The following is a 72,089-nucleotide window of genomic DNA, read 5'->3' as shown; positions in this document are numbered from 1 at the left end:
CAGATATTTTGATTTTATAAAAAAATGTTTTCTCTCTCCTCAAAACGAGCTGATTTGCTTATAACATCAGTCTGATCGTCCTGACCGATCGCCACATCGTCCAGGACGATATGACCAATTTAAAATCGTCCAGGATGATTTTCCAGGACGATAATTAATTTGTCAAAAACCTTTGCTCTCGGGATTTTGCCATGCACTGATCGTCCCAGGACGATCCAAAATCGGCATGGACGATCCTTGGAGGAAAAATCAAATCTGAGAAGGCAAATCAAAGGAATGAGCTCTCACGCATACACACATGCATTTTATTTTTTGCAACATAAAATAGCCCAGCACACAAGCCAACAACAAGATATGAGGGGCCTAAGCGACAAGGCTTACATAAATTGCAGAGTCCTTAGTGAGTCTTCTCGATGGTGTCACTTGAACTTAAAGTGAAGATTCATCTTGAGCCACTAATTCAGAGTCTGGTTTACTCTTTTGAACTCCTAGGATAGAGCTATCTTAATCATGTATTTCATTTAGGGTGATTGCTTGTGGAGTAGTTGTTAGATGGCTGCTTATTCCAAGTAAGCATAAGTCAAGGTGTATTTACACACCTCATATCTTAATAAATAATAAATGCATATATATGTTAAATATAAATATATATTTTTTAAAATTTAATAATATTTTGGAATGGTTAATTAATATTTTCAAATATCTAAGGCAACTTGCTTATATATGATTGTATTAAAAGTTTAGAGTCTAATCTCAACTTTAATTGAAAGTTTTCTCTTCGGAGATGTAATTGGCTATAGAGGCTTGCCTCTATAGGAACTCAATATCTTAGTATAAAATAAACCCTCTCTTAGTTTGCTAAAATAGGGGAAAAAAACCCTGGACATCAATCAAGCTTACCCTGAGTCAATTTAGTATTTAAAAGGATGGGAGAATGTGACTTTTATCCTTCGGGGTAACTCTTACATCCCTACGACGAGTTTGAATATGAAAATAAATTTTTTTTTTTCCTCAAGTCGATAATGTACTGCTAGTTTATCTTTCAGGATAATTAATACTATAACATAAAAAAGTTGAAAATCATTAGATTCTTCAATTAATATTCTAAAACTTTCAACTTTATTTCAATTGCTTAATTTAGGCTCACTTAAATGGCATCATAACACTCTATATCATTGGCTTCATCTTATCAGCACACTCAATTTGATTATCAGTTTGCTAAAACAAAACTTTGAATAATACTGATACTTTTTAGGTTATTAAACTCAATTAGATAAGAAAAAAGTTAGTGAATTCTCTATAAATTTGACCTATTTAGCCCTAATTTATTTTAAATTAAATTCTAATTTATTTGTGTTTAGACAAAATTATGAAAAAACTTGCAATAATGACATGCTTTCAAAAATAAATCTAATCCAATTGAATTGTCCATATTTGTTAATTATGAATGATTTATATCATGAGCGCAATAACAAATTGATGACAATAACAACCAGTTTATTTTAAAATAATTTAGGCTTAATTTAGGATGACTTTCTTACTATTTTTAAAGCAATTTTTTAGTATAAAATTTTAAATTCTCTCTAATGTCCATTTGGAATAAGTTTTTCTATATTTTATTATTATTCTTTTACTTTAAAGAAGAAAAATACATTTTATAATTAAATTTATATGATGTAATGCAAAATGAGCATACACGTTAAAATATTGGAGTAATTTTATTGGCAGATAAAATTAGATATACTCGCCTTAGAAGATTTGGTCGTATAAAGCAACAGTTGTTCGATGATTTTGTTAGGAGAGTAGATGTATTAGATCCAACAAATGTTTAAAAAGATAAAAGTAGATCAAAAAAGGTTTTGTTAAAAAGTATAAAAATAATTTTTTTATTAAATTTAAATAAAAGTTTAACTCTTAATAGAATAAAATGAAGAAGAAAAAAATTGATATAACCGACCTCACAATAGTAGGATAAAATATTGTTGTTGTTGTTTATATAACATAATGATTATACAAAAAAATTATCATATAAATAGTTGTGGCCAACCCAAATGAATTTTTAGAGTTTATTTGGGCTAGCTTTATGGATGCTTTGCTTTTCAGATATCAACCACAATTTCATTTGGCTACTAATATTTATGCTTTCTCGATTTTTTTAAAAAAAATTTCTATGATAGAAAGCTATTTTTTGCAATCATAATGGCTAAGTTATTTTCTCCACAATAACTTCACACATAATATCATCTTCCTAAATAGATCCTAGTATTGGAGAAATTATTTTGTGTGGAGTCCGGACGGGAAGTATCATCCGAACTGTAAGTGTACATACTGTGTACACTGATTTGATACACACTGTATATAAATATGCACATAATATGTACATTCACATGTCCAAACTCCACACAAAATAATTTCTCCTAATCTCGACTTTATTCACTAATAAGCATGTCTAAAATAAATAAATAAATAAAAATAAATAAATAAATAAACATGTCTGCTGACAATTAATGGGCCAATTGAGTTGATAAAAAAAATTACAAGATTGAACATTAAAATTTACAAATAATAATAATAATAATAATAATATTGTTATATACGTCACATATTTTATCAGACAGTGGATTGAAAAAACCGCCTCTGTAAAAAAAAGTTATAATAACTTCCAATGGAAGTCGAGAAGCTTCTAATTTGCTCAACGCTCACTGAAATTTCCTGTAATATCCCAAAGAAAATTCTAAGAATAAATTAGTAGTACATGTTAGATGAAGCGAAGCATATTATATCAAGATAAGTCATTTTTAAATAGTAGTAGTAATTTATAGTGGTTTGTATCATTTAGGTCCCGTTTTGGGACAACTTTCTTACTGTTTTTAAAAACATTTTTTTAATATACTAGAAAGCTATTTTAAGAACCAGCAAAAAAACTGCCCTAAATCAAACCCTAGATAAAATTGAAATTTTTAAAAGAACTAATTTTTTTTTAGGTGATTTAGTATGGCTTATAAAAGATTAGTAAGAATATTAGTTTTTTTTTTTTTTTTTTTTTAAGGCTAGTACCAGGACGTTGAACTAATATAAGTCATATTATACATTTCATTTGTAAAGATTGAAAATTGAATAAAAGTCATAATTTTTGTCAAATATATAATCACAAAGGTGATTTGGTTGTACAATGAGTATGCATTGATTGAAAAAAAGAAAATGACACAACTCTCTTTGGCCTATTGGTTGAGAGCTTAGGCTTCAAACTAAGAGGTTTAGGGTTCGAGTCTATGTGTATGCGTTGTGTGTGTGAATTTGCCTTAAATGGCCTAAATGTCCCAAAAAAAAAATAAAAAAAAAAAATGCAGAGAACTTTTGTGTTCAAAAGCTTTCATTCAATCACACAAACCACTACCCTTGTGAGTCTAGTCCATACTTAGACCCGCTATCTTCATTCCGAAATAGTACGATTCCTCCTCTTTATGTGTCCCACTCGAGGGTTAGGGGTGTGAGTGGCACAATCTCGATGTTTATTGAGTCGTGTGCCACCCATCAGCACAAGTCTCTTTCAATACTCACAGATTTCTGACGACTCAAGTAGGGACGGCTTTTTTTTTTATTTTTGAGAGGGAATTCATATATTATGCTTGTGTATCACATATCCTTAGGTTCATTATCTCTCTTACATAATCCTATCTAGGGGTGTCAATTCGGGTCAACGAGCCGAGTTCGGATCGAACCCGGAACTGACCCGGCACTATTCAGGTCAACGCGAACCTGACCCTTTTTTTAAAAACAGGTTAGGTTTTCAGAATCGAACACGACCCGACACGAATGACTCGGGGTTGACCCGAAATTGCTAGTTTTCTGGTGAAAAATAAGGTCAATCTTCAAATTTTGAGTCAAAAAATGGGCCAATCTCGGGTTTTCGGGTCAAATACGAGTTTTCGTGTCAAATTTGAGTTGCTGGGTCAACCCGAACTCAACACGGTTTTTAAAACGAGTTGATTTGTTGAACACAAACTCGACACATTTCGGATCCGGGTTAACCCTAACCCGAATTTTTCCAGGTCAGGTTCGGATCGGGTCAAAAATTGACACCCCTAATCCCATCATTGTTCTTTATGCATCATCTGGATGTTTTGCCTAACAGGTTCCACTGTCCTTGGCAAAGCCGTTTGCATCCCACATCCAACACCAACATATTTAAAAACTTAAAAATAAAAAAAAAAATTATAAATACCAACAAACAAAAGCAAGCGATCATCATTATTGCTCATTCAGACTTGGGATCATTCTGTTCTCACTGGTCCTTATAAGCAATGTAGTCAAAGGAATCATTCAAAGTCTCCACGTCCAAGAGTCCCTCACATTAAATGGCTTATCTGAAGACGTCAAAACCTCGCCAAAGTATCCTCTCATGTTGAGTCGTCGGCCATAATCAAATATTCCCGGCCCACTTAGCAAACCATCGGCCCAAAAGGCCTTAAACTAACCTTCGTGCTACCCAACCGCCCTCCTATATGCCGGGCCAATGAATTCACATGACTTCCTTCAGGCCTTGCCACTAGCTTTGCAAGCAGCCAGCTTGTAATGGCTTTAAGACTTTGTTTACGACGGTTTTTTTACTGATTCTTAAAATAACTTTTTAGTAGAAAAATTTTATTTTTTATATTAAAAACTGCTTTAAGAAACATAAGAAAAAAAAAACGTCCCAAACGAAGCCTAAATCAACATTTGTGCAACCAGATCGCCCAAACTCACGTGTATAATAAAACCCAAAGATATGAACAATCACTCTTAGGCTTCATTTGGGACGGCTTTTTTACTGCTTTCTAAAACGGAGTTTTAGTACAAAATTTTTTATTTTTATACTAAAACTCCGTTTTAGAAAGCAATAAAAAAGCCGCCCCAAACGAAGCATTAATCAAAAGAGTTCCTCAAACATCATGCTTAAGATATAATTAAATATGTGGGCTTGCATAAATGAAAAATTAAAATCATAAAATAAAAATAATCTCAGCTTTCATTGAGTCTCGTGTCACCTGCCGACACGAATCTCATTTAGTGCCCAAAAATATGTTCTCAATCACTAATATCATCATATCAATATTATTCTCATTACATAGGATTTTTTTTTTTTTTCATTAGCAATCTTATTCTAATTACAGAGGATATATTTTATGATTTATTCTTCATTCCTTCATTTATTATAAATACAAACATAATATTTTAAGTCACTGAAGTAGTTTCCTGAACCATTTATACCTACATGGTCTAAATACAAACATAATATTTGGGTTGTGGGGTTCAACTAATTTAGCTGATAAAGATCTTAGATTTTAGTATCATGATATTCAAATCAAATCATTCTAATAGAAAAATGAAAATGATCAAAATAATCTCATTCACTCTTTATGAAAGTCTAAAATAGTCTCCAATTACATTATAAAAGAGAAACCGTGAGATTATTTTGATTCATTTTTAAAGATTTGAGAGATCAAAATGATCATTTAATATAATTGGAGACCTTTATATAGAGTCAATGGACTATTTTGAACATTTTCTCTAATATTCGCAAAAGGATAACAAAGGTTTAGGTTACGATTATTCTATACTTAAGTAATTGGTAGGATTCAACATAATCTCCTATATTACTAATTTCAAACACAGAATCATGAATATGCAAATTTATGAAAACTATAGAAGCTTAATGCTTGCAACAATGGCAGCTAAATGAAAAAAGTTGCAAAAGAAAGCATCTGAGATAGACTTAGGCTTTGTTTGGGACGGCTTTCTTTCTGCTTCTTAAAGCAGCTTCCTAGTAGAAAAATTTTAATTTTGATACTAAGAAGTTGCTTTAAGAAGCAATAAAAAAGCCATCCCAAACGAAGCCTTAGATGCCATTAAATTTATGATGAGATAGGTGCTTATATTTTATATAATGAACTTCACTAATCTTAGCACATATTCAAGGGCATTCAAATCCTAAATTTTAACCTAAATTGGTTTAGCTGATTTTTTCAGCTAAATCATACAACTTTAGTTATTTATCTTTACATTTTGTTGGATTCAAAGGATAGAAATTCTCTTTTCTGGATAATGAGCATAAATTCATTTGAAGGTGTTTGTTTTCAGGTTTTCTACTTATAAATTGTTTGCATTAAACTGCCCATGATCAATCAAATAGCAAAATTTAAATTCTAAGATATATAACAAGAGAAGCTGCACAAAGCCTCTACTTAAGATAGATCTTAACTCAATAAACACAATAAAAGAACTGCAAGCCAGCTAAAGTTTGTCAAGTTTATCAGGTAAGTTTCTGTTACCAGTAGAACTAAATTCGTCATTCTGTTTTTCGAGAGAAGCGCTTGGTTCTACTTGTTCATTTAGTTTAGATGATCGCTCAGCTGACCTTTCCCATTCATGAATGTTATTTTGGTTGATTCCTATTTCATTTTGTACCTGCAGAAGACAAGTTTCAATCAGAAAATGCAATAAAAGAGTTAGCTAAATTATATTAAATAATGAAATTATGAAGTTAACTGCTTGGTCGGCATAGGTGAGTAGAAAAGCAGAAAAAAGAATGTCCTCGTATAACCATCTACTTTTAGTAATTAGCGCATGTCTTAGGTTTCGTTTGGGACGGGTTTCTTACTGCTTCTTAAACTAGCTTTCTAGTACAAAATTTTTAATTTTTATATAAGAAGCAATAAAAAAGTCATCCCAAACGAAGCCTAAATTAAATAAAAGCATGCTAGAGTGAGCGCCGATCAAGATTTCTCTTTAATTTAGATTTTGATTAATCACATAATAGTATCGCCAGAGAAGTGGCAATGTACTTCAAGGTGGAAACCTGGTAACCTGAGTTCAGAATAATATTCGCTTACACTTTGTAGAGTCTCTAGCTTCTTTTGCAATGCTTCATGTTCAGCTCTGACACGAAATGGAACACCATCTTTCTGGAATACATTGTTTTGAGCCAGATTTTCATCTAACTCGGTAGTAGTTGTTGCAAAAGGGTGATTGGCTGGTATCCATCTGATTGTATCAGGGTCAACATCTGGGGGCACCAGATCACCTTCTTTGAGAAAAATTGTTGGTCTCTTCCATTGATAAGCTCTTGATCTTCTCTGCAGATGAGTTAACTGCTGCTCTTGTGTAAGGGTTACTGGAGCGAGCCGATAAACTTTTCCACACATTTCAATCTTTGAATTGTTTTTTTCAATCTTCACTTGTGGGTTATTAAAAGGATCTTCATACTTCAGATCAAGTTTTGAGCTGTTCAAGAAAATGAGAAACGGAAGGATGAATCTGAGGTCATAAATTAATGCCAATGAGGTAGGGTCATCCATTGTCTTATTTGACTAAATATTACTAAGAAAGTTCTAGATTATGAAAAAAAAATCAAATCTATAGGCTAAATACTAAATAGACCGATATGTAAAGAGAAGATGAGACAAACATTAGAGAAAGTAAAAAAGAAAAGGAAGGCATTAAAAAAATTATATAAGAATATCCTAATGCAATTTGCATCATAAGGGCTTAAGAGTCATTGAATTTGCATTGGATTAATGAAGTTCATGATATCGTATGAAAGCACTACTCAACACAAATTCAAAAACTCATAAGCTCATTTTAATGCAAATTGTATCAGGATATTCTTACGCAATCTTTTTCTTAAGAAACATATAAGTTCTCCATGATAGATGACATATGCCGGAAGCTCTGAATTATGGTAATGTGTTTCAATCAGATCATCTCACCTGTCAAATCTATTTCCACTAGAAGGTGGCTAGGGAGAGATCAGAAATTCTCTAAGATAGCATGTAGGCCATAGTTGATTTCAAAAGAGCGTAAAAATTTTGGGCAATGTTATGATCATCTAGTTTTAATAAAAAAGATTACTTGAAAGCAATATATGGTAGAAAATGATAAATAGTTTGAATCAAGTGAAAAAGCTTGGCGTGCAAGGTTTGCAGTATAATTTGAGTTGCATATGAAATGATTGAATCACAAATCACAGATTTGTGACATAAAATTTGCGGGTGCAAGTGTCAGTGTATTCACATTTTTAGCCAAAATTAAGGGTTGCATAAAATTGAGAAAAATTCCTTATATATCTGGATAGATAAGGGAAACCCCAACACATCTGGCCTCAAGTTTGAGGACAGTTTGACAGTCGCACACAATTTTTGCTTGAAAGTTGTGATGAAATTTTGACCGGGAAAATTCAACTTTCAAGGAACATGGCAACAACACATTCTAAAATATAAATCACGCAGGCAATCAACTAACTTAAACTTATTTGCTTTTGATGATTCATATTGAAGAAAGTGATATAGGATTACCCTTAATGAACTAATCACCCCACCAGTCTATACAGGTAATGAACTAACTTGATAACTATTAAATAAAAATCATAATGGAGCGTTATTATAAGCAATTACTATGAATATTTCTTGAAAGTATGGAACAATTTATTGGCTGCAAAATATACTAAAAGTAAAAAATTTATTGGCTGCAAAATATACTTGCTTCCATATGCCAATATCTTACATATAAAGTTTATCTACATATAATATATTCATATTAGAAAAGCCTAATCACAATCCATAAAATAAATAACTTGAAACTATAAATTAAGAAATAATTTTTTAAAAATTCGAATTCTCATATGACAAACAAATTATTTTCAATAAATTATAGATGATCTAGTTGATAACATACAAATAAATTATAAAACACGTGTATATGATCTAGTTTATAATATATAATTAAGTTCTAAAACACATATATATTCTTACCAAATTCAACATATAAACTAATTATAAATTATATACTTTTATTCATTATTATAATATTTAAATTTTAATACATTTTGGGCTTTTTTTTTAAATGATATTATTTTCAAATGACTTAGCTTTAGAACTGGCAAGAGTCTGGCCAAGCAAAATCAGGCATAATTGACCAATAAAAAGCTCTAGTCTTTAGTAGGCCAACATGGTGCTCATACAAGCCATCAAGCGTACAACTTCTCACCCTCTTGAAGGTGAGTTCCAAGAACAAAGACTCACACCAATCATTTCATGCAAAGCAAACACTTGAACTCATCTATAAGTCAGCTTCGCGGCTTCCAATCACTCGCATATAAGCAAACTAGACATAGGTACAAAATGATGAACCATGTATAATTGTTCTTTTTTTAACTAGAGGTTGAGATGTCAACAAAACATTTAATGCATATGCAAAAGTGGTTATTTAAAAAAAAAATTCTAAGCTACAAAAAGCACCATGGGTATAAAAGAGCAATGTAATAGAGTTCTAACAAAGTGATGATTTTACCTGAAAGTAAAAAAGACACATAGAAATTATATGATTAAGCTCTAATAAGGATAATCAACTCCATACTCCGATTCAGGTTCAAGTTAAGCTAAAATAGCCATTATAAATTTTATGGAAAGAATTTCAATGCTTTATTAATTACGTGCATTTTTTTTAGATCCAATATAAAGTAATGTGAAAAAAAAATAAAAATCATTAGTAGTTATGATGCATCTATTGCTCCTAAAATTTGGGGCTTCTCAAACAGTCATAGTCTGAAGTTTATCAGTACTTTGACCAGCATGAAAATAAGAGATCATATGATACAAATATGTTAAGGATTAAATAGGTATGAGTATTGTGAATGTTCAGAAGTATTCATGCTACTAAAAAAGGGAAGGTATAAAGCAATAGTTAAGTCACCTCAATTGTAATTTGAAGGTAATAAGACAGTCCCAAGTTTATGTGACACCTGCAGGTTCAACATCTAGATTGACCTGTTGTGACCCGATTGGGAAAATATGCAATAAGAGAATTTAGGGAGGAAGAAGAGGATTTTTTAGCCCCTACGGATCATTTTCAGCAGTCGGCCCAGTTCAGAAAATTGTCCTGATCGAGATAGGTCACATTATGTCTATCTCAATTTTCAAAAAATACGAAATTTTATCGAATTTTTCGATTAAATTTATATTTTCGTTATCGAAAAAATGCGCATAACTTTGCTCTGAAAAAGCTTTCAACGCATAACTTTTTATATGTTATATAAGATTATGATTATGAACATTTTAAATATTTTTTGAAAATTTTCTATCAGGTATCTTGGAATCTATGCGGTTTTAATTAATTAAAAAATAATTTGGACACCGAAAAATAAGGCAATAGTACAATGAATGTTTTAAAACAGTGTTTTACACAATCTTTTGTAATTTGGTTATGTTTTGATATAGTGAAAATTTGTTCAGTAGGAAGTTCAGTTGCCTACCGTATAGAACACTATGCAATTCTAACATTGCTAAATTTGGCTTTCACTATTCCAATGTGATGAAATATATACTCATATGATTGAAAACATCTGTTGGGAGCTATAAGGTGGCAGAATCCTTTGAGATTCTATCTATGTTAGGGATTATTCTGGTGCCTATAAGACATGTTCTTGTGGCTATAAGATAGACTCTGGTACCTACAAACATGTTTTGATGCTATAAGCACAAAAGGGAGTCGTAAAAGGCCAGAATCCTTTGAGATTCTGTCTAGGTCCGGAGAATGTGATATGAACTACTCTATGATATGAATTGTAATTTATTTATTTTCTCAATAATGTTATTTAAACAATTGAATAACTTCCATGCTCCTATTTATATTTCTCAATACAATGATTTATTAGCCTGCATTTAACTGCTTTTAAATATTCAAGAAAATTTAATAAAAGAATTTAAAATTTTAAATTGGATTGTGTTCCTGCTGAGCTGTTATAGCTCACTGTATTTTTTCTTATGGTTTCCAAAATATGGGAAAGGGAAGGAAACCATCGATTAGCAATTCATGATCATATCTGAGGTTATAAGTATTTTTCTGTTTTGATTTTTGTACAGTCATGGCTAGTTTATCATTCAGTTCTAAAGCTTCTGCATGTAACCATGTACTGTAGTGTAGATAAATTTTGATGAAATGAAAGAAATCTTGTGGATGAGTTTATTTTCAGTATTAGGATGTGGTAGTAGCTCCGTAGTATGTAGTTATTTAAAATGAACATTAGAAGAGAATCTAAATATTCTAAAACTAGATCTTGGGATTTGTCTGTCACAACTCAACATGATATGACCAGTCCTAGCCTGGATGGGTTGACAAGCTTTTGTGGTATCAGAGCAATAATTTTGGAATCGATCGTAAAACAGAGCTATATATAGGAATTGATTTGTAAGTCAAGTGGGGTAATTTTGAGTCTATCTGGGTGTTTATTATTATTTATTTCATGTGCATGTATGTTCAGTCGCATATTTTGTGTGATCTTGGATCCACCAAACTCACATATGACATATGAACAAAGTGTTAGTCTGACAACTCCTGTACATAATACTGCTTTGACAGTTAGTTCAGATACAGTTTCGTAGTTTGCTACTTTGATAGACCAAATGATGGGTGAAATAGAGCAGGGTTCTTGCTGTGAGATATGAAGAGGTAGACAAACATCTGCAGATGTTTCTGAGATTGAAGCCTCTGAGATTTGAGGGCATTGTTGAGCCTAAAGCAGCAGAGTGCTGATTGAGGAGGCTGGAGAAAACATTTAATGGTATACAGTGTCCTCATGAGAGAATGATACCATTAGCAGTCTTTATGTTTGATGGCAAGATTGAGTGCTGGTGGATGGGCCGATAAGAGGAGAAATTTATGGGGAGATTGCATTATCTGATTAGCTGGGAAGAGTTCTCGGATGTGTTTGGAGCCTAGTTTGTATCACCTTCTACAAGATAGCATATGCAGGAGATTTTTCTGAAGCTGGTTCAAGGGAGCAGGATAGCTATGTAGTACGAAACAGAGTTAATTGTTTTTGCCAGATATGCTCTACAGCTAGTTAGCACTCCCACGGAGATGTGCTAAGGCATGGAAATAGCCTCTCTAGGAAAGCAAGGGTAAGGCCGTGCACATCAATCCCTTACCTAATATTGGTGGGAGGTCGGAAACTCCATTCATTGTGTGCACACTTTTTATACATTCTAGTAGGAAAAGTTTGGTTTGGTTGATAAACCAGAACACAAGGTATGATTCTCTCTCTAAATATTTCAAACAAAAGACACCAAGGGGTTTGAAAAAGTCTGATTCTGGGTCAGTTCCTGAACTTGGTTACAATCCCAGAAATAGCATGAAGTTTTAAACTTAAGTTTGAGATTGCATGAAATTGACAGAAAGAGATGTAATTAAAGACACTTGGCCCACATATTGAGGACAACCACAAATCATAATTGAGCCTGAAAGTTCACAAGAAAGGACTCCAAAACAATCATACGAGAAAAAGTTGCTGCTTCAAAAAAATGCCCAAATACTCGAGCTATAAGGCATATGAAAACCTTCAATAATCTAGAAAATATATAAAATAAGGTTCGAGAGCCTTCATAAAAAATGAAGAGTGTCATTCAGTAGAGGTATTGATAGCTTGGAAATATGAAGTAGCCTATTATGTTTGCTGCAACAAATGCCATGCTTATAGATGCCAATAATTTTAAACTTGAATTCAACCCCTTCCTCAAAAAGGTATGAATAACATAACTTGATTTCCTTTTCTTAGAGAAACAGAAACAACGTAGGTCACTAATTTAATTAAAAAACGTACATGCCTCTTCTATTAGATCTCAACTGCCCCCGCTTAACAAGTTCAGCTACAGAACCATGTCGGGTCTGAATCTTCCTTTTAGACAAAATTTGCTTCGCAACTATCAGCACAATTGTTAATGCAATATAAAAACCCACAGCATATTTCGATCCAGCATTTCTTTTCACCTGAAAAGAATACTTGTTCAAGAATGCAGAAAAGCATTTGAATTGAAATGGTGATTCAATGAAGATAGGAAAACAACATTGATATAGCATGATAAAATTACATAGATTTTTAGAATTGAGTAAACAATACAAGATACGTAGTTCCTTTCCTGGGCAAAATAATTAAGCATTTGAATTGAAATGGTGATTCAATCAAGACAGGAAAACAACATCGATCTAGCATAATAAAATTACGCAGGTTTTTAGAATTGAGTAAAGCATAACAGATATGCAGTTCAGCTCCTAGGCAAAATATTTAGGCATTAAACTTCAATTTGAAATTAAAAAACTCCATTAAGGAGTTGTTTGTTTTGTAAAAAAAGAAATGCAAAATAAAATGGAATACAATGTAAAATAAATGAGGTGTATTTGAAATATTTGGTCATTTGGTTTAGTGTGGAGTAAATGCAAGAGATTTTTTTTTATATGGTTTGAAGTAAAATGAATTTAGTATAAAGCTTAGTGATGGTGGATGATGGTGGCGAGCCGTAGCCAATGGAAATCAGTGGCAGGTACATGCCAATGATAGTGAGCAACAGTCAGTGAAGAGTGGCGATGGTGATGGTAATAAGCAAAAGCGGCAATTGAGTGGTAACTAGCGGTGGGCAACAGGTAATGGGCAGCAAGCAAACGGTGGCGATGGTTGGTAGTAGGAGCACGTAGCAAACGGTGGCGATGGTTGGCAGTAGGAGCACGTAGCAAGCGGTGGCGATAGGCGGCGGCAGCATTATCTAAGCTTCACTGTTGCGATGTATTTGGAATTCAACCAAAAATGGACAAATTTCAAATGGATTGAAAATGAACTAAATGGTGAATTCTAAATAATTCAAAATTTTACATTGCATTCCTCTTTCAACTAAATCAAATAGCTAAAATGCATGCATTTGGAATGCTTTATACCCAAAATTCATCAAACCAAGCAGCCCTTAAATAAGAGGGCACTCTCTTCAAGTAAAAATATTTTAACATAATGACAACCCGCATCTACTAGTGTGTATTGTCGAATATGTACAAAAAAAACCCTTTTTGCTAGTAAGTCATTTAATGGGAGCAACAGTAAGTGACAAAAGCAAAATGTTTAAAAGGACTAAGCTTTTTTTTAACTATAAAATGCATTGCATTTTAAAAAGTAATATTGGAAAAGGACTAAATCCCTGGTTGAATAGGTGATTTTCACTTAAAACAAATTTCCTATCTTCAATGTAGTTAGCAAATTGCATTAAAATTGCTAGTTTGAATGCTGATTCAGTACAATCAACTGACAGTTCCATGAACTGATTGGACGGTTCACAGAATTTAACTAAAATCGCCTACTCTAAGGGTGATTTCAAGTAAATCATGTTAAACCCCGCCAACCCAACCAACCCATTCTCCTTATAATTAGGGCTTCTATCCTCAGTTCACTTTGCGCTCAAATCCACTTTAGATTTCTTTCAAATCCATCTATTGCTTCTCTAGTTTTTAAATCTCCTTTCTCTTCCCTCTTTTCAAACTACCTAAACTTCCTGCTCAAGATGTTGTCTGTTCCTATAAAATCATCGCCGAAGTACCCAGTTCTATGAGCAATCTCAATCAATCATTAAGAGACTAAAGAAAGACTATGAATATTATTGCAATGCCCCATTAGCAAGAAAAAATCATGTAGGGTCTTTACCACTAGTCTAGATGCACGCATGAATGCATGTGAGAATAAATGACGAAAATTTTATCATACAAACAAACTATTGAGTAAAAAATAATGGCTTAATGTATAAATGCACACTCCTCTTGAATTTATATAGGTGGTACAATGTATTAAACTGTTATAAATAACATACATCGATGGCCCACTTAAACAAATTAGTATCACGCAAGTACCTATGGTAAGTTAAAATTCATACTATTGGAACCTTCCTGACTACGAGGCCACGTGGGAACCATATGAGAGGACGAAACAGCAGTTTCTTGATTGAAATAAAAGCGTTTGCATCTTTTTCCTACGATTCTCCCTACTTCTTTCTCTCAGTTTTTCTGGAGTTTTGCTGTTTTTCTGCTGTGGACAGCAATATTTGCTTGGATCTACTTTGGTTTTGGTGAGAAACACTTGGAAATCCAAGTGTTTCCTATCACAAACTAGCAGAGAATCCACCAAAATCAATCTAAAAGTCCCAAACTGCTCTTCATCATCATTTATTTATAAGGTTCTGTCATTCTGAAGACTTTAGGAAAAGTTACATAAAAAAGTAAAAAGTACAATGCCACATAGAATGCCAATACAATGCTACACGAACTGCCCTAGATAGTGTCGTCTCCTGGTTGGCTGGAGGAGACCAAGATCTGGAGAACCTCAACGATCTATCTCTAGGCAAGCTTAGTAATACAAAGTGTGTACTTGCTAGTCTAATAGTGTCAAGCATGCAAGTACGCTTGAATGAGCGTAGATATGAGGGGGCTTGCAACTGGTAAACCTATTGATGTTTCAGGTGACTAGAGTAGGATAACTCGAATCGCCTTAAGAGAGAGAGCCACATGAAGATGTTGCCGCAGGAGTGGAAAGCTCTAAGCAGGGTGGTCATGGCAAGGTGAGCTCAGGACCCCGCAAGTAGGCGCCTTCTTGTAGTTAAGCTTGGCAAGTTTGTAAGAGGTTGAGGGCTCTAATAGGGCTCAAACACAGTGTTTTGAATTGGTCTAGACCTAATCTGGTAAATCTTGTAAGTTTGAATTCTTCTCATTTTCATTATGCACTTATCTGTGAACATTTGTATATGTATGAATGCATGAATTGTGTTTTGGGGTGGATCCCAAGGGTCTATGTGTTTAAAATATGAAATATGAAATTTTGCCTTAGAAGCATTGCGGCACTGTGTTCTCGGGTTGTCTGTGAATTTAGAGGGAGCACTAAGGTGCTAGGTCTCTGAGCACTGCGGTATTGGCATCATATATTTTTACTTATCAAAATCCACTCAATTTTCCAAATGTCCAAACTATTTTCTCCCTTAGGTAACTAGGGGGATGGAGAGAAGAATTTTTAGCGCGAGAAAGATTGTTTCGAACAATTTCGGGTTAATTTCGTCATTCGGAGCAGCTCAAAAAATTATATGGGCCAAAGGTACATTACATTTAGTCTCTCTTAGTTTTTAATAATTTGATCTATTCTAAATTTTCTGATATTTTAATTGAATTTTTACACAAAACTAGGTATATCTATTCACTAGGTAAAATTTCACCGCATAACTTTTGGTATATCGTGGTTAGCAATATTCTACATATTCTGACATTTTATTTACAAATTTCATCTAGTATTTTTCAAAATATATCATTTTAATGCCAATGAAAAAAAAAATCTTGCACTTATAAACAATATTATAGTATAATAAAAGTTTTAAAATATAGCTATAAATAATGTGTAGTAATATGGTGAATCTCTAAAAAAAATTAAATTTTATGTGTGATTTTCTCCCGAAAGTATAATTGTTTAACTGTTAATATGACACTCAGTGAAATCCTATTGTGACTCTAGCACTGGATACTATAAAAATGCATTTATTTCCGTATTTATATTTCTAAAATATGTGAATCATAGTGAATTTTCATGGTTGAGAGAAGTTCTGATGTGCTATATGTTGGGATTCATAAGAGCCTGAAATCTTAGAATATCTGAGGTGTTATGCATTTGGGAGTCATAAGAATATATTATCTAATATGCTAGCACAGGGGGTCATAAAGGTCTAAATTCTAATATATATTGAGAGGTATAAGAGCCAAAGGAAAATTATGTTTGTTATGAGATATAAATCTGAAGTGCTTATGTCATGTTTCCTTACTATTCTGTTACTTTAATTGATACTTTAGAAACACCGCTTACTATTCTGAGGATATTTATGTATTCTAAACAATCTGATTGGACCTCTATTTACTTTACCGTAATACCTCTGCTTTATCATTGATAGTAATTATTATTGAAAAATCAAGAAGATTTATGTAGCCTGTTGAGCTATGGTTGCTCATGCTTGCTTCTTATATATGTTTTAGATCAGGATAAGAGAAAGGGCAAGCTGAATAGATAAGGGTTTCAGGATCTAAGTCTGCATGGTTATGTTAAATGATTTTTAACAGTCATGGCTTTTTGTTATGTCCTATTCTATTTGTGTCATGTATTGTTTGCATATAATTATTTTGATTTTAAACATTTTTAAGATGAATGAAACAACTTTCAATAATGAGTATTTATATATTTTAATTGAAGTATTAGTGACTTTGTAGTCTATGAATTATCTAAATTTTTTACAATTCTCTCGCATTAGATATTGGGATATCGATCCTGCCACGATCCAACACGATATGACTCATTCAGTCTGTGAGCTATATCGGGTCGAGTTGTAATAATGATTGATTAGGGAGGTAATCTAAGTACGTGGCGTGTGGTGTATTGCTAGCATGGTGTGAAATCCCCAATTCACCCTGTGAAGGCCAACCTCCTTGGTAGATATCGGCAAGTAGCACCTCCGAGATCATTAGGCAAGTTCCTCAGGTGGCCCCTTTAAGGATGAATCCCTTTGTTACAACCAATCGACTATCTGTTAAATACCTATGAGGGCATATGCGAGTATACGCCTACAACACTGAAATGTTAGACTCGACATTATACCAATTTAGAAAAGCTTTTTTTATCAAGTACAACAACATCAAGCCGTTACCCCACTACATGGGATCGGCTACATAAATCTTTTTTCTCCATTGTGTTTTGTTAAGAGTCAATTTCTCATTTAAATCTAATAAAGAAATGTCATTTCTAATAATTTCTAACCAAATCTTTTTAGGTATACATCTATCTGTCTTAACATAAGCTAAATCTAATACATCTACAGATCTACTATCCTAACCGGGTCATTGGAAACATTTTAGATGAAATAATGCCAAGAAATCATACACATAAGCTGCAATGAAGCAAAAGTAAAGTTTCGATTTGAATTAGAAAGGGAAATCACTCCATGGTCATTAGGGCTTGATTGATTCCTGTTCTTTATAAACACAAAAGTTAATTTTCACTCATAGCACAGTAGCACTAGGACTTTGCTTTTGATAATATATCATATGTGCCTCCGCCTCAACAAACTTTAGCATCATATCTTCATATGAAACATCTTAGATGCCCATCTATATCTTCATCCCCTTATTCTTTCCCCACCTCCTCTCTATTACAGTCATCTTTGTCTCTCCAATTGCCACCCCAAAATTACCATGGGTTGTTAAGGGAGAGTGAGGCTAACCTTCCCAACACACTTTATATCAAGCGAGGAGAAAGTAGCAAGCTTAATTGAAGATAGGAAAAAATTTACTTTCAACTTCCACATGATAATACAAATCATCACATGTTGACACATATCATGGAAAAAATCAAAAGATTAGCCAAGCTTTAATAGCATACATAAGGACGTATTAATTTGAGTTAAGAGCAGTGAAATAGAAACATGATTCCATAAATGGTTATCATGATCACTTTGGGATTATTAGCTACAAAACAATTCACAGGAATCAATTATAAAGCAGTAGAAGATAACAAATTAAGGAACGCAAAAATAATAAGAGTTCTGGAAATTGAGATATCACTATATAATATTCCAATGCAACAAAAGAGCAATAGAATTTCAGGTTTCCTGCAATGAATTCCATATACAAATTAATACAAATAAAAAATCATAACTTGTTCTAAAAAAATTAAGAACGAAAGTTCAGTTCAGTGAGGACAATGTAGTCTACAAACAGTGTTATATGCACTCTCCATACTTATGTTAATCCAGATTTTCTGAAAGTCCTAAAAAATATTGATACTTATATAAAACTTCTATTTTTTTGTAAAAGAAATAATATTTCAAAATTTCATAATGACAATGCTTTATCATAATTTGTAAATAATGACAACTAACCCTAACCTTAAAATATATCTTGAAACATTGAAAATACTAACAATATTACCGTACATCAAAATACACCAGGAGTTCGGTTCAAAATCAAGTCAACCCAACTCAAAGCGATCCAGCAGAACGGGAGAAATGACAACAACAAATTCACTATACTTGTAATAAATTTACCAGGTCACAATAAGCTCACTAGGCTAATCGCAAACTCACTAAAGCATATCCCCCACAAGGTTTCATAAAATATATTAGCCTAAACTCAGAGGCTACTTGCCCACACTATGTTTTGCCAGACAACATCTTCATGTAGCAAGTCTGTGACTTCACACAATAAATTCACAATTTCCTCTAAGTAGGTAGGCAACTTCATCCAACAAGACAACGACTTTGTCCAGCAAATTGGCAACTTCATCCGGCGAGTTGGTGACTTATCCAATGGGTCGGCGAGTTCATCTAGCAAGAAGACAATTTGATACCGAGAATTCATCCAAACTGCCAGCACATGATCCACCAATGAATAATGAGTCCTTCCTCATATATTTATCTAATGCCACAATAATTAGGGTAGCAAGCCGATTGTATACTTTGTATTTTTATAGCTTTTTCTACAACACTAAAACCCTGGCCCAAACCTATCAACAAGGAGTCATATGGGAGGCCAAGGACACGAACTCCGAGATACTCAAGCTTGTACTTTGAATGACCTAACGAAATCTCAGAGCTTCTCTCTCTAGATCTCGCGTTCTTCCTTGTTTCATATTTTCTTCTCTCTTTCTCTTTGTTGTTATGTGTACTTTTGAGAATATTGTATGGAGGGGATTCTAGTGTTTAGAATATTGTATGCAGTGTTCTATTGTTTTACACAGATAATTTAGATTCAACAACTACAACGGTTGCTTCTCTTGAACACACCAGTATTGTTATTTTTAATGAAATTTACGATAATGGCATGTCAGCGTTTCATAAACAAGAACTAATTAATATGAGAAATTCAAATAGTACTGTCAAGGTTTTGAGAAACTCGCAGATTGTAAGGATTAATTGCTCATAAATTATGCCATATGTTAAAATGTTTTAACTGCCGTAAGTCTCCAAAAAATCTACCAATACCCCAAAAAATAATGTAAATCTAAGCCTTCAAAACGAAAGGTCTTTCAGAACTTTTATGAAGTGATGCCAATCATACAATATACTAGAAAACGATTGGGTATAAAGCCAATAAAAGATAAAAAGGAAAAAAACAGCCGCACCAGAACAACAAAGGAAGGTGGATCATTAATCCTCCCGTGCAAAGAGCCCGTCATTTTATCAGATTCTAACGCCTTTGTAGAGAAATCAACTCGAACTCCACCTTCCACTTGCTCGCGGCCGGTCGAATCAATAGAATTTTCGGCCGACATCACCCGAAACTCACATGCTTTCCGAAAACTCCATCTCAATCGACATTTACTGAACCAAAGCACCTCCAAATTTGCCACATTACCAACCTTGAACTCTCGACCTCCATTCTGCAGGAACTTATAAAACAAAAATGTCGAACAAAAGCAATCATAACTTTGCAACCGCGAACAAATTGAGGAAGAATAATAGAAGAAGAAAATTACGCCGTTGCTTAGCGATTGGGCGGGAAAGAGAGAAAGGGCGTTGAAGATATATGACATAGCAACCAGGACATCAAATCTGAGCACAAGATTAGTAATTAGGGCTTTCAGCTCAAAAGTCGGGTTTTTCCTGGCTCTTCCAGTAAGAGCATTAGCAGATGCGATTATATCTTGATGAGCTTGTGTGACAAATGGGCCATTGAAGTAGTACTGAAATAAAAGAAAACAAAAAAATCATGCCGCTGTTGAAGTCCCAAACGGTTCTATAATTCTATATAGGACTGTTTTTGTTTTGACTTCATTGTATTCAAGTTGCAAAACAAAATGATATATGTATTTTTTTTTTATTTGAAGTAAAATAAATGTTAAATATTTTGTAGGGATTTGTAATACTCCATAAAAGTTATTTTTGATAAATTGGAATTCGCCCAATTTAGGCAAACTCAAAATGGATTACTCCCATGCATGGAGTTCGCATTTCACATTCCTCGCCCAAGTGCCAATGACCAAATTATGTCCTTGCATCACCCGACTGCTAGAAACCTCATTGTACTCTCGCCAATAATCACGCATTACACTTGCACCGATCCATGATAGATGACATATGTCGCCTAGTAGATTTTGTAAGGATGGAAAGTTATGTCTATACGTTAGACCATTTGAAGTGTTCGAAATGATTGGAAAATCGACCTATAGATGATAATTGTTAGATCATATGTCAGAAATCCATAATGTGTTCCATGTATAACTTCCAAGAAAGTGGATATCTGATTCTAGTAATAGAATATCTACCAAAGTTCATGATGTGGTTCACATATCACTTATAAGGAACTTATTACTAATTATTTAAGTTATGTGATGATTGTCTTTGTTAAACGATGGTCGTTATGTTTATTTCATCGTCATTGGGGCTAACTTAATAGCCCCATAGGCCCGGGTTACCAGATAATCATTTTGTTGTTAAGTTGATTTTATATTTGTTACTTAATTAATGAATATTTAATTTGTTATTATCCTCTTGGTTGGTTCCTTGCGAATTTTAAGATAGGTTATAAGTTCATTAAACATATTTTGTCAATTGATTTCATGTCTTTTAAGAATTTTTTCTGTTGTTATTTGGATCAAATGAACTTCACATAAATAAGTTCTACTCTAGGCTCAAACAATAAAACGAACATCCTAATTATTAAGAGAAATACAACATAAAGCTAACATATGAATCTTCATAACATACTAGAGCTCAAATTTTAATTAATTTTATATTTTTTCCTTTAACACATTTATGAAAACCACATTTAAAGACTCAAAATTATTAAGAAACAACTTTTTTAGAGTTATTTAATATTTTAAAACCCAAATAAAATCATCATAACGATGCCCACTTAGTGAGGAAAAATAACAATGCACATGGCAAAATGGTGGGCTTACACAATAGGCCTAGGGTGATCATGAAGGTCTCTAAGATTCACAGAAGGGGGTATGTAAGCCCTGACATACCTCGCAAGCAAAGAAGTAAAGAAAGAAAAATATTGATGTGAGTAGATACTATTCAAAAAGAAAGACAAGTAAATAAAAATTTAACTAATAAGCAATTCAATATTCAAATTCATCAAATATATACGTGTCGCCATTAGAATGTAAAATAATGTGAGAGTTTCCTAACCATAGTGTAAAGAAAGGTTACACATGAATCATATGAAACTTTGACAATACTAAACATATAAATTTACTACAACGTATCATAGGAGAAACATATATAGGACATGGAATCATGATAGCATAGGTGAAAGAGATTGTGCATAAGACATGAAAATTCACTAGTGCATACATGAGATACATAGAAATTTATTAATTACTACATAGCCTCGAATATTCACAAGGAGCCTTCCAATTGAATTAATGATTTGTACTTTTTGTCAAACATTCATGTAATACTAAGGCTCAAGCATTTTTATTGTAAAGTGAATATTTCACATGTGTTCTCTCTTGATTAATATAATTAACATGTTAGATGGAGTTTAATCATTAAAACAATGACACATTTAAGTAAACATAAGACAACTATTATTTACAAAATACCTATATGAAATGCTTTTTATCTTAATTGGCATACTAACTTTCCCTTGGATATGTAGACATGATATGGAAACATGGGACACATATATGTGGGAATTTATCAAAGTTACAAATCTCGCATCAAATAGGTGATTTTGCAATCACAACGTGCACATAAACTTACCAACAAATCAAATGTGAATATAATGTACACATAATCCCTCCCACAACCATGCAACCTCGCATTCCATATTAAACATAAAGAATATGAGAGTTTTTTTTCCCTTTAAAACATGGTTATACCCCTTGCATCACAATATTGAACACGTGTGAAATTTTTTTCTAATGAGCACATAAATTTTGCTTAACATATAATGTTGAAACATAATCTTGAACAAAAATTTTTAATTAGGTGTATAAATACAATATTAAGACACAAAACACAAGAGTACATTCTCTTAATTGAACCATAAATCTTTGCATGAAATATATATAACTTTGTGACTTAGGCATGCATGTGATTGAAGAAATACAACCAATAAACTACTTGCTAACACAAATATTGTAATATTGCAAATCTCGACTCAAGACATATGATTTTGATGAAAACAAACATTATTGGATTTCTTACTATGATATTTACTTGATAGTTGAGTTTATTGCATATCTATTTTTCTCTGCTCACTAACATTTCAGGTCCACTATTCACTTGTAACTTCAATTCAATATTGGGTAGACTAGGATTAAAGTGTATATTTTCAATCGTTATGTACTTTTTATCTTTCTTGAATCAATCATTTATATTGGTGGATCCTAAAGCTGAGTAACTTTGCACACAAACTCTAGGGAGTGAGTTAGTGAGTTAGGAATAAGATGAGTTTTTTGAACTAGTCGTACTGCATGGTTTATATTGTATAAGACAACCAATTAATAAAAAAAATCATTAGTTAAGGTAATTTTGCTAATGAAGATTAAGTAAAATAATCATACTGGATGATCCTTATCATACAGGACAATCAATTATAATCATGAAAATAGACGCCAATCGTAATTTATGCAATATTTTGTATTTCAAACTTTATACTAATCGCACCGTACAATATGTATCGTGTGATTAGGGAACTTATTAATCATGTGATTAGGGAACTTATTTGCATTAATTGATCCTAACAAATCGTATAAGATGATTTGACCGATCGTACTGTACAAATAGATTCTTATATGGGAAGATAATTTATTCTTGCCTATTATACTGGACGATAATCCGAGTTATTTGAACCAATCGTACTAGATGATGTTCTAAATCGTCCTAGACAATCAGCTCATTTCTTTAAAATGATTGTACAATGTATATCTCTTCATTTAGACTAATAGAAGTACTTTGAACTAAACATACTATATGATTTTATATCATACAAGACTATCATAGTCGCTATAATTAAAATTAGGGCTTTTTTAAAGGCATTCTATTTAAACTCTCACATTGTCTTATTTCATAAGCTTTTTGCTGCTAAGTGTCTTGAGAGGGAGCATAGAGAAGGAGTTTAAGAGAGTTTTGGGAGAGAAGAGATGAAGAGCTTTTTTGTGAGGGAGAGTTGTGAGGGATTCTCAAGGTTACTCCATATAAGGTTCTTGCCTATCTTCTGCAAGTCTCTACCTTGATCATGCTACAACACTAGACGGTGGTTCTCCGTCATCTCTAGGAAGAAGAAAAATGATTTTGGTTCTTTTCCATCTCTAGGACGGAGAAAAAATATTATAGTTTCTCTGCCTTCACTAGGAGGGTGAAAAATGATTTCAAGTTCTCTGTCTTTTACAGGAGGGTGAAAAAGGATTATAGGTACTCTGCCTCACTAGGAGGATGAAAAGAGTAAGGTCTCATGTCGCACCAGGTTAGTGGAAGAGATTTGTAGGGCTTCTCCGCCCAGTTGTGGGGACTAAAGAAGCATAACTAATGATTCAATGCAATTCTCGGAGGAGAACTCCGGGGAGTGCACGTATGTTATTGTTTGACCGAACAACTATAAATTATGATTTATTTATTCTTTTTAATTTTCATGCTTTATTTTTTGTGATTAATTGTGTGGTTGAAAATTCTGATATTTTTGTTATTGTGAAATTAATTCGCTTCGTCATTGAGTGATAAAATTGTCAGTCTTTAAATATTGAAAAAGTTATAAAAAAGATTTTCTTTTTTAAAATAAATTTTTAAATATGTGGTTTAACAACTTTCATGAACTTTCATGCAAAATTACTACAATCGTTGACATTAAAAAATGAGAATTAGTTACAAGATATGCATGTGTGTAATAATTCTCAATCTTTCCTAAAATTGTTCAGATACATATATATTCATTTCTAACATAAATAAAACACACTTACATTCGATCTATGTATACTTACAATTGAAACACGAGATATATAGGGTCGTCATACATGGTTATCAAATTTTCATCACATAACATTAAATATGCATGTAAGTTCAAGCTTCATGAATATATGTAATCATATGGAGTGTAGCTTTGCATGCATTGTACATTTCACTTTAATCTTAACTCGCAATAATAACTCACCATTTATAGAAATCTCAATAGCCAATAAAAAATTATCATGCACTCATACACTTCATTCAATCACATATTATTCACTTTTGCTGATACAAATCAATCCACCTTAATCTACCTAATATGACGGACTCACAACCAATTTTTAGATCTCTGGTTACATTTCAATTCTTTCAATAACTGCTCTAATACATATTATAATGCCCTAGAATAAAAATTGAAAAAAAAATTATTTTATCTTTTACTAGAAATTCTATGAATCATCAAAATAATGAATCTATATATCCAATGAAAGTAAATAATAATTGCATACCTTAAAATATTATATTATATTTATTCTCCCAAATTTAATATTCAACAGCTAGAAGATAATGCAATTACCACTCTATCACAAACTCTTAACTATAAAAGAATTCAATTATAACCATTATTAAATTTGAAATAATTATTTATTTTATCTTTTAATTAATCAACTAGAGCTTCTATAAATCATCAAAATAATAAATCTATTTATTTAGTAAAGAACTAACAATTGCATACCTCAAAATATTACAACATATTTATTTTACCAAAATTAATATATAATAGTGAGAATATCAATACAATTACTAATCTATCATAAAGTCCTGATTATAAAAGAATAATTAAAAAATAAATAAAACTGAGGATCTCTGCCAATATTACTCCACCTAGTGCTGACCCCTTCTCCAACATGAAATCATTAAATTCACATAATGAGGCAAAAAACCTAGCAGTAAACCAAACTCACTAAAACTTTCAACACACTACTAGAAGAATCAATATGCATACTCAGTTTAGTTAATAAAATTAATCTCATTACTGATCAATTATCATTTATAAAGCTCAAAATGATCAATAATAAAAATAGGAAAACTATTACAATGAATCTAAAAATTAATACTATACAAGAGAATTAGTAAAATAATGATATTATAATCATTCAAGCATTAGTAAAAAGAATCACGGGTACATAAGTGTCAATATTATTTGTCTTATCCTCTTATATCCACCCTATAAATTATATGGAAACAATACTTATATCCATCCATGTATTATCTATGTACATATATTACTACTATATTTATCAATGTTAACAATATATGCATGCATCAGTATATAGTTTAATAAGACAGGATATCTAGCTTTTAACATGATATTTTCATACTTTCATATATTCTTTATTTATATTATTATCTTTCATCTTTTATCATTATTATTATAAGTGGCATTCAATAATCATTAAGAGTCATTACCCACTACCCGTCAGCATAATTTGGTCATCTGTTACAAGCTCAATTGATATAACACCACAAACTATCTTTAAATAAAAGCCCGTCAGCCTACCCTCATATGTAGTGTATTATGTTAGCTCATCCATCTACTAGATTTTAAAATATATATTTAAAACTTTTCAATATATCATTTTTTAAAGATTTTCTTAAATACCAAACATTCAAGTTTTATAAACGAGTAGAGTTCGACCTCTCAATCGAGCAGAGCTCAAGTAACCAAGCTGAGCTCAAATTTATTTTTTATATAATGAGTCAAATTTGAGCTAATTAAACGAGTTTGGAACGAGTTCAAACAATCAAGTTAAATTCGAACTTAATTTTTATACAACAAATTGTGTTTGAGCTTAGTAAGAGCTAAACGGGCCGATACGCCACTGCTAGACTCGTTTGCACAGCCGACCAACTCACGCCTCACCACGAACGACGGGAAATTATTCTGCGCGGAGTCCGAACGTAGAGGATTTTCCTTGCCCGATTCCCCGGCCGACCTCGCCGCCTCTGGTAGCCCTGCTCCTGACGCCGTCCAACCGCCACCTCTCCCTCTTTTCTTCTTCGTTCCCTTCATTCCACCTTTTCTTTTCCTTTCTTCTACTTCTTCCCCTTTCCTCCCCCATTTTCTTTCCTCCATTTTTTTCTCCCCACTTCTTCCTCCTCTCATCTTCTTCTTCCTCAATAAACTAACACTAACCCTAGCCTCCACCTCCACTTGCTCACTCTAAAATCCGAGAGAAAGAGAGTGGTTTCTCCATCTAACATCTTCTCTTCAATTTCAAAACTCCCTTCCTACAATCTTTTATACTTCCTCCACCAAAACCCTAACTAACCCTAACTTTCTCTCATTTTCTCTCTCTAGACCTAGAGGAATAAATTCGTTTCTCTCTCTAAACACACACACAGAAAGTACATTTTTCTTTATCTAGGTCACCTTCCATCACCCCTTCCACACCCACTCCTTTTCTCTCTCTACCTATAGAGAATAATTTCACTCTCTCTCTAATATTGAGGGAGTGGTTCGCTCTATAGTATACCTCTCTCCACTCTCTATCTACAAAAAAAGACAAAAAGAAGAAAAAAAAGAGAGAAAGACTCGTGTGTGGCCGTCCTTGTTGTCTCGCCGTTCGCTTTTGTCGCTCCACACTTTGAGGTATAACCCTAGCCAGACACTAGTTTTATTTTATGAATTGATGTATGTGAAACCGTAAGTACCCTTGATTGTCTTTCTTGACAGACGGGGAAATATTACCGTGCATGTAAAATATTAAGCATTCGTGACTGTCTTTCTTGGTAGGTAGGAAAATATTGCTATGCATGGTACACATTACTGCCTTTCTAGGCAAGCGGGGAAATATTTCTATGTATGATAATCCTAAGTACCCGTGACTGCTTTTCTTGATAGGCGGGGAAATGTTGCGCTTTATAAATAGGCACCTGAAGACCCCTGATTGCCTTTCTTGATAGGTGTGGATTAGAGATTTTGGCGCGATATCACCCAACACTGATCATGCACGCATTTTTTCATGTGGCGGGAAGGTTTAACACATCTCGATGCAGCCTTTGCTGTTGAAATTTACACCAAAATAAAGGATTTAAACTAAATTTAAGAAAACTAAAACCTAACATAACTCCCAAGTCAACAAAATTTAAAAAATATTCGAAATCCTAAGTCGCAAACAATGAAAAACAAGAATGCAACAAAATAAAGCTTATAGAGTGAACTTGTAGGAGAAATGATAGCTCGCCAACAAGCTCAAATACAAACTAGAACTTTCCTCTTTTTTGCTCCTAGTTCGCTCGTGCATACCCAAATCCACTGGCAAAATTCTCCTTACAAAATGGAATATGCAAAATAAACCTGCGGTTCGCCTGTGCTTCGTCCACGCTTCAGAGCTTTACCCCGCTTCCATGCTTCTCCCTGTTGTTTGCTTGCGCTAATTGAGCCGCTTGAAAGTAATCTTGTCGAGCATCACCTGAGCTCAAACTCGAGCTCGATAATCCAACGAGCTTGAAATTTTGCTCAAGCTTGAAGCTCGATAAGCTCGGCTCACTTACTCCCCTACCTCTAATCGATGATATGGCTACCAAATGACATCACATGTAAACGATATGATCAGAGCCCTCTGACCTAGTGGTTTTATTGCCAAAGAGTACCACTAAATTACGGTTGCTGCCAGAGCTTGTATGTTTTCTAATGACTTTAAATCAATGAGTAATGAATTACATGATATACTTGATATAGTATAAAGCTCTTTGTTAGTTAAAGTGGACTCAAATTTATCAACTTAAACAAATATTCGCCCAAGTCTACAAGGTATTCTTGGAAGATGCAACCCATGACTACCGACAATGATCTTTAGGTCAGGTTGGGTTTACTATCTCCTATAACAAAGTAGATTAGGGATCGGGTAGACCGTCCAAATTTGATTGGGAGGGAATTGCAAAATTTCTTAATCAAGAGGGAGTTGTTTAGGAAGGTTCTTAATCAAAATAAATTAATTAGGAAATGTTTCCTAATTGAAGAGAGCTTATATTGGGGCTGATTTAGAGAGGATTAATTAGTAAATGTTTCTTAATTGAAGAAGACATATTTAGGGGCTGATTTGGGGGATGATTTGAGGGTTGATTTGGGAGAGAAATAATTAAGAAAATAGGAGGGCTGTTTGGGTATTTGTTGTTTAATTATTTGCTTTAAATAGGAAGAGAGGATTAGGGTTAGGGTTATGCAAATTATTAGTCTGTTCTTGTTCTTGGAGTTTGGTGTCTTGGGCTCTATCGGCGTCTAGGGATTGGGAGAGATCGATCCTCCTCTCGAATTGAGGATCAATTGTATATTATTCTTTTCTTCTTCCGTTAGTTTGATTTATGCAATAAAAACTATTACTTGTTTTTTCATTGGATTTGTGGAGCATTCTTGCTGTGTTTGTCTCTATTGTTAGGGTTTCCTTGAGTTCTTCAAGTATTTCCTAACAAGAGCATGACAGCTCGGGACGATGGAAACATGAGATCTTGATGGGACCCACAATCATTCTTTCATTATCCGTTTTAAGTGTATGATAATAAATTTCAAAATCATTAAAAAGCTGCAAATCCAATTTTAAATTCTAAAGTTGCTGCTACTAAATGATGCGTACTCAGTGCCTATTTAACGATTAGCCTTAATTGAAAGCGCTCTCTTATTATCGGGAGGGGAAATTAACCATAAGGACCTGCGCATATGGGAAATCAGACCTCATATCATAAAGTCCTTGCGAAATGAGGGCGAAATCTCGAGCAGTGTCTTATCTAAAATTCAATCTACCTTTTGAAAATTTACCCCAAAACCTAAACTTGTTAAAACTCTCATCGTCAACAAAACAAAAGGTGTGGAGAGGCCGGGGCATGAATTTTTGATGCCTACAAAATAATTTTGAAATGCCACTCATCATGATTTAGTTTGTTAATGAAAAGCCAGAATTAACAATCTTGGTCTTTCTAGAGCTGGCAATGGATTTCCTTTGCAGGTTTTTTTGAATAAAAATATGTGATTTTTTTAGTGATTGGGTTGAGCAGTTCATGGTTCGATAGTTTTAAGTAGCAGCTGGTTCCTGTTATTAATTTTCTCTTGTCAAGCGAACTTTACTTTGATTGAGCTCATAATTCTAGTAGGGTTTACGTAGATTATACTCTCATGAAATCATCTTTTATGAATTTTGGTGTTGTACTTTCATGTGCTTAATGATGTAGAAATACCACTCATTATTATGTTTAAGTTATTTCATCACATGTCCTGTTATTAATTTAGGTGTTGTACTTTCATGTGGCTTAATTTTGGTTGTCAACTTCAGCTGTGATCAACATGTGCTGTATTTTGTGACAAATGAATTCAAATTATTCATTAAAATCAAAAGGCATCCTGTAATATTGTCAAATTTATTGCATATCTAACTCACTTCTTATAGAGGAAAGAATCGTGATAGAAAATTTTAAAGATGTCCCTAAAACTGATTATAAGATGATTGTGTTTATTTTAAATGGATGGACAAAGTTGAACACAACATGTGATGTGAAGTTCCAATTACTAGCTTCTGATGAGAGGGTTATAAGGGAAACTAGAGTTCATAACCTTTCAAATGAAAATTATGATAGCAAACAGTATTATTTATATAGCAATAATGTTATTGTTGCTTAATGCAGTTATGTATTGAATAGTCTATTTAAGATTGTGCTATAAAGAAGATCGTTTATAATGAGTAGTATACTTCTGAACCTTATTAATTTAGATCTTGTGCTATAGCTTCTTATTTTAATTGAAGTTTTTGTTGTAATATATAGATGGCAATCAAATATTATTGAAGCTGCTGTTGCAATGTAGAGTTGGTTAAACCAGTTAAATGTAAAAGTTGCGATGGAAGATACTAAAAGCAGGGTGGCCGTGATTGCAGCCAGAGCATTTTTTTGTCTTCCATTACAACTCCAAATAATAGTCAGTTGTATGAAACATGGACACAACCAATTTGAAATAATATCTGCTGCCAAAGGAGAAACCACATTACCCAACTATTGCAAGTGCTTATGCATAATATAATTGTCATTTGTCAGTTAAAAGGAATATAGCAAACACCTCCCACCCACACAATGTGAAACATGAACACAACCAAGCTAAACCTAGTGCCTGATGTCAAAAGTATAAAAATATAAAAATTATATAATATCTTTCAAATTCATGATGACAAATTTTTTATATATTATAGTTGGCTCTCATTATAATTCTCTAATGTGAACTATTCTCTCAGTCTCCTTGCTGTCGCTGCACAGCTCAAACACGATGATGGCCTTTAGTGAGATCACAACGCCCAAGGCTGCAGCATTGCATTTGCTCTGTAGCCTTAGCCTGTTAGTTGTGCATTGGCTCGCATGGAATCTTTACTCGTGGAGTCTCATCACTCACACTTCCGAAACTCTAGGCCTCTGCCTGGTAAAAAGGAACAACCTTAATCCTTCTTTCTTGCTTTATCCATTATTCATTCACTTAAGCCCACCCCAATCCATTATTAGATTAGTTTGAAATCATTTTCATTTGTCACAGATTGTTCATGGACCTATCGTGATTGGCGTGTACAGCTTGGTTCGACGAGATCGACAACATTGCTCGGTAATTTCTTGCAACCTGTCTTTTATTTTGCTTGAACGAACTTGTTATTAAAGAAAGGTAGGGTTTTGACAGTATTGGATGGCAGTAGCACGGGGACTGTTGGGGCTTCCTGTTGGTGAGTTATTCATAGGCTTTCTATTTGACATTAACTGTTAAAGTTTTCTTCTTTCTATTGATATGATTCAATCTTTCTATCATGAGTGATATTACACTTCTTATTATTTTCAGGGGCTCTAGTAATGGCATTTGGAGCAATTGTTTTAGGAGCTCCAGTAGGGATTCGGTAGGTCTGTGGTAATTTGGCTTATACTTTTTGCATCACTGCTTGCTATTTTCAGTTTTTTTTTTTTGAAACTATGAATTTTCAATAAAACCCTATTATATGGTCTTATTGTTTGTTTCCTATCTTTTGGATATTGTCATTATTTTTTATCGTTGCTTACATTTTCTGTCTTACATAACTCATATTTGCATTTGATGTAGATACTTGAAAAGAACAGCTTATTGGTCTCTTCTGATGTCTGTATTCACTGTGAGTTTCTAGTGCTCTTGTTTAATGGTGATTTTCAATTGGAGTTAATTCAAATGCAATAAAAAAGAAGAGTGATTTTTGTTCTTCATAATGCAATAAAAAAGAAGAGTGATTTTTGTTCTCATGAAGTTGATACAATTTCAACACCTTCCCTAAGCAGTAAAAAGAAATGATGTTGACCGATAATTTCTTGTTCTCCTATTTTTTCTTATGGGTGATAGGAAACATAAGAAAATATGTTGAATTCGTGAGTTTGAGGAGCATTTCTCCACAAAAAAAAGCTTTGTGGATAGGGGGAAGGCGGGGGTGTGGTGCTTATAACTGTTTGATATCATGAATCATGCTTCTAGTTTTATGCATAAAAATGTTACCTGACTTTTTCTTGTGATAGTTTGTTCCTCCGGCATGTGTCTTTGGCTCGTCGAGAGTGGATTGGCATCGTATTTTTGCTCATTTCAAGTAGGTTTTGTTCTTAGCATTTTATTTATTGTACTATAGTTTATTCTGATACATTGGCTCATTTATCTTGTTCTTGCATGATTAATTTCCCAACATTTCTTATTGTCATGCATACTTATTATCAATATAAATTAAAAGGAAATAAAAAGGAATTTCAAGTCTCAACCTTCATCATCTTTGCTCTTACCCATATATAAGTTGTTTAGCTTAATTATGCTAAATTTCTTTTGCTTAACTTTTTTCCATGATAACTTTGGTATACTATTCTCTTTCGTGATTCTTTCTCCATAATTTTATGGACCCTATCTTATTAGAATTAATATTAGCTCTTTTTGTACATGCCCAATGATCTAAGTTCTTTAACTATGCTATCTTCAATAGTTGCAACTCTTATAGTCTCTTTAATATAATCATTTCTCACTCTCTTCTCTAGTTTTGCTATATATCCATCTAAACACTCCCAACTATTTCCAACAAATTGTTGCAATTATTGATCTAACTATAAATTGTTTTAATATCCTTTTGTTCTATTTTTTCATCCAAATATATATTGATGATGCTTAATTTTAATATTTAAGAATTCTTTTGTTCAAACATAATCTTCTTTATTGAATCATTACTTGCAAATTCGTTATTGAATCTTTAGTAAAATTCTAATTTGCAATTACTATATATCTTTAGGCCTGAAGAATCTCTTGATGCTTTGGTTTGTCTACCAGCATATGGAAGTGTTATAGGTGCATGGATTGGTGCTTGGCCTATGCCACTTGATTGGGAAAGGCCATGGCAGGTATTGTTTTTTTTTTGTACTTTGAGTTATAAAGTGTGACGTGTACTTATACATTATCGTTGAAGTCAACATATAAATTTGTGTGTTTGTTCACGTGCACACATGGAAATTGTAGTCAAGCCATAGGAACTTGATCACTTGGCTTCTATTATTGAAGGAATAAGTCTTCTAGTCAACTGAGAATATTTATAATTTGTCATTGTACTATGTAACAACTATATGCATGGTAGATGTAAAATCAAAGCTTCCTATACTTTGTGAATTTGTCCTTTGCTTGATTGTTAGTGTTTGCACCGAATTTACAAGAGCCTGAGTCTTTTTAAATTGTGTGTATACTGCAAACATAAAGTGATATAGTGTGTGCTTTTTTTACTATATTATAAAAATTAGTTGTTAGTTTTGGGAAAGTCTCTGTTTTATTTAAGTTAGTTTGTTTCAACAATGTAAATATTTGAAAGTTGTTGGTACTGAGTTTCATTAGCAAGCTTCATTAAGTTTTATTATTTTTCATGAACTCGTTTATTGTGAATTGTGCTTTGTTTGGGCTGACTTGGTTAGAAAATATTAGAAATGACATTTTTTTATTAGAATTAAATGAGAATTTGACTCTTAGGTAAACTTGCCTGAAGCATCCGATTGAAATCATCAAGATTGATTGAATCTAGGCGAGTTGCTGAATTTAAGGCTCTGAAGATTCCATGTTTTGCTGGCTTTTGATCCTTTTTTGAGTTGCTTATAACCTTGGATTATTGTGATTAATCGTAGAGATTGATGTGTTGGTGGTCTAAACAGTTCGAACCTAAGTAGCCAATGTCTGTATTCATACGTTCTTCTATATATTTATGTTTGTGTGAGTTTATTCATGTATTCTTTTACATTTTTGTCTATTAATGTGTGCATAGATATCTTGCTTGTGTATGCTTATATATATTCCTCCATATATGAGCGTGCACAATCAAAATATTTATGCACACATTTAAACATAAATGTGGAAGAATACATGAATACACTCACACAAATATAAATATATAGAAGAATATATAAATACACACACATTGGCTACTTAGAGTTGAACCGATTTGATATGATAAATTAGCATAATGCAGATTTCTACCCAATATATATGTATATATATAAACGTACTCAATTAATATATTTATGCACATATTCAAATATAAACATGTGAAATAATATATTCTATAAGTTATCTAATATTTTTAAATAGGCTTCATGTTGAGTAACAACTTGTGTTTGCTATGATAAGCACATGAGTAAAACATAAACATAAATTTTGGTTCATTTACTTAATGATCCTAGCCAAACAATTGTTTACTTAATGAATGGAGCATTCCTTTCAATCAGCCTTGGTATTTTTACCCACTCGTGCCTATTATGGAGCTGTTCTAGACGTTGCACCGCTTTTACCTATACAGCTTTACTTCAGTTCTCATATGAGTGGAGATCATTTTATGCAGGAATGGCCAATTTGTGTCACCTATGGCGCTGTTGCTGGATATTGGATTGGAGGTCTCGCATCTTCAGTGTTCATTCTCATCCATGGACCGGTTCATGTCAAAGAGGACTAACCTGTTGAGGATTTCATTGGTTTTTCATGGCAGACGATTCCACTTTCTGTTTTGATTGGCATTTAAGTTCATCTCATGTATAACTGACCACATACATGCGACCAGCATGAAATGCACCATCTTGCTTATTAGCTGCAGATATTTTTGGTCTTGCAGTTTTTTGATGGTTGAATTGTGAATGCTTAGAGAAAGGCAATCTGTTGCAGAGATATTCTTAAGATTTTTTTTTGGATTCAGCCATCGAACTTGTTATCTTAATTGTAAGACATCATTATGAACAACGTGACTTTGATCGAACTAACTTGATTTCACTGGTGCTTGATTCTGATTGAAAACTTAATAAAGGAATCATTCCGTAGTTCTACCTACACAGGAACCGTTTTTCACATTGTGGCAGTGAAGATTGCTAGAGGATTCACTGGTGATTGTTCTAAACCAGTAATTGTTTCTCTATTTCCCTTCTAATTATTACAATTATTTTCAGGTTGTAATACGGTACTAAGTTTGTGCCATTTAATTGTTATGTACAAACATCTGGCAATTTGAATTACAAAAAAGAGTGTAATTGTTGGAGTAAAGGGCTCAGTGAGGTTCCAAGTAGCATATTCTCCATACAGAAAAATAAGCTAAAATGTGAATTCAGCGAAGGCCTTGTGACTAATGTTCAGATTCTGTTGTAGGCTTATCGAAGGTGAATTCTTCATTCCTCTCTTCTTCTACATGCAGGCGGAGTTCAGCTGTGTTGGCATCAGCTGCACTGTGCTTGAAGCTCGGGATCATATGCATCATTGTGGTGTAGCCGTTCTCAGTTTCAGAGTTATCTCGATCCGAGAAATATGGTGCGGTTTCTATCATCTCAGACCTCTCATTTTCCTGGTCCAAGTAGTATCTTGTTTGCATCATATCAGAATGTCCTGTAGTTTTGTACCGATGAAGAAGGTGATTAGGGGATGAAGTAGGGCTTGTTCTTGGAGTTGAGCCTGGGGTTATGGTGGGAGAAGGGGAATTTCCCTTCTTGTGCCGCTTCCTCACAGCTTGGTGCCATTTCTTCAAAGCCCTGTTTGTCTGCTCATCAAAAATGGACCTCTTCATGTCTGATCCCATCTGCAAAATATAACATATTTTGTATTATGCAGATGTTAACTTAACATCTCAAGCTAGTTTAATGACACTATAATATCAATTTAGCACAACTTGCTTCTTTTCGAGTGCTTAATCTTTCTGTAATCTAGATTTAACAAGTCATTTATTGAAAGTCATTGTTTCCTACGTAATTTTCACAATTGTTATTATCGATTGCATGCCATTCATAAAACTAAAACTATTGTCACAAATTACAATGAATTTTTAATTTCAATTTTCCTTTTTTGAGAGAACTAAATATGAGCAATGCAATATCTTGTTTTTATCGGTCTCTATGCTTTAATGAGAGTTATATAATATGAGCTATAACAACATCAATAATTCCTTCATCTACATGAGATTTCTATGGAAGGGCATCTATTGTTAAGCATCTGAAATGACAATCATAACAAGATATATTAAAATTTGCAAACTTAATTTCTACCATCATCCACTCTCATCAATAAGATGGATATAGAAAAATAATGTAGAAGTATTAAAAAAGAAATTCATGATAAAAAATTAAATGAATAGGAGTTAACTCATATAACATGCGACATAAATGAATGGAAAAAATTCAATCCCAAATAGTTGTGATAAAATTAAAGATGATGAGTTTAATAAGCTGCAGTTTTCATGTAACTTTGCTTGATACTGCATGCAAGTTAAATCTCCTTTACATTAACATTAAGAATTATTTTGTACAATTCTTTCGAGTTTATGGCATTCAACAATGAATGGTAGATATTCTTTGAAGTAAGCATATACCTGAGAAACCACAAAATAGGAAAATTGAAATATACCTGAGATACAAGTGCATAAAGTGGAAGAGTAATGTAGCTGCACATGAATTGGACTATCACCCTGAAAAGCATTGAAAAACCACAAAATTAGCAAACCGTAAGCACTGTACTTGATCAGTAAAGTTAGGAACAAATAGCCATGTTGTCTATTTAGTAATAAGTTTGCATTCAACAAACGAATTAACTCAGAGTTGGCGATATCCATCATACTTTTCACATGGATTCTTCTCCCCAACTTCTTCTGAAGTTTCATGGTAAGTTTCACATAAAAATTACCAAAAAGGTAAGCACATAAGTTATTTTCTCCTAGTACAGCATAGTTTTAGGATCTAAGTGTAGTTGAATGTTCAGTGTAGAATCTGGACATAATGAAAGTTTTTAAATCTACTACAGAAACCAAAATGGATAGACTGGTTTGAAACCTGAAAACTGGTTTATTACTGTTGGAAAATATGTCCTATAATGGCCAACAATTGCTTCAAGAAGTTTGAATGAAGGTGATAATTGAATTTGCATCATATGACCTCAAAGCTTACATGCCCAGTCTTACCAAATTAAAAGTTATATTGAAACTGGCTATGCTGTTAAATTATGTTGCTGAAACTCTTAGAATAAACCTATTGCATTTCAACTCTTTTCTTTTGCTTAAAAAAGAACGGTTCTTGATTTCCATATAGTTTGGCACAATAATTACTATTTCTTTGATCATCATGAACATTACTACCACCTCTACTACCATCATCATTAACATGACAGCCGCCGCCATCATCATCATTAGTAGTAGTATCTCAACTATTTGAGATCAGCTTTATATATACCTAATCTCCATTCATTCATATTGAGTAATGCCAAGTGGTTAACCTAATATTTATCATAAGCTATGATGCACAAATACAGATACGACGATACGGACATGGGACATGTCAATTATTTAAAATATAGAAAACATACACGGGTTGAACAAGGTATTATAATTTATATGTATTAAAAATAGTATTTAGAAGTTGAATAAACATAATATTAAGAATAATTTAGAAATAATAAATCATTTAATCATGATATGTGTCTAAAATGATTATTATTAGGATTTCGAGAGTTGGGTCTGAATATCGTGTCAGACATTAAGAGGGTAGAGGAAAATGCTAATGAGAGGATGGCATCAATGCTATAAAATGGGCGTTGGGCATTAATGTGGAGATAGTGTCTGTCCTCAATGTTGAGATCATGTTAGTCATCGATGCTGAGATGACGTTGGACAAAGATGAGATGTCAAGACAGCATGAGGGCGTAATGTGGATGTAGAAATTACTAACGTTGGATATCAATATCAAGGCATCATTAGACTTTGATATTGTTGAGATGGTTTTAAAACAATAAAATTGTGACAACATTGGACGTCAATATTGAGATAGCATCACATGTTATTGTAAAACACTAGTTGTAACGGGAGAGAGAAATGAAAATGGGAATGTTTGGGGAATCAGGTATTGAGTATGGATAATTAATTTGGGGTTGTGGAGAGGAAATACAAAATTTAATTTTTATTTTTTAATAAATATAATTTGAAGTACAAGAAATTATATTTAAAAATATTCATAAAATATTTTAGACACATTTCCAAATTATTTTTTAATATTTTTTAATCAGACACTTATTTGGTGTGTTCAATACGTGTTGAAGGTGTGTCGAACACGTATTGTGTCCGATACATGTTAGACACTGCACATCTCTTTGAGGAGAAGTGTCGGTGCATCATAGATCATTAATCTCATTCTAATGATTTATAGTCTATTTTATAAATTATTAATATTTTTATTTATTTCTATTATGCGCCATAGGGGATTAAATTTATTCTTTGTAGAGTTTGAAACAACTTTTGTCCATGTTACTATAGTTCTATCTCTTTTTTCTAATCCTCTGATATTAGTTTGATCAACTTATGTGATGGGTGCATTTTCTACTCTTCATATCTATGTTTGAATCATGTAAGTTTATTTTTAATAACTTTATCTTCTCTATATATCACTTTAACCATGTAAAAAAAAAAGGTAAAAAAAAAAAAAAATCACTATAACCATTCCTCTAGTTTAGTAACTTCGTTAATTTTTTATTTTTGCTATAAACCCAATTCAACTTTCTCATTTCCCTCGTGCTTATAGAAACTATCAACATTTTTACCAACCGATGCAAAGATTCACATAAGATCATCGTTTAAATTGAACTTTTATAAAATTTACCTTTACTCTCGATGATGTCCTCTTGTTGTACAACACTCTTGAGAAATTTCTCTATTTTAGCATCCCGGTTATATCCTAATTTATATCTCTCTTTCTTTTATATAATAAATTCAAGATACTGCATCTAGGTATCATTTTATCTTCTATTAATTTTGGCTGATAATTATTAACATCACATCACTAAAGTTGCATATCATTTACTCAACATTTATTTACTAATCTTAAGCCACTTACATTCCAAACATTTTCTCCATTATTGTAATTTTCTACTTATTTTATTATGTCATACTAAGTAGAATTGCTGTCTGCAAGAAAAAAAGAAAAACACAAGCTTTATGAGCCTTATTAGTTATGGAAAGCTTTATGATTCCTCATTTTCTTTAAATTTTAATTAGTGCAGGTCATATTCGATCCCAAGACCTTTGCAAAAGTTCCAAACTTCACAAACTTAACTAGTAAGTAATCATGAATCCTCAATTTTCGCTTGTTTTATATATATATACATATATGTATATATATATAAAACATATATATATATATATATAAAACAAAACTATGAGAACACTTCAATGCTGTGTTAAAGAACAATTTTAGATACCCGAGAAATACTCTTGCGATGATAAAATTAAATTTGTCATGGAAGCAAGATCTCAAGCCGAAGTCATACTGCAAAAACAAAAGGGAAGAAGCATTAACTTGCTTGAAATCAATATCTAGACATGGCAACAGAAAGATACTTGATTAGGGCTAAATCCATACCCAGATCCAAACGAAGTATGTTAACTGGAAAGTATTCTGCAAAGAATATAACATCTGATTCAAACTAAAGAAAATCTCTGTAGGATATGAAATCATTTATCTTGTTTGAAAAAGCTAAATTGCAAATGTTACAGTAATATAAATGAAATAAGGACGGGTTAGCACCACCATTTGTTTGGAAGCAACACTTTGGAACATAATCACCATCATTATGATAGGAAATACTTGAGTTCGCAAGTAACCCTAAGATAAATCCTTGAGTTCGCGAGCAAACCTATCACTAATTGGTAAAAACAGCGAGAAATAAACAAAATCTGTGGAAAACAGACCCAAAACAATGGATTTCAATATGAGAATCAAAGCAACAAACACCAGAACAAGATACAAGGGATCCTCAATTCGAGAGGAGGATCGTCTATCCCAAATCTCTAGACAAGGAAATCTAGAGCCCAGGACGCCAAAGAACTTCAAAGAAAATTCAAATCATGCATAACCCTAACCCTTTCCCAAAAACAACTAATTAAAGACAAAGGACAATTACAAATTTTCTAATCAGCCCCCTAATTCAAAAATTCCCTCCAAAGCAAATTTAATTAGCAAGTGGGCCTCTAGGAGCTTCCGCCCCTCCCTCTCTCTCTTCCTTGGTTCCGCCCAATTTGGGCCGCCGGCTATACACCAAAACCGGCCCAACCGGTTCAGCTGGCTCAGAGGAGCCGGCCTAACACATTAGCTTTATGTTAGTTGAACCAAAGGAATATATATGATATATCCTCCAATGAATTAATAATTCTCAATGAAAAAGCAATGGGAGGTAGAGTATGTACCAACCATAAACAATGTCAAATGTATTATGGAAAGAACTAAACGAGGCCTCTTGAACCAAAAATGATAATCACTTAGTTGAACCAAAGGAATGCCTTGAACAACTGCATGCCTATCCTTAATTTGAATTGCCATCTTTGCAATTATAGCCTGCAATTTTGTCCCAACTGCCAACAGAATCTGCAGAATCAGTTGAAATGTTAGAAGATTTTGCTGGACTAAACTTACTAGTGAAGTTCTGAAATTTATATATTGATGATCATACAATTGGAGGAAGTAGTGAGACCCAGAACAGTTCCTCCCATCCTGAAGAGCAGTAAATTATTAGAGTTGAATGGATTTATGCTATTTGTGATGCAAGAGAGTTGCATTCTTTAGTATTTACCATGAACATTAAGTAGTAAAAAGATCACCGCAGAAGCCCACAGGAGAGGACTGAAAATGAAACAAAAAAATACGATCAGAAAGAAAAAAAAAAGATTATTTGTGAGATGAGTAATGCTCTTTACCCTCCAAATGAATTACTACTTTGGATTCTTATAATTGGGTCAAAGATAATATATTCAAGTAAAACGTTATAAATTTTAATAAAGTCTTATAGATAAGATTTAACGTTGAGTTCAAAGGCTTATATTTGGTTAGGAAATCTTATATATATGAGGACACTTTATTTTCATGTGGTGACGACAACATCTTCCTTCTTCCTCGTAAAGGGTCCTCTTGAGAGCCTTTCTTATCACCAGCTTCTGCAAGTGTTTTTTGTGTCTTGCCCTCTTTCTCGCCATGGAGCATCCTCCTTCCCTCTGGAGACTTCTTCCCCTTCAATTTTGAGTTCTAAATCTAGCACTGTCTTCATCCAATGGCAGATCTATCTCTTTATCACTCTTCTGGCATTCATCTCTTTTTCATAAACAGGAGGCTCTTGATTTCCTATTTTCCAATTGCATTTTCCTTCTCTCTCTCTCATACTTTGCTTCCACATAGAGGTGTAAATAAGTTGAGTTGAGCTTGAGTCACCTCTGGCTTAAGCTTGATTAATTAATCTAGTGCAAGTTCGAGCTTGAATTTTATTCCATGAGTTTGAGCTACCTTGATTATTATGAAAGAGAGTGATTATAATTCAAATATGAAATAAATGAAATTATGGGATTTTGCTGCAAAAATCAGCAAAATCATCATGCTTGCTAGCAGATTTTGAGGGAAAAAAGAGAAATAATGGATAGAAAACTTGTAGTTTGATAGTAGATGAAAGAAACTAGCAAGATACAGTTGGATACTCAATTGGAGAGGAAGATCCTACTCTCCCAATCTCTAGCCCAAGCAAAACCAAAGGAAACACCAAATTCAGAAAAAAATCATCATAACTCTAACCCAAGAACAAAAAATACTACTTAAGGCAAAAACAAACAAGAATTTCCTAAATAGACCTTGGAATTTAAAATTTTCCTCCAAAATCCTTCTTAATTAATCTAGTGCAAGCTCGAGATCGAATTTTATTCCACGAGTTTGAGCTTCCTTGATTATTGTGAAAGAGAGTGATTATAATTCAAATATGAAATAAATGAAATTATGAGATTTTACTGCAAAAATCAGCAAAATCAGCATGTTTGCTAGCAGATTTTGAGGGAAAAATAGAGAAATAACGGATAGAAAATTTGTAATTTGATAATAGATGAAAGAAACTAGCAAGATACAGTTGGGTATTCAATTGGAGAGGAAGATCCTGCTCTCCCAATCTATATCCCAAGCAAAACCAAAGGAAACACTAATTTCAGAAAAAATCATCATAACCCTAACCCTAGAACAAAAAATACTAATTAAGGCAAACACAAACAACAATTTCCTAAACAGCAATTGGAATTTAAATTTTTCCTCCAAAACCCTTTTTAATTAATCTAGTGCAAGCTCGAGCTCGAATTTTATTCCACGAGTTTGAGCTGCCTTGATTATTATGAAAGAGAGTGATTATAATTCAAATATGAAATAAAAGAAATTATGGGATTTTGCTGATTTCAGCACGCTTGCTAGCAGATTTTGTGGGAAAAACAGAGAAATAACGGATAGAAAACTTGTAATTTTATAGTGGATGAAAGAAACTAGCAAGATACATTTGGATATTCAATTGGAGAGGAAGATCCTGCTCTCCCAATCTCTAGCCCAAGCAAAACCAAAGGAAACACCAAATTCAGAAAAATCATCATAACTCTAACCCTAGAACAAAAAATACTACTTAAGGCAAAAACAAACAACAATTTCCTAAACAACCCTTGGAATTTAAATTTTTCCTCCAAAATCCTTTTTAAATAATCTAGTGCAAGCTCAAGCTCAAATTTTATTCCACGAGTTTGAGCTGCCTTGATTATTACGAAAGAGAGTGATTATAATTCAAATATGAAATAAAATATATTATGGGATTTTGCTACAAATATCAGCAAAATCAGCATGCTTGCTAGTAGATTTTGAGGGGAAAACAGAGAAACAACGGATAGAAAACTTGTAATTTGATAGTAGATGAAAAAAATTAGCAAGATACAGTTGGATATTCAATTGGAGAGGAGGATCATGCTCCCAATATCTAGCCCAAGCAAAACCAAAGGAAACACCAAATTCAGAAAAAGTCATCATAATCCTAACCTTATGACAAAAAAAATACTACTTAATGCAAAAACAAACAACAATTTTCGAAGCAAACCTTGGAATTTAAATTTTTCCTCCAAAATCCTTCCTAATTAATCTAGTGCAAGCTCGAGCTCGAATTTTATTCCACATGTTTGAGCTGCCTTGATTATTATGAAAGAGAGTGATTATAATTCAAATATGAAATAAATGAAATTATGGGGTTTTGCTGCTAAAATCATCAAAATCGGCAAGCTTGCTAGCAGATTTTGAGGGTAAAATAGGGAAATAACATATAGAAAATTTGTAATTTGATAGTAGATGAAAGAAATTAGCAAGATACAGTTAGATATTCAATTGGAGAGGAAGATCCTGCTCTTCCAATCTCCACCCCAAGCAAAACCAAAGGAAACACCAAATTCAGAAAAAAATCATCATAACCCTAACCGTATAACAAAAAAAATACTACTTAAGGCAAAAACAAACTACAATTTCCTAAACAGCCCTTAGAATTTAAATCTTTCCTCCAAAATCCTTCTTAATTATAGCCATAATATCCCCATTAAGAGGACTGCACCCCCCCTCCCTCCCAAAGACTTACCTTGTCCTCAAGGTGAAATGATGGGAATTGGGTCTTTAATCTCTCATATGGCTCCTAAGTGGTGTCATAATCTGGGAGGTTCTTCCATTTAATCATCACTTCCTTAACCCTTCCCTAACCTTGTCTCACCCCCTTAAGCTCTAAGGGCTCCAACACCACCTCCAAATTCACAATCAGTGTCGCCGGTAATACGGAACTAGCTGCATGCTCCCCTATAGCCCTCATCAATTGGGAGACATGAAACACTAGATGTATGCTAGCGGTTGGGGGTCATCAGGTGATAAGCCTCCGCTCCAATCTTTTCCACTATCTCATACAGTTAAAAATACCTGGGAGCTAGTTTCTCGTTTCTCCTATTAGCCATTGTCCTATATCTGTAATGTCGTAGTTCTAAAAGCACCTTGCTCCCCACTTTAAATTGAATGTCTTTTTGGTGTCCATCAGCTTGTTTCTTTATAATATGTTGTGCCCTCATCATATGTTTCTTCAATTCCTCTAACACCCTATCCTTTTCCTCCAAATATTGCTTTATTGAGGAGACTGGTGCGCTCCTCTGCCCAAAATGTACTAAGTGTGGAGCGTCTCTTCTATACACCACTTCAAAAGCGGTCATTTGAGAAGCTGAGTGATACGATGTATTGTACCAATATTCATTCTATGCCAACCGCTTGGCCCACATCCGTGATGTTTATGACACAAAACACCTAAGTCTCCAAGCTTTTATTGGCTACCTCTGTATGCCTGTCCGTCTGAGGGTAGTAGGCCGTGCTTCTCTTGTGAATTGTACCCTGCAACCTGAATAGCTCCCTCCAAAACTAACTGAGAAACACCTTATCTCAGTCAGAGACTGTCGACTATGGAATCCCATGCAGTATAACTGCCTCTTATGAATGCTGCAACTACTATAACTACGGTGTGAGGGTATCGTAAGGGAATGAAATGGGCATATTTACTCAGCCTGTCAACCACCACCATAACCACTGTGAATCCCTCAGATCATGGTAGACCATCTATGAAATTCATGGACACCTCCTCCCATTCCCTTTTTGGAATTGCTAAGGATTGCAGTAATCCCGTTGGAGCCACAATTATATACTTATTTCTCTGGCACACCTCACACCTTGCCACCATCTCCTCCACATCCTTATGCATACCTTTCTAGTATAATTCAACTGCTAATCTTTTGTATGTCTTCTATACCCCCGAATGGCCTCCAACCGCGCTCCCATGGAACTTCTGCAATAGTTGGGGAATATGAATAGAGGTTCATGACATCACAAATGTACCATGACATAGTAGCCTCTCTCCCTTGAGGGAGTAGCATGGGTTGCTACTTCTATCCTTTAGTAAATCCCTCATAATCTTCCTTAGTCTCTCGTCCTGCACACTTTCTTCCTTAATAGCCCCCCAATCTACCATCAAGGGTATTGAAATGGCCATCTCCTGAAGCTTTCCCCCACACTTGGATAAGGCATCAGCCGCCTTATTCTCCAATCCTAGTCTATACTGGATCTCAAAATCATATCCTAATAATTTGGACAGCCACCTCTGTTGTTTCTCAGTCACCATTCTCTGCTCCAACAAATATTTCAAGCTCATATGGTTTGTCCTGACGATGAAGTGCCGACCCAGTAGGTATGGACGCCACTTATGAATGGATAACACGATGGCCATCAATTCCCTTTCATATACTGACTTCAGCCTAGCTCTAACTGTCAACACTTGACTAAAGTAGGCTATGAGTTTATGATTATGCATGAGCACTGCTCCCAACCCATGCCTTGATGCATCTGTCTTCACCACAAAGCTCTGATTGAAATCTGGTAGAGCCAAAATTGGTACTGTGGACATGACCTTTTCTAGTCTCTCAAAAGCCTAGGTAGCCGCCTCTCCCTACAAGAAGCCATCATTCTTTAGCTGCTTTTTCAAAGGCCAGACTATGTTGATGTACCCCTTCACGAACCTTCGGTAATAAGAAAACTAATACAAACTTCCGGAGGTACGACCTGAACACCCTTTTCATAAGGGACTAAAAAGTAGCAGGAGCGTTAGTAAGCCCAAACGACATCACCAAGAACTCGTAGTGCCCTTCGTGTGTCCTGAAGGTCGTCTTTTGAATATTCTCCTCTCTCATCTTGATTTGATGGTAACCCGACTTCAAGTCCATCTTGAAAAACACCACCGTTCCATACAGCTCATCTAGTAGCTCATCGATCATTAGAATGTGAAACTTATCCAGCACAATCTCCTTATTCAAGGCCCTATAATATACACAAAACCTCCATCTCCCATCCTTCTTACTGACTAGTAAGACTGGACTAGAAAAATATCTCACACTTGGTCTGATGATCCCCGCCTCTAACATCTCTTGAATTAGCTTCTCAATCTCATTATTCTGAATCAAGGAGTAGCGGTATGGTTTTACACTAATCGGTGATACCCATTCCTTCAAATTGATTGCATGCTCCTGCTCTCGGGGTTTTGGTAAGCCTTGAGGCGGATGAAAGACCTGATCGAACTGTTGTATGAGTGCCTGAACTGAAAAAGGAATGTCTCCCCCTTCCCATAGTTTGACCTCTTCCAAGCGTTATAGTTCCACCAAAAATCCTCCTCCCACCTCGTGTATGGTCATGATCATGGATTTGAGAGATACCCCGGCCCTCGACAACCTTGCATCTCCCTCAATCACCATCCTCCTTCCCTCCACGGCTCCACCACCAATTCCATCCTCAGTACTCCCTAATTGACCTTGTGATGAGGACATCGATCCAAAGTCCAAACATGTGCATCACCGATCGATGGCCATGATTCAGAGCTTATTTTTCTAATTGTTTGTGCATTTTATTTTTTATGTTTTCCTATTGTACCCTTATGTTGAGTTGAGTTATGTTGGGGCCCTGAGGGCAATTTAGTCTTTATTTATTCATGTATGCTTGAGACCTATATATATGGGTCTTTCCTCTTGTAATAGCTAATGAATATTTTGAATGAAAATTTGGCTTTGGTGTTCTCTTTGTGAGTTCCGTCTTGAAGATCTCTTTGTGAGTTCTTTTCTCCTAGATCTCTGTTAATCTCCTTCTATGGCTTTGTTTCGGATAATTTTCTTATTTTTTTACAGGTTTTTTAGGACAAAAAATTGTAGTTCAAAAAAATTGTATATTAAAAAGCTGTTTTAGAAAATAGTAAAAAAAACCATCTCAAATGGGACGGCTTTTTTACTGATGCTTAAAGAAGTTTTATGGTATAAAAATTAAATTTTTTGTACTAAAAGTTTCTTTAAGAAGCATTAAGAAAGCCGTCCTAAACGAAACCTAAATCTCCTATTATGTTATGTCATAATAGCTTATTCTTTGGCTGCTCCATCTCTATGACACTTTTAAGAAAAACATTCCTCGTGGCTCTTTACTCATTACAGTCTCTTTCAATCAAGCTATGCAGTATGCTAACAATATTAGTAATATTATTTATTAGGAGATTATTCCTTAGGTGCTCAGACTAAATGCTCATTACATTTGAATTGAAATAAATAATATTGTTTTCAGAGAAGGTGGCTCGACTTTTCTTGTAATGTGGCTGATAAAATATAGTTTTTCATTTATAAAATTATCTCCACATTACGTAATGTGGCTCAACATTATCTACTTTGCTATGACTTTTATGCATAAAATGTAGAGATAATGTAAGGTGGCTTGACATAGGATGTAATGAGTCGAGTCGAGCTCTTTCTTAATCGAGTCAAGCTCATTTTATTTATATTGACCTCGAACTCGATCTTGAGATCTCGATCTTGAGATCGGTTCGAGTGAAAAATATGAGGTTCAAGCTTGATAATATAGCTTGAGAATGACTCATACTAGAGCTCAATTTCTTATTTTTTAATATGGGCAAAAAATAATTAATCCTGCTAATATAAATACTAATGTGTTAATTAATATTTTAATTGAGCTGGGCCAAGCTTGAACTCGAGTTCATATAATATATGAGTTCAAATTTAAGCTCAAACTCGAACTCCTAGCTTGATAAGCTCGACTTACGAGCTCTTTAGTGTGTCAAATTCAAACTAACTCATCAGCCGGCTTGACTCGCTCGTACCCTTAGTTTGACATGGAACTTTATATATGAACAAAACATCTAGAATTTATCATACAGAAGTCATTGATTTAAATATAAGTTTTTGTCTTGCTCGCAAGTCTTCGTACTCTAATATCAATATTTTTAATATAAATATAAGGTTTAGATTATCAAACTTTATGAGAAATGATTAGGGGATTTACATATAAAATATCACAAAATTGGCATAATTATGCATTTATATATCTAACATGTAATTACAAATTAATTAAGAGATAAACAGTAAACAAATTAACAATAAAAAATAACATATATGGTGTTGTTTTTGCTATTATAATGGAAGAACAATTAAGCCAAAAATCAGGATTAACTATTCTGCGCGGATGCCAAATGTCGTCCGGAGATCAACTAGAATGTGCCACATCATCATTCGCTTGGTACCGCAGCTCGGTACTACTGACATAGCGCATTCTAATTGGTCTTCTGATGACGTTTTGCGTCTGATTTACGCACATAATAATTTCTCAAAAACCAGAAGGTATAAACTGTGAAATAAGAGGATCAATTGCTGTACCTGATTCCAACGACTACTTTGAAATCATCTTCCAGTGACCTTTTTATGTATTTTTGAAAGTTAAAGTTGCTTCCAGGAGCCAAATGAACCTGGAAGAAAGCAGCAGAAATGCAGCAATGCAATAGAATGAAAGAGACAAAGCAGGAGTTGAATTTTATTAGAGAACTTACATTGATAAAACCATGACGTAGGGTCAAGTAATCTGCCTTCGTAACAGATCTAAAAAATTGGTGGAAGAAGCAGACCTGTGAGATCAGCATTTTTAAAATATCATCAGTTTGTTTATAAAAAAATATAGTTGCAGAGTTGGTAATGTCAACTATCTAAATTGGCTTATTATATAAGATTAGAGGTCAAAACTTTATCTCAATGGAAGTAATCTCACACAGCATTGACACAGAGATTTTTTATTTATTTTTAAATAAAAATGAAGTATTCTGAATTAATTGAGTATATTTTTCTTAAAAACATTGCTTTAGAGTATCATGATGTGATTTTGTTAATAAATTTTGGATTTATATTGAGATTAGTACAACTCTTTGCTCATAATACTAAAGCAAATCATGTTAAAACATCTCCTTTGCCCGCACCCCCCCTCCCCCCCCACCCTTGTTGATCACCGCAGACTAGGGGTGCAAATGAGTCAAGCCGACTCGCGAGCTGGCTTGGACTTGACTCGTTAATAGGCTCGACGAGTCGAGGTTATCGAGCTCTCTAGCCAAGCTCGAACACGATTTCGAGCTCGACGGTTTATTGAGCCCTAGCTCGAACAGGCCTCTGCTCGACTCGTCAACTTGTCGAGCAGCTCGACGACGGAGCTCGTGGGCAAAAATCCAAAATGACGGAACTCGCGAGCTAAAAATCCAAAACGATGGAGCTTGCGAGTGGGAAATCCAAATTCCTAAATGATGAAGCACTTGACGGTAAACGAGCTCGGGATGATGACGATAGATGCAACTATGAGCTCGGGGCGATGGATCTCGATGGTAGATGTGATGACGAGCTCGGGACGATGGATCTTGATGGCGGAGCTCAAGACTAAGATGGACCTCCGGACGACAGATGCGACGACGAGGGACGGAGCTCAACAGCGGAGCTTGAAGAGCCGCTCGACATGAAGATGAGCTTGAGCTCGGTATTTGATAGTCGAGCTTGACTCAAAGACCTCCTGACTCGAGCTCAAATTGACTCGTTTGCACTCTTACTGTAGGCCGTCATAAGCAACACAGCCGCTAGCCACTGCCCCCTATGTTGCGATTGGTCAACCACTATCGCCCACTACCAACGTTGCCGCCACTCAGGTTTACTTAGATATACTTTTACTTCAACTTTGATACAAAAAACATAAATTCATGCATTTGTGTACTCAACTAAACAACTCAAGTAATTTCAACACACTATATTTATTTTTCATAATATTCTTTTTATTATGCATTCTTTTTTAGTAGAACAAATACCTTTAATGAATATATCATGTCATATATATATATCTTAGTCCCATAAATCATATAATATAATGATCAGAATAAGATATTATTTGAATTTTTAATAAGCTGGTAACTTAGTTATTCTATTCAAGCTTAGCATTTTTCTTATAGTTAATATCAAAATCTTAATATAATTGTCATAATTATTTTTATTGCTGTGATCTGCTGAAAGTTAAGAGATCTGCTTACAAAATACAGCAGGATAGGATGCTTTTCCCAGAAGCTTGTATGTTGTTTCACAAAAGATGTGTCATGGACCAATCTGAATCTAGAAGGATCTATAACATAAAAAAAAATCTCAAACATTCCATTATAAAATACAAAATAAATGCTTTGAAATTCGTGAAAATATCTCTTATCTTAAAATATTTTATAAAAAATAAAAGAAAATTACCATTAGAGAACTCATAGTCAATGGAGCGAGTCTCTTTCTCCCACTCCTTCCATCTCCTCATCTGCTCAGAAGAACAATTACAAGAGAAGCTTAACTATTTATTATTACAAATTTGACAGTCCAAATGACATATTTGCAAATAAATAATTTAATTACATGTGAAAAAATTTCACCTTCAACCTTCCCAAAGCCATTGTTAGAGCGCTATATATGACATGAAAGATTGCCAGGAAAAATATGAATATGTGCAATTGATGCATTCCATTTATGGAAACAAATGGGATTTTCCCCTGCAAATCCAAATGCATACATTATAGTCAAAAGTGGTAAAATATCCAAACAACATAAATTTTTACAAAAATACATAATCGGTAAAAACTTGCGTGCAATTAAAGTATGGGGGATTTACATACATATCATTTTATTTTATATTATTTACATATCGAACACTTAAAACTTTAATATTACATGTCTACTATCTATAAAATGAATATGGGGGCATAGAATGAAATATTAAAGTTTATAGGATGATATGGATGGTAAGAATGAAATATATGAGTGATATATTTGATATTAAAAGTTTATATGAGTGGTAGAAATGTAATATTAATGTTTTAAGTGTTAGATATGTAAATAGCATGAAATAAAGTGGTATGTATGTAAATCTCCCTAACTTGTACGATTCATAAAAATTATGCATGATAAAGTTCGAAGTCATTATATTTGCACTGAGATTAGTGTCACATATGATATCCAATGATTGCACTAATCTTGACCAAATCCAAGGATTTTGGAAGAAGCACTCACATTGGGGCATGAATTAACAGAGGCTTCAGCAAGTGACCTATGAGTAGAAAGTGGCTCTCCAGTTGAGCTCCATAGAAGCCTTCTCCTATGTTCCTTATCATCCTCATTAGTTTCAACAAGCCGGCATGGAAGCATGGTATCTGCCACACTTTCAGGTATGCAGATTTTGGCTATGTAGTTTTGGCCAAAAGTCAGCAGCAGTGAAATAAAGCCAAGAACCATCAACTCTGAAAACAAAGCATCACAATAGTATTTTTAATTACAATCTAATTATGATTTGAATCAATTGTTCATTAGGGTTTTTATGTATTGTACTTTGGGATACAATTGTACAAAATGATTCGAATCGAGGTTGAGTCATCTCTAATTTGAGCTGATCTAATTTAGTTAATCGAGTTTGAGCTCGAGTTTAATTCTATGAGTTCAAGCAGATATACGAGCATGCTCGTTTAGAACAAAAGCTGTCTCGTGAGCTAATGAGCTGAGTTGAAGCTGCTTATCGAGCTCTTTGGGTGTAAAAGGAAAGTTGAAAAAACTTTCTCCTTCTACAGATATAGGTATATACGTCAATATTTAACCCGATTTGAAAACCCGACTTGGATCGGACCCGAAAATTTTAGATTCGGGTTAGGAATTTTCGACCCGTTTGTAAAACCAGGTCGGGTTCGAGTTGACCCGGAAACTCGAATTCAATATGTTTTGACCATATTTTAATTAATTAGGAGGGTTTTAAAAGATTTTTTTGAAGCGGGTCAGATTCGGGTCCGAAAAACTGAACTGTTTGCAAAAATAGATAGGGTCAAATAGTACAGGGTCAGCTCCGGGTTGGACCTGAACCCGACCCATGACCCGATTTTAACAACTCTAGATATAGGCAATGGGATCAGCGTCAAATTTGTCAAACATTGTTGAACTATTCAATAAACTTGTTAAGCATAATTACTTGTTCATTAAAAAAAAAAGATAAAATTTTTCAAGCCAAGAGAATAGTTCAAATTTCCCAATACAATATGTAAAAAGAAGAGCAGGAGAAGGACGAAAAGTAAAATTTAAAGCGTCAGCATTACGCATAATCAACATCATTTAGAAATAAAAGTAACTATCTCATAGCATAGCAAAAAACTATATCCTGCAAGAAAATAGAAAGTTCAAAAGTTCTTACCTGATTTCACTTTCTCAAGAGCCTCATTCAGAGCCTTCTTGTGCTTATCTGTAAACCACTGTAATTGAAATCTATATCAAGCAGGCAGGCATTTCTGAAAGCTTGCAAGTTTCAAACCAGAAAAATATCATAAATTGAAAAAAAATAAAAAATTATGATCCATATTTGCAGAATATTTGGAATACAAACATCTTCTGCAATTATAATCCAGTAAAGTATAAGATAATTGATATGATCATAGAAATTATGAAAAATCTTCTTTTGTGAGAAGGATTGAAGCGAACCTGACCGAGAAGATGTAAAATCTTCTCGAGGAAGATGGAGATGACGATGATGACTGCGCAGACGGAAGCCACTGCCCATGTGGGCGTCTGATCGAGATCTCTCGCTCCTTCTCCTCCTCCTCCAGCCATTAATCAAGCTCCTATCTTCAGTTCATGAACAGAGAAGCAGAGGGGAGAGGCAGAGAGAGAAGACGAAGAACGCGTTGTTTGAATCTATAGTAACGGTACGAAGGAAGACTCAGGGGTGAGGGGTTCGTTTGGGATAACGTCTCGGCTGCTTTACGTTTTAAGACGCGAGGCTCCGGCTGTTTTGGGCGGTTCTGATATGGTAAAAAATTATAAATATCATTCATCTTTTGATGATATTCCTCTGAAATTATTTGTTTACCCCTTTCAGATCGTTTTTGGAAGGGGGCAAGTGAAAAAGTTGGTTCGAACTGGATTTATTAACGAGCTCATGAGTTGAGCTTATAGAGCTCTGAGTTCTAGCTTGAGCTTATAGTCGAGCTTGAGCTCAGCCCGGCTCGACTTGAAAACTTGTTGAGCAACTTGATTAAAAAAAAAACTATTATGATATTAGTCCAAATGTATTAACTATTCGATTCGAAAGCAGCCAAACCCTAATTTCGTGTGAGGTTTGGTGACGGATGGGACAATTGAGGCCGAAATCCATCTTCCTCTCACATACCCTAGCGAGGGAGAAATTATTCTGTGCGGAGTCCGGACGGGAAAAATTGTTCGGACTATGAGTGTACACACTGTTTTACGAGCAATTATTAGGTCCTTTCACTGGATGTAGAGGAAGGTTCGGTTTTAGGCAAAAATAGGTCAAAAAGTGCAAATACCGAGTTTTTTGAAAAAACTCGATATTTTTTCAAAAAACTCGGTATTTGCACTTTTTGAGGCAAAACCGAATCTTCCTCTAGGTCCTTGCACTGGACCAAATAAAAGTTCCTGTTTTACACACTGTATATAAATAATGTGTACACTAATTTGGTGTACACAGTGTGCATATTTACATGTCCGGATGGTTCTTCCCGTTCGGACTTCGCACAAAATAATTTTTCCTAGCGAGGGCAAGATGTGGTTAGCAGTCCGTGTTTAATCTTCTTCTTCTTCTTCAGTGCTCAACACATATAGTAGTTCGTATTTGATGAACTGAGCAGTCCTTTTTATTTTATTTTCTATACTTTTTCATTTCTTTCTTTTACCATTGTGAATCACAACTTGTGATTGTTGCTATTTTCTTTTGGATGAAATCATTTGATGTTTTTGTTAACAGGCTGTTTGCGGCCTCTGAAGATTGTGAGCCGAGGGGCTAGTCGGTTCGTCTCCTTCAATCTATTTCTTTCTACATTTTTTTGAGTTATTTTTTCCGCAATATGCTACATATCTAAATCTTTTATCGAAAAATGCACACAATCTTTTCTACTCTAAGATTTCAAAAATCTCAAAGTTGGTTGAGCATAATCATTTTCTTAAGAAAAGTAGAATGTTTTCATTGTAAGAGGAAGCTAGTTTTGGGCAATAATGGTTCAACCGCACAATTTAAAAGGCATTTGGAATGTTGCCTACCTAGGATTCATGCTTTGAAGAAGCAGAAGTTTTACATTTCCACCCAACCGATAATGAAAACTCATGTACACAAAGAAGTCAACATGGAGACATCTTAACAATGTTCAAAGGAATGAAAATAATTTCTCATTATGTATTAATAAATGAAATGCCATTTCCTATTCTTAAAGAATTTGGTTTCAATTTAGTTTTAAAATCTAACCACCTTATTTTATAAGGTACTCTACACAAACTAATGTCATTTTGGTATATTAAAAGGAGAAGAGAAAGCTAAAAAATATGTTGCAGAGCATTAGTAACATATGTTTTACAAGTTGTTGCATCCTGAAATATTCACGAAGGTAGAGAAATATAAAGTTTAACGTCTTAACTTTGAACGAAGATCTAGTACACAATCAGATGAGAGAGAGATGGTCCAATATTTATAAGAGACACCAAGATTTTCACATGAAAATTTATAAAAAGGGAAAAACCACAGGGCTTACATAGCCAAGATTTCCAAGTGGAAAACCCTGAAAACGAGAAAAACCATGTGGAAAATGCTGAACTGGATTTAATTAGACTTGGATTTTCTCTTTGACTAGTAATACATGGTTAAGAAGTGAACATCTTATAACCATTAGGTCATCAGAAAAAAATCCGAGTCATGGTGACCTCATATAAAATTGAGGCCAACACATATGTGGAAGAGGATGAGAGAATCTACCAAAGATGTATGACCTATCCAAGGTTATATGCCAGAGCATTTCTCGATAATGTTAACCTATATGGAAGAGGTCGAGATAATCCAAGAAGGATGCATGATCTATCTGATGTTATATATGGTAGAACACTGCTCGATGACGTTAACCTATATAGAAGAGGTTGAGAGAATCCACCAAAGTTGTATGACCTATCTAATGTTGTATGTCAGAGTGTTGTTTGATGACGTTAACATCTATGAAAGATGTCCAGATAATTCATCAAGGATATATGACCTAATAGAGGTTTTTTGTTAGGGCACTGCTCGATGACATTAACCTATATGAAAGAATTTAGGAGAATCCATCAAAGATGTATAACCTATATGATATTCTATGTCAGAGTGCTGCTTGATGATATTAACCTGTGTAGAAGAGGTCGAATTGAATCCCCTTGGGTAGGGCTGTCAAAATTGGGTCACAGGTCAGATTTGGGTTCAACCCAAAACCGACTCGGCTCTGTTCGGGTCAACCTGAACTCGACACATTTTTATAAACGGGTTAGTTTGTTGGACCTGAACCCTACCCACTTCAAGTTAGGGTCAACCTGAACCTGACCCGCTTAGTTTGCTCTTCGACGATGTTCCCTTCCAGTCAGAATAGAAAGTTACAACATTTTGATTGGAAGCAACGTCGAGAGTTTTCTTGTTATGAATGAAACTTTCTCCCTTTCATGTGCTATTCAATTTCGCTCCTTGGATGACATTCCCTTCCATTCGGATATGAAGTTACAACATTTTAATCGGAAGCAACGAAGGTCACTCACTCTGAAGGAAACTTTCTCCTTTCATGAGCTGTTCGACTTCGCTCCTTGAACGACATTCCCGTCCATTTGGATCAAAAGTTACAACATTTTGATCGAAAGCGTCGAAATAATGACGGTCGCTCATTGTGAAGAAAACTTTCTCCCTTTCGTGCGTAGTTCGACTTTGCTCCTTCGATGTTCCCTTCCATTAGGATTGGAACATTTTGATTGGAAGCAGCGAGGGGAGTTCGCTCGCTGTGAGCCAAACTTTCTCCCTTAGTTACGCTTCTTCATTATGTTTCGGAAGCCTAGTCGGATGCTGGGACAAAACTAGGGTCAAAATCGGGTTTTCAAGTTAACCCGAACTTGATCCAGAATTCCAAATGGGTCAAAAATTAGGACCCGAACCAGACCCATTTCGGTTTCAAGTTGACCTTAACTCAAAATTTTTGTGTCGGGATTGAGTCGGGTTTTCGGGTCGTGTCCAATATTGATAACCTTCTGCCTTGGATTGATTATGCCTTGATTGGGATGGAGTGAATACGGCATGTTTCCCAAATCAAATGTGAGGAATGGTTATCTTTAGATCTTTTGTTGCCCTTTTGAGGTTGAGATTAAGATATTGCCCAATGAGTAGAAGTCCAATTAGGGACTGCATAAAGCTTGAAGTTTATTTGAAGAATCATTGCATTTGCTAGAAGCTTTTATGATCCCAAGATGTTGTCTTAAATATTGGAAGAGTTCAAGAAATTTTCTTTTTTCTTGATCACGGTTGTAGTCAAGTCCCCCCCCCTTCCCAATCCACATTTAATTCCCATGAAATTGATGCAACAATAGTTGACGACAAGACGTTGACGCGAATGACCTTTTGAGGTTGGAGGAAAAAATTGCCACTTAGTCGATAACCACGTTCCCACAAATGGCGCCAACTTGTTGCATCCTGAAATATTTGCGACGGTAGAGAAATATAAAGTTTAGCTTTGTACAAAGATCAAACACACAATCAGATGAGTTAGAGAGAGTGCAATATTAATAAGAGACACCAAGATTTTTATGTGAAGATCTTGAAAAGGGGAAACACCACGGAGCCTAGCCCAGTTTACATGAATCCACTATCATTTGTAGTTGATTACAAATAAGGCCCTTAATTAGAGGAAAGGCACTGCTTGATGTAATAAATATATATCATATAGAATACATTACATGGTATAAATTAGAAGAATCAATATTGATATGTACATTTGGTCGGTAAGATCATAGTCGACGGGCGAAGGAGTTCAAAAAGACTGTTGTTTGGTAATGGAGGTTAGAACGCTTGTAATCGAGGAAGGAGGTTAGAATGACCATTGTCGGTGGGCGATGGAGGCGAAAGGGCCATTATTGGCGAGCGATGGAGATTGGAAAGACCGTTGTTTAGCGACCGAGGTTGGAAGGACCATAATCGCGAAGAAGGTTGGAAGGATCATAGTTGGAGGGCGATGGAGGTTGAAAGGACCGCAATCAACTAACGACGGAGGTCGAAAGTCAAAAGATGAGTAGAAGTCCATCTTTGGGTAGAAGTTTAATGATGGACAAAAGTTCGGTGTTTGATAGAAGTCCAATGGAAGTTCGATAATGGGCAGAAGTCCGATGACAGGCGTAAGTATGTCATAGGATAGAAACTCAATGGCAGGCGAAAGTCCAGTGTCGGGTAAAAGTTTGAATGAAGTCCGATGATAGTGAAAGTCAGGCATTGGGTAGAAATTCAATGACTGGCGAATGTCCGACATTGGGTAGAAGTCCGGCGACTATTAAAAGTCTGATGACGGGTAGAAGTTCGACGATGAACACGATGACAGGCGGAAGTTCGGCATCTCGTAGAAGTCCGACGACATTCGGAACTCCGGCGTCAGGTGGATGTCTGGCAATGGACTTAACTTTGGCACCGGGTAGAAGTCCGGCGAAAGTCCTACGACGAGCAAAAATTCGATGTCACGTAGAAATCCAGTAACGGGTGGAAGTGCGGTGTCAGGTTGAAATTCGATGATGGACGATAGTTTGGCGTTTGAATGAAGTTCAACGATAGAGGAAAGTACATTGTTAGATAGAATTCCGATGGAAGTTTGGTGATGTGTAGATGTTCAGTGATGGGTCTTATTCCAGTGTAGGATAAAAATTCATTGACAGGCAGAAGTCCAACGTCGCGTAAAAGTTCGATGAAAGTCTGACAACGGGTAGAAATCCGGAGGCAACAAAAAGTCAGGGATCAGGTAGAAATTCGGTGACGGGCGGAAGTTCGGCTTCAAGTAGAAGTCTGATGGCTATCAAAAGTCTGACGATGGGCGGAAGTTCGATGTCAAGTAGAAGTCTGACTATGGACAAAAGTCCAATGACGGGCGGAACTCCAGCATCGGGTGGAAGTATAGAGATGGACAAAAGTCTGGTATCAGGTAGAAGTTCAATGAATGTCTAGCTAGCGACGAGCAAAAGTTCAGTGTTGGATAGAAATCTGGCGACGGGTGCAAGTCCAGCGATTGGTGGAAGTTCGACGCCAGGTAAAAATCAATGACGGGTCAAAGTTTGACGTTAGTCGGAGACTGGGAAGAAATATGATGTCAATTGGTGACTGGGCAGAAATTTGGATTCAATCGATGACTAGACAAAACTCCTTTGTCAGTTGGTATCCGGGAAAAAATCTGATCGGTAGCCGGGCGAAAGTAGCAATAATCGGTGGTCAAGGACGAGCTTGGTGGCAAGATAACTCTTTCTTCTATTCCTTTTCTTCTTGCTTGGGGTCTCCTTTCTCCCCTTTTCATGAGGAATGAGGGGTTTATTCATAGTTTTCTGAGAGTGGCATGTCCATTAAATAAGGAGAACATCATGACATATTATGAGTGGTTTGAATTGATAGCCGATATCGATTCCTTTGATCATGGACGGTTTATCAGGTATTTGAGTGCCTTAATGATATCAAAATTTGGCGATCTTGGTCTCGTTGGATTTGTCTTGTCGATCCACTCGATTCGACAATAAGCATGGGCTCAGAATTGGATCCATTTGGGCTCGGATTGAGTCGAATTTGGTATCGTTGGTTGGTCTTTTCAAGATGTTCAGTTCGATTGCAAGTTTGTGGAAATCAAAATTTGGATGGATCCGAATTTAATTTTGGAAGTTTGCAACTTAATTTTACCTTGAGATTTGTGCATGATCAAGATAAATTTTTGATGATATATCACAAATGATTTTTGGAAATATAAAAATTAGAGAATAATATAATTTTCAACTCGTGCTGCCGAGTTTATGTTCTTGATGATAACAAACATTACTAATATCATCTTTATGTCTTGTAATATTTGTAGTGCATATTTATTTTTGTGTTTGCTAATATTTCAGGCACATCATACACCATTCAATAAAGATTCAGGGCTCAAGATTGGGTAGAATAGGGTATAATGAAAGAGTATGTAATTTTCTTTTATTTATTTTTTAATTTCTTGAGTCATGTCCTATAAAGATGTATGATAGCTTGGTGATAATGCACACACATACTCAGGGGGTGAGATAGTGAAAAAGTTATTAGTATAATTTTATGAACTAATCGTATGATCAGCTATTCAAAAATGATTATAACAGCTAATTGGCTTAATTAAAGTTATTTGGACTAATCGTACTGTACATTCAAGATCGTAAATGGCGACCAATTGGAATAAATATCTCAGCCGTCAATCATAATTTAGATAATTTTTTTAAATAAAAAAATTATATTAATAATATCATACGATATAATCAAATATTGCCTAAAGTTATCATGTGATTAAAGGAACAATTTTGAATTAATTGATCCAGTCAGATTGTACTTTATAATTATTACAATTGTACTATATGACTTGATCTTTGCATATGATGATATTTATTCATCATAAATCATACTAGATGATAATCCAAGTCGTTTCTACTAATCATATTAGACAATTCTTCATATCGTACTGGATGATTAATTCAAATACTTAAATTGATCATACAATGCCTTACTCTCCATACAATACCAACAGGGCTATTTGAACTAATCGTACCAAATGATCTTGGATCATAATGTATGATTAGTGTAAATAGAACTAAATTTCTAGGGTTTTTTTAAGCCCCTATTTAAATTTTCTCATAAAACTTTATAAGGGTCTTTTGAACATTCATTGAGTTGTTTTGCTCTAGAGAAAGCTTGAAGAGAGAGCTTAAAACTTCAGAGAGAAAGGGTGGAGTTTGTGAGAGAGGGAGAAGATCCTTATGGATTTCAAGGGAGTGTGAGAGGGAGTTCCACATGGTTGCTCCAATGAACTTGCACCTGAGTTGCTCCATGTCTCAAGGTTTGTCTTGAGAGAAGCTTTGGGAAGAAGACATCTTTCATGTCAAAGGACCCGCACTAGAGAAGGTGAAAGTGATTACAAGTTCTATGCCTTCACCATGAGGGTGAAAAAGGATTCGAGATTCTCTGCCTTCACTAGGAGGGTAAAAAAGGATTGAAGGTTCTTTGCCTTCACCAAGAGGGTGAAAAAAAGATTCCAAGTTCTATGTCTCACAAGGAGGGTGAAAACATTACAATCCTCTATCGCACCAGGTTGGTGGAAGAGATTTTGTAAAAGCTTTTTCGCCTAGTTGTGGGGGATTAAAGGAGAGTCACTAAACGTTTAGTGCAATACCTGGATACTAGAGACGAGGCTCTAGGGAGTAAACATAGGTCATGATTTGACCGAACTACTATAAAATTATGGTGTTTACTTTTTGGTTTTTAATTTTTGTAATTTATTTTTCTACATCTTAATTTGCTAAAAATTGTATGTTGGTAGAAGATGTTGGTAGAAATCTGTGACTGATATTATGCTGTGTTGATTAGACTATCATCACCATCTGTGTAATTTTGATAAAGTTATTAGCTTCTGCATCAAGTGATAGTATTGCTTCCGCATTGGAGTGCCTAGGGACAATTTAACGAGATCTTACAACCTCCCCGAACTTTCACATATATGATAGTGATTGTGCATTATGTTGATTCCAATTGGAGGTTACATAAACAAGTTTTAAGCTTTATGCATTTTCCACCACCATATACTGCATTTGAGTTAGTTGGCACATTTTATAGATATTTGTGTGATTGGGGGGTTGAAAACAAAGTGTTTACTATCTCGGTTGACAATGCAGTGAACAACGACATGGCTATTAAACTTTTGAAAGATAGCTTCATATTTAAGAAGAAGCTATTCTTTTGCGGTAGACTTTTTCATGTTCGTTGTTATGTTCATATGCTAAATTTGATGGTGTAAAGGTCATGATAAGGAGCATTGAGCATATGGTTCAGAAGTTAAGAGACACGGTGAGCTTTGTAAATGCTACTGAAGCTAAATTATTAATATTTGGTGATGTTGCTCAACAGTCACAAGTGCCTGCTAGAAAATTAGTAATGGTTTGCCCATTGACGGAGCCATGATTTTTTTGATGTGGGGCACAAATTACCAACACATAAAAAAATAATAAATCTTTTTTATCCGGGCTTGAGACTTGCTTAGGTGATTTTTTAATTTTTTTTGTTTGACTTGTTATGTAAAAAATATAAAATATATAATAAAAAACCGCCCGCCTTTCTTTTGAAGCATCTCTCCATATCTATAACAAACAAATATATCTAATTAAATACAAAAGAACAAAAGGCCAATATGTTCAATGAAGAAGATTTTAACTTGAGTAAAAAATTATAATCCTAGTCTTGAAAATATTATAATTAGTTCTTTAATTTCTCCTCTATCATTCCTACCAAACGAGATTTGAAGATTTAACTTGGTCTAGACCAGATCTCAATAATTAAGCATTGAATCATGAAAAAGACACACAAATAGGACAAACAGAGCCATTACCCTCCACTCACCCAAGGGCACAAATAAATCTAGCAAACGACACTTTGAATAATTTGTTTTAATTATTATAATAGCCTACTCTTCACAAGAAAGTAAAAAAAAAAAAATAATAATAATAATTAAATATGAAATTTTTTTAGGGAGCTCAAGAGAGAGAGAGACTCACAAATGTCAGAGTGTGTGTGAGAGAGAGAGTTGAGATTGAGCACTTGCGACGGACCGGGAGAACAGTGGCTTCGTCGTCACTATTGATTGAAGAGAAGGCCTATTACGTTGACCCTAAGAGGTAATTGTGTTGATCACAACATACTTTCACTCATTAAACTCATTTGCTTAAAATTTGAACAATAGTAGATGAATATGTGGTGCTCTTTTTCTTGTAGGAAGAAGAAGATGATAAAGAGATGGACATTCTCTTACCAATTACATGAGAACTTATGAGGTTGAAAGTATAACTCATTCATATAACTGAATGTAGATATTTTGAATTGAATTTATCATTATGTGCACCAATTATTCTGCTAAAATTCCTATCATAAAGTATGGTAAGCATATTTTATTTACCTTTTAATGAAGATAGCATTATATTGCTTCTAATTATTTTCTTAAAACATTGATATTAATCACTTTATGAAATGTTTAAACAAGCTTACCTTGATAAGATAGAAACTTGACTCGTTTACACCTCTATTTTTGGCTTCTCCTTCCTATCGGCTGCCAAATTACCAAAGCTTCTTGTAGAGTCGCACCAGCTCTCAATTGTTCTGTGTCCTATAAACCACTTTCCGTTGCCTGCACTTTGCTCGATCAAAATTACATAGGGTTATACACCCAAAACCCAACTCGAATTCGACCCGCAAGTTTCGGGTTAGGGTCAACCCGTTTGTGAAACGGGTGGGGTTCAGGTTGACCCAAAAACCAAAAACCAACCATGTTGACCCGCGTGAGTCGTGTCGCAGTCCGCGGTCACGCCGTGAGTCATGATGCATTCGACATTTGGACTCAGCCCATGTCGCATTCGAACTCAACCTCGTGCTCCCAGTTGACGGCCTCTTCTGGTTTGGACTTCGACAGATTTACGGGATTTGGCTTGGCTGAATAACAACGTCAGTGACCACATTATACAGGTTGCTGAACTCCTTATTACCACCAGATTGGCTGAATAAGCACGTCAGTGACCGGATTACCACCGGCTGCCAAACCCCTATCGCCATCACCGGATTACAGGATTTTGTTGAATAAGCTAGCTCCCGCTGCCGTCCCTCTGTTTGCCTCTTTGATCTGATTACATCTCCCCCAGTAGTCGCTCGTACCGGTAGAGGCGTTGCTAATAATGTTCAAAAGCCTTGTCTTTTTCCCCAAATCTACAACCGCAGGCGGGTCGTGTCTTGTTGACCCGGACCCGAAGTGGGTCGAGTCAAGTAGTGTCGGGTCAATTTTTGGTTGGACCCGAACCCGATCTGTGACCCGATTTTGACAGCCCTAAGTACATGTCTGCACAACTATTCCCTTTGACGTATATAAATTACTCATATATATTAAGCTTAATTACAATGTTATAGTTCATTAAAAATAAGATCATTAGTAATTAATATATAAATGATGCAACTAGAGAAGTAAATTTTTATTAGGTTGGGACAATTTTATAACCTCATCAAATTTCAGCCAAATCTCACCAAAACACGTAATAGTATTTCATATTCATAATTTAAAGGAAGAGCTTGTGCAATTGTCACATAAATTTGGCGTTGCTTCAACATATAATTTTCTGATAAATCCAAGCACTTCTTAAATAAATTAATGATGATTATGTCTTAATCAAATTCGATCACAAAGTACTAAATTTTAAAGCTGACCTTACAATTTGATCAACATGATTGTTTTATACTTTTTCTTTTTTATTTTATCTTATTTCCTCAATGTTTATCAAGTCTTCTAGATGTACACGGTTCTCTTTGATCTCTTGGTTGGGAGTATTGACTTTCTAATAAGAGGCTTTTGATTTGAAAAAAATTATTCTGTGCGGATGCTGAACGCCATTCGGATATCAACCAGAATGCGCCACATCACCCATTCTCTTTGTATCGTGGCTCGGTATTGTTTGGTACAATTCGGTACTGTGCTGATGTGGCTGCACTTAATTCGTCTCCGGACGTAGAGCTGCGTCCGATCTCTGCATAGAATAATTTCTCTTCGATTTGAAGGCCTAAATGTCCAAAAGAAAGTTGGTTAGATGTTAAAAAATTATAAACTTTAATTTTGAATAAAAAATTTAGCATAGATGTAAAACTAAATTTATAAAAAATTAATTTTTATATAAAAAAATAAAAAATTGAGAAAAATTATAGGACCTGATCCAAATATATTAATCGACTATGTATTAAAAGATTAAAAAAAAGTTAATAAAATTTTATTTTTTATTGTTAAAGATTCATCGCAACATCTGTTAAATGGGAAGTTATTTTTCAAGATTACTTATTTGAGATATATATATTTTATAATTTATAATTATCTTTAAAAAATTGTTATTAGTTATAACTTATAAGATACTTATCTTGAAGGAAATGGACAGAATAATAGATTAAGAGTCATGGTATGTATGTAATTTTGTTGACTATAACATGCATGAATCATGATATTTTTAAATTTATATTTTTATAAAAGATTTTTACAAATTATAAAATAAAGTAGATATAATAATATAATATTTATTTTCCAGATCATACAGTTAATTATGATCTAATACATAATAATTATTTATGAATCGAGTTTGATTTGGTTTTTTGGTGATTTAAATATTCATAAAAATGGTTGAATGTACATAAATGATAAAACAATTTCGTAAAATCCTTTTAAAAATTTATTTTCATCAATATATTGTATAAAAAAAATCAGCCAATACATGAAAACTATTATTTAATTCATCCATTTTCAAAATTTATGTATAGTATCTAAACAGATATTTTTTCATTTGTTTTTATTATGAAATTTTTTTATAAATTCAATTAATGATCAAACGATCAAAATCAATATCGCATTCGTGCATATTATTAATTTTATTTATATTAAAAATTTATAAAAAAATATTAAAATAAAATTAAAGGAAAAATATTAACTTTAAAGACATTACTTTCTACAAACTATTATTCTTAAAAATAGAAAAAATTTATTTCATATAAAACCTTACTTTTATATTTGAATATCATAACAAGAATTAAAAATTTTTTAATTAGTTGAATAATAAATATTTTATTCAAAGAAGTATATATATATAGGCATTAAGCTCTAAACGCGTTTGTTTACTCTGTAGTTTCAAGCAGTTAATGCATAAATTCATACATATAGCTTAAAAAGCCTTCCATTTGGCAGATAGGGAACCTACCATTAAGCTTTATTTAAGACATTTTATTCACTATTTTATTAGTGCTTTCAAGAATTTTTTGCGCTAAAAATTATTTTACTGCTAATTTAAGAAGCAATAAAAAACTTTTTCACACAAAAATTAGGCTTTGTTGGGATGGCATTTTACTACTTTTTAAAGCAACTTTTTAGTATAAAATTTTTTATTTTTATACTAGAAAGCTAATTTAAGAAGCAAAAAGAAAATCATCCCAAATGGAGTCTAAGGGTTCGTTTGGGACGGCTTTTTTATTGCTTTCTAAAACGGAGTTTTAGTACAAATTTTTTTATTTTTGTACTAAAACTCCGTTTTAGAAAGCAATAAAAAAGCTGTCCCAAACGAAGCCTAAGTGTCTAAGTCTTTGTTAGGACGATTTTTTTACTGCTTATTAAAATAGTTTTTTAATATAAAAATTAAAAAATTTTATAAAAAAAAATACGCAAAGGAAGCCTAATTAGCCTTTATTATTCAAAAAGCTATAATTTTTTTGAAATGAACGAGAAAATAATTGTAAAAGAAAATTATGATTGCGATCTAAAAAAGCAAAATTATAAGAAAAATTATCCCAAATAGACCGTCATCATAGAAGCTGAGCTAAAAGAATTTTGACTGCCCTCTGATATCGGAATGATTTGCATTGGCTAACAGATCTTGAAGCAGAAAATTAAACTGAATAATAATATTTCTGAATAATAATATTTTGCAGCAAACCCTAACAAAGATGAATGATACCACTTAAAAAATGGCTAATCCTGCAAAAATCCTCCTAATGAAATCAGAAGCTACTTAACCAAGGTTTTGTTTGGGACGACTTTCTTATTGCTTCTAAAAGCAGCTTTTTAGTACAAAAATTAAAAATTTTGTACTAAAAAGCCGCTTTAAGAAGCAGGAAAAAAGCCGTCCTAAACGAAGCTTAAGTTTCATTTCGAACAACTTTCTTATTGCTTTTTAAAATAGTTTTTCAGTGCACAATTTTATTTGTCAAACAATTTTGTATAAAAAACTACTTTATAAAACAGACGAAAGTTATCCCAAACAAAATCTTATTCTGCTATTGATACCGCTAGTGTTCCTGCTTGAGCGAACATGATCAGAATCATTCTCCATTGGGGAGTTAATTGGTCTCAAGAAAGAAGAAGATGCTCGGGCCTTGGCTGAAGCTCTCATGGCTTCATTTGAGTCTAGTTTCATAAGCTTCCAGGCACTGATGTGGACTGGTAGTTTCATTGCTCTTTTAACTGATTCTGATGGTTCAAGAGCATCAGGATCCACATATGAAAAGATTTCTAAGTGCGGCATTATATTATCCTGTTATCAAATATCATAAGTGTTAGAAATATTATATGATTCAATTATATAAATACAAAATCATATTACTATGTGTTGCAATAAACATGAATAAGTAATATGAAAATAATTAGATATTTCATGCAAATTGATGTTGTGGATCCAAAGGAAGAAGAGGATGCAATAATACAAAAATTAGAGAACAAATACTTTACTCAAAAGCATGATATATTCTTCAAATCCCGGTTTCTTACAACACTTGTATGTAACATGCTAATGAAAGATTCTAGAAAGTAGAAAGGTCTAGTCCTCAAGCAAACTATGACTAAAATGTTTCACATCATACTCCCCTTATGTCAGAAGATTTCGACTCGATCGAGGTAGATGTAAGAATTAGTCCTAGGTCAAAACCTTTGTATGTGAGAGACATATTCTGCAATTTGGTGATCAATTTCGGGTCACGAGTTGGGTTCGGGTCGAACCCGAAATTGACCCGGAGCTATTCGGATTCGGGTCGACCCGACCCGTTTTTGCAAATGGGTCGATTTTCTGAACTCGAACCCGACCCAACCCGCAGATGCCGGCAGCGGCGGGTCGGCAACAGCAATGGGCCGACGACTAACGCAGGACGCACGTGACGTGAAACTGAAGCGGAACTTCCCTGCGACTAACGTGGTCGGCGACACACGACACGGCGTTGGACGCGATGCTGCCGAGCAGCCAGGGAAGGCGGGTGCGGGTCAGTCAGGGAAGGCAGGGCAGGCGGGGGGGGGGCATTCTGGGCAGACGGGTTACTGTGTCATTCCGGGTCATTCCCGGGTTCACGTGTCAACCCGAACCCAACCCGGTTTTTCAAACGGGCCCGTTTTCCGGACCCGAACCCAACCCACTTCGGATTCGGGTCAACCCAAACCCGAAATTTTTGAGTCGGATTTTCGGGTCAGGTCCAATATTGACACCCCTACCCTACATAACCAACAATTCTTTTTCCCAGCTCCACATACCAAGCAATGCTCCCCAAACTAAAGAATGAGGCTCCATTAGCATTGATCTGAAGAATGTTTCAGCCTTTGAAAATAGAGAGATTATTAGGTGCGGAGTGCGGACGGGGAGAACCTTTCGCACAAGTATTGTTCGGCGCTATGTACCGGCACTCGGTACCGCTGTGTACCGCTAGGTACCCAGTACTTGTGTGGGCGGTGCGTACTCCGCACCGAATAATTTTCCTTGAAAATAACCCAGCTCTACCAAGTAAATCAACCATTTAAGAAACATGCAAGAAAAATGCTGAACTTCTGGCTCTATCAAGTAGACTCCTTTCATCAAATCAAAACACCAATGGCCTTTTTCCATCAAGCCAGAGTGAGCACATACGCTTAAAAGTGAACCAAATGTGACATAATTTGGCTTTAAACCCATTCTCACCATTTTTTTTCAGAAGGAATGAAAGCCTCCTCACCACACCCATGCACTGCAAGAGCAGAGATCATTGCAGTCCAAGTCAAAACATCCTTTTCCAGAATCTCCTAAAAAATTTCTTTTTTCTTTTGCCAGACTCCCACACTTCCCATACATGTCTATGAGAGCAGTACCAATCACAACGTCAAAAGCCAATCTTTGCATTCTCAAATAGATATGCGACCATTTCCCCTGATCAAAAGCTCTGATAGAAGCACAAGCCTTTACACACTAGCAATCGTAATTTTATCAGGCTTAATAGACATACTAATAGGGACAAGTTTAACAGGTATAATCGCAATCTTTGAGCTAAAAGGCAACTGCGTGAACCTAGCCCTCAAGCACCTCACCTGTGTTTGCTTATACGTCTATGGACTTTCCAACCTATCTGCTCCCTCACAAGAGATTATATCAATCATACTATTCCCATACAGACCTTCTCAACCAGCATCCTCTGCTCATACTCTCTCAGTGCAGTTACCTCCAACATATCAAACAATACAGATAAATGGTACAAAACCTCACGAAATCTCATCACAAAAAATGGAGAAAGGTTCCATTGTAGCCACATTCACAAACAAAACAGAGTTGAGTTTTCTTAGGTTGTTTAAAAACTTATCTCTCGGAAAGTCTATGTTCATGATTTCATCGCCAAAAGAAGTTATGCGGAGCAAGCAATTGATGATTAAGACCTCCTCCTCCTCGAGGTGGAGGTCCTCAACCTTCACCTCATCAAGCTTTGACGCCAAAAATTGGTACACAAAAGGGATGTGGAATCTCTCGGCATAAAGATACAGCCAGCAACCGGTCTCCTCTATTCTCTCTTCTGGCCAGAAATCAGGCTAGGGAATGTCGATTACGGCGATGCGAAGCTTCGGAGGCCTACCAGAAAGGGCTGATCAAATCTTCATGAAGCGAGACCAGTGGAAACCAAAGTATATGCTGAAGTCCGTAATGCAGACTCTGCTTGCGTTCCCGATTGCGTTGAGGATCGTCTGGTTTTAAAAATGGTAGATCATCTTAAGTGGGCTAGCAGCTAGGCCGGCAATTGAATGGCGACAATCGGAGCACTTGGCGAAGTAGGGGTCTGTGCTCGGGTTCCATTCAACAAGCATACCATTGGTGAGGAAGGCGGGAAGCCGGGAATGAATGCGAGGACATCGGGGGTGTAAAGGCGAGAAAGAGCAAACGAGTAGTGAGTCACGACAGGCTGTGAAGAAGGATAAAGGATCACATGGTAGGCTGACATGACTTGAAAATTCGACTCGAATCTAACTCAAAAAATTCGGATTATGATCAACTCGTGAAATAAACGGGTCGTGTTTTGGTCTAATTTCTTGACCCGTTTAAATTTTGGGTCGGGTTCGGGTCAACCCGACAACCTATTGGCGACCCGACTAACCCACAACTTCTAATACAATAATACTTATATTTCGACTTTCGAGTCGAGAGCCAACTATTCGCCTGCTTGAGACTTCGAGTCTTCGCCTTTGGAGTCTGGCCCCTTCCGTCTTATTCCATTTTAGGGTTTGCACTCCTCGTCTCCTCGCTCTCTCTGGGTCTTCAGAAGCGCTGAATCAGTGGAGTTCTCTTGCTATCTTATGCTATCGACCTCTCGAATCCTCCTCCTTTATGGCTTTCTCATTCATGACGGTCGGTACTATCTTCATTAACTCTTGACCTCTTGTTGTTTTGGACTTTCGGTGGGACGGTCAGACACTGTTTTTTATTTCTATTTAATTTTTTGATGGAAGATTTGTTATTTCTTTTTATATCAATTTTCGAGTTTTGATTCTCGATTTTTGAGGCTTTGAGCGTTATCGATTTGGTGATTATGTGATTTATAAAATATGTAGATGGAAGATTAGCTGATTAGGGGTTTTCTTTTAAATTTATAATGATTGAGATTGAGAGCCTGAGGTGGGTTGAAATGTTGATTAGAGTTTCTTTGTGAACTTGAGGTCAGGAAGTTGAAATTCTTTATGTTATGGTTATGATGAAAAATGAAAATGACCGTCACAACATCACTGAGCTGCTTGTTGCTATCTTTTATGTTGGATATTTTGAGTAGGGCTTGTCAGCTTGCTGTTAGTGACTGCCTTACTTAGTGACTCTGCTAGTCTGTTATCATGTTATGTAGTGTTGCACTATTGCTAATTTGCTGTTAAACACTTCACTTCACTACTTCAGCTATTGTTATGATTATTATTTATTTAGTTCATACCACATAAATTTAAATTCATAAGCCATGTCGACTTGTTGTGATGATTTATGGCTTTATGCTTACTTGGTGATTTTTTTAGAGAAAGAGTTTAGGGTTAAACAAATAATCAAATAATTACTTTTTTGCCTATTAATTTCTCTTTTTTATGCAATCCTGTAATGTGAAGTTGTAATATGGAGTTATAATTTTTTTTTTGTTTAGATGAAGGATTTAAATACAATTGTTGCGAGTAATCCGGTTTTTCAGAATGCTGCTATTTGGCCTTTAAGAGCCTGATGATGTATGCATTTTGTTTTTCTGCTATTGATTTTTCTGTTGCTGTAGAGTGTAGACTGAAGTGTTGTTTTACCTGCATGTTGTAGACTAAAGTGCTGTAATGCTGTTTGGGCACTTGGGCTAGTGGCTGCCAGCTGGAAAGCAGTTGCCTGCTGTTGGTTTTTCTGTTGCAGAGTGTTGTTGGACTCTTGGGCTAGTGGATGCCAACTGCAGAGCTGCAACCTGTTATTGGTTATTATGCTGCTGAGTGTTGTTGGGCACTTGGTTTTAAATTTAATGGCTATGATGAAGAACTTGGTGAAGTTATACACCAGTAACAGCACATATTTAGATGCAACCAATTTATAAATTGGTATAAGTGATTTTTATGGCTTGAGCAGATACTATTAAATTATATTGATTAAACTCATATTACCAATTTGTAACTTTGAAGGGTACAATTTTTGGAGTTGTTGCCGCAGATGTTTCTTTGCTAGGTTCACCCTAAGCCTGAGGCTTTGGCCTTTGGTTGCTTGCAAGTAGCAATCAATGAATTATTACTTTTATTTGTTTTTTCTTTCTTTTGCAACATTACAAGTTCTTTATAGGTGAATGGTCAGCAATTGATGATTATGCATGGAACCATTAGCCATGGTACTGAAAGAGTGCAAGGGAGAAATTAAGCTTTATACTTGTTTAGTTAAGTTGAATTTGACTATTTATAAATTGTAAATTGTAAAATATTTTTTTAACATGTAATTTGAAAGTTGTAGGTCATAAGAATTTGTGAATATAATTTAAATTTTAAGTTATTTATTTTCATTTTTTAATAATTTGCTTAAGTAAAAAGAAAAAAAATTTGAAAAATATTTTCTAGTGGGTTGGCGGGTCGGGTTCGAGTTTTGAATTCGAACCCATTTAACTAAATGGGTTTGGTTTGGGTCGACCTGTTTAAGCCCGGGTGTTTGGCCCGAACCCGACCCGTTGACCCGAATTGACTCCCATAGGAGCGGGCATGGGAGCAAAGTGGGAGTGGGGATGGGTGCAGAATCGTGCTTGAGTTGATGAGGATCTGGAGTCTAATTCCATGAGAATTTCTTGAGCGGATCGGGATCATGATCGCAGGTCTGATTGGGATCAGAATCACACTGGACCAGGATGAAGAAGGGGATTGTGGAATAGATAAATAACTTTGTGAGATCAGACATCACTTTATTGAGAAGGGGAAATTTCATGGGAGATGCAAAATATTTTGCACCTGGTTGTGGCTCAGAATTACATTAGAGCGGGATGAAGAAGGGGATTGTGGAATAAATAGATAACTTTGTGAGATCCGACATCGATTTCTTGAGAAGGGGAAATTTCATGGCATATGCAAAATATTTTGCACCTGGCTATGGCTGATTATGCTTGGCTATGACGAAGAGAAGTGGAGTCAGAATCTCATTTTTCTTTCTGCTACGTGCCCTAGTCGATCCAATAGGAGAAGACATCTCCCATGCGTTCGTCTGAAGATCAAATTGAGTGAAGAGAACAGATGTTAGGTTCCTCACATGATCTTGTGTGTCTTCGAGCATGCTTGAAAAAAGACAAGGGAGGCGGACCCAAGTGTGAGCTCTTGTGCGACCCGAGCTGATCGAACACCTCTTCAGTAGTGGCTGGAAAAGCTCTTCTCACTGCCGGTATGGTTGCCGATGTGTGTATTCTCTCTACGGAACGAATGAAATTAGAACATAAATCATCTAATTGATTAAGTGATGCATTCACTTGAGCTTCCCAAAAGGCTTTGTGGATTCAATTATCGCCGACAACCCATCTTCTTTGGCGTTGATCGTCATCAACAACCCATCTTCTTTGGCGTAGATTGTTGTGTACAACCCATATTCTTCTTTACTCCATCTTTTTCATGGCTCTGATATCAATTGATGTAGTGGATCCAAAGGAAAAAAATGAAGCAAGAACAAGAAAATTAGAGAACAAACACTTAACTCAAAAGCATAATATATTATTCATATCCCT

At 34.7% G+C, this 72,089-nt stretch overlaps 3 protein-coding genes and 1 long non-coding RNA gene across 6 annotated transcripts; 1 reads left to right on the top strand and 3 right to left on the bottom strand.

Annotated features, from left to right (window-relative positions):
* Positions 1 to 6,095: 6,095 nt before the first annotated feature.
* Positions 6,096 to 20,564, bottom strand: LOC110093894 (protein MULTIPLE CHLOROPLAST DIVISION SITE 1). Its single transcript, XM_020818932.2, has 5 exons — positions 20,342 to 20,564; positions 19,988 to 20,245; positions 12,635 to 12,801; positions 6,873 to 7,263; positions 6,096 to 6,447 (listed from the first exon to the last, which is right to left on the bottom strand). The coding sequence occupies exons 1-5, from the start codon at positions 20,396 to 20,398 to the stop codon at positions 6,274 to 6,276; spliced, it is 1,047 nt and encodes a 348-aa protein (XP_020674591.1). The 5' UTR covers positions 20,399 to 20,564; the 3' UTR covers positions 6,096 to 6,273.
* Positions 20,565 to 26,611: 6,047 nt separating this feature from the next.
* LOC110093887 (phosphatidylinositol-glycan biosynthesis class F protein) lies at positions 26,612 to 35,133 on the top strand. Of its 3 annotated transcripts, none has more exons than XM_020818916.2 (9): positions 26,612 to 27,414; positions 31,040 to 31,221; positions 31,333 to 31,398; positions 31,471 to 31,513; positions 31,636 to 31,681; positions 31,882 to 31,930; positions 32,322 to 32,389; positions 33,071 to 33,179; positions 34,655 to 35,133. In XM_020818916.2, the coding sequence occupies exons 2-9, from the start codon at positions 31,072 to 31,074 to the stop codon at positions 34,763 to 34,765; spliced, it is 642 nt and encodes a 213-aa protein (XP_020674575.1). In that variant the 5' UTR covers positions 26,612 to 27,414; positions 31,040 to 31,071; the 3' UTR covers positions 34,766 to 35,133. The 3 variants fall into 3 exon arrangements, with proteins under 3 accessions (XP_020674575.1, XP_020674574.1, XP_020674576.1); XM_020818915.2 differs by having other exon boundaries at positions 31,627 to 31,681; XM_020818917.2 differs by lacking the exon at positions 26,612 to 27,414 and having other exon boundaries at positions 31,160 to 31,221; positions 31,460 to 31,513; positions 31,627 to 31,681.
* A 263-nt stretch (positions 35,134 to 35,396) lies between these two features.
* Positions 35,397 to 52,804, bottom strand: LOC110093886 (MLO-like protein 9). Its single transcript, XM_020818914.2, has 15 exons — positions 52,505 to 52,804; positions 52,221 to 52,278; positions 51,059 to 51,285; positions 50,425 to 50,541; positions 50,252 to 50,312; positions 50,047 to 50,135; positions 48,541 to 48,615; positions 48,371 to 48,459; positions 40,894 to 40,943; positions 40,774 to 40,814; positions 40,515 to 40,688; positions 39,687 to 39,722; positions 39,526 to 39,593; positions 36,691 to 36,751; positions 35,397 to 35,869 (listed from the first exon to the last, which is right to left on the bottom strand). The coding sequence occupies exons 1-15, from the start codon at positions 52,631 to 52,633 to the stop codon at positions 35,423 to 35,425; spliced, it is 1,722 nt and encodes a 573-aa protein (XP_020674573.1). The 5' UTR covers positions 52,634 to 52,804; the 3' UTR covers positions 35,397 to 35,422.
* Positions 52,805 to 65,535: 12,731 nt separating this feature from the next.
* Positions 65,536 to 68,723, bottom strand: LOC114580358. The gene is made up of 2 exons (XR_003701733.1): positions 67,559 to 68,723; positions 65,536 to 66,154 (listed from the first exon to the last, which is right to left on the bottom strand). It is a non-coding gene; the product is annotated as an uncharacterized LOC114580358 (long non-coding RNA).
* Between the last annotated feature and the right edge of the window lie 3,366 nt (positions 68,724 to 72,089).

The sequence above is a fragment of the Dendrobium catenatum genome, unplaced genomic scaffold (genome assembly GCF_001605985.2).
Source record: "Dendrobium catenatum unplaced genomic scaffold, ASM160598v2 fragScaff_scaffold_980, whole genome shotgun sequence".
In the NCBI taxonomy this organism is placed as follows: domain Eukaryota; kingdom Viridiplantae; phylum Streptophyta; class Magnoliopsida; order Asparagales; family Orchidaceae; genus Dendrobium; species Dendrobium catenatum.
The sequence above is the reverse complement of the archived record's forward strand: the minus strand, read 5'-3'. Positions and strand labels throughout refer to the sequence as shown.

What these genes read in the sequence shown, in the direction of transcription:
- LOC110093886 (XM_020818914.2), bottom strand. Translation starts at nt 52,633, where the DNA reads ATGGCTGGAGGAGGAGGAGAAGGAGCGAGAGATCTCGATCAGACGCCC. An exon ending in TTTTACATCTTCTCGGTCAG is followed by an intron (nt 52,279 to 52,504) that starts GTTCGCTTCAAT and finishes TTTCAATTACAG; the next exon opens with TGGTTTACAGATAAGCACAA. An exon ending in TTTACTACTTAATGTTCATG is followed by an intron (nt 40,815 to 40,893) that starts GTAAATACTAAA and finishes ACTGCTCTTCAG; the next exon opens with GATGGGAGGAACTGTTCTGG.
- LOC110093894 (XM_020818932.2), bottom strand. Translation starts at nt 20,398, where the DNA reads ATGTCATATATCTTCAACGCCCTTTCTCTCTTTCCCGCCCAATCGCTA. An exon ending in CCCAATCGCTAAGCAACGGC is followed by an intron (nt 20,246 to 20,341) that starts GTAATTTTCTTC and finishes AAGTTCCTGCAG; the next exon opens with AATGGAGGTCGAGAGTTCAA. An exon ending in AGATCTAATAGAAGAGGCAT is followed by an intron (nt 7,264 to 12,634) that starts GTACGTTTTTTA and finishes TTTCTTGAACAG; the next exon opens with CTCAAAACTTGATCTGAAGT.
- LOC110093887 (XM_020818915.2), top strand. Translation starts at nt 31,072, where the DNA reads ATGATGGCCTTTAGTGAGATCACAACGCCCAAGGCTGCAGCATTGCAT. An exon ending in GAGATCGACAACATTGCTCG is followed by an intron (nt 31,399 to 31,470) that starts GTAATTTCTTGC and finishes GGGTTTTGACAG; the next exon opens with TATTGGATGGCAGTAGCACG. An exon ending in TTCTGATGTCTGTATTCACT is followed by an intron (nt 31,931 to 32,321) that starts GTGAGTTTCTAG and finishes TTCTTGTGATAG; the next exon opens with TTTGTTCCTCCGGCATGTGT.